The sequence below is a fragment of the Apostichopus japonicus genome, chromosome 3 (genome assembly GCF_037975245.1).
Source record: "Apostichopus japonicus isolate 1M-3 chromosome 3, ASM3797524v1, whole genome shotgun sequence".
NCBI lineage: Eukaryota > Metazoa > Echinodermata > Holothuroidea > Aspidochirotida > Stichopodidae > Apostichopus > Apostichopus japonicus.
Genome location: NC_092563.1, coordinates 4,977,793 through 5,045,000, shown reverse-complemented (window position 1 = coordinate 5,045,000; position 67,208 = coordinate 4,977,793). Strand labels below are relative to the sequence as shown.

Here is a 67,208-nt window from a genome sequence, read left to right as displayed (position 1 = left end):
TGATGTCACTCTTGCGTTGAAAATAGTCTAGTTCATACGTAAAAATCAAAACAAAATGAATAAAAAAAAAACTTACAAAGATGCAGTCAGGTTGCATAATACAATAGCCCGAGGGAAGTAAATTCCCAGCAATGACGTCACAGCGAACACCTGTGAGAAAAGAGGACGATTGTTTATCCCGTCTTTCTCTGTTCAACTGATTGGATTAATAGACATGGAAAGCCGTTTGAGCACAAATCCAAATTCTAGTTTAAATAGTAGTTTTGATGGATTTTTTTATCTTTTTTCATGCTTTGTTTTGTTTTCCTGGTTGTGTTTTCCACGCGAGCTTTACATTGTTGATTTCTTTCTGATGTTTACACAAGTAAATATGTTCTTCTAGTTGGTTTGCTAGAATTTACCGAAATATCTAGTTTAGAAATTCTTTCAATATGGTTTATAGAACAAAATAAAAATATTTTCACCATGACAACTGTTTATGTTGTGTGCAAGTATTCCTAAATTATAGGCAGAACTTCAAAAGACCCTCTCAGGGTCCAATAATTTGTGGAGTAAATAACTAAATAATGAGACAATGAAGTAATGAAAAATGTGACCTACTTTCTCGACCCCGTTCCCCCTCCTCGACTCATCGCCTTACCCTTTACTATGCCCGTTTGTACTCAGTACGTTTGCTATATATAAATATATATTTAAAAAAATACATCGCGAGGATTTTACAGTTGGTTTTGAGGGCAGTATTCACTTTTCTCACTTAGAGACCCTCCTACTATAGGGTCTCTATTCTCACTTACCGGATATATGCCGATGATCCACACTAAACTGGTAGCTTCCTCTCCGTGTGGAATTTTTCTCGCTATGAAGACACAAGCTTCCAGAAAACTCACAAACAAGATGATTGTTCCCGCAGTAAGTATGGCAAAACCAACTTTCAAAGCAACATTTTCTTGGACATCTAAAGAATTTAAATAAACTTATATCATATATTGTAATTATTCATTTTTGTGTTCTAAAAACAAAACAAAATAATAATAAGGAAGCTCAAACGTTTGTTGATCAGATCAATGGACGAAATATCAGAAGTGAATGTGTCTATTTCTTGTCACAAAACAAATTGATGTGCTTGTTCTGGGTGTGTATGTATATAAATAAATATATATATATATATATATTTCGTGTTATACTTGTCGTGTAGTTTTGTTTTGATCCACAACTGTAAGAAATCTTGAATACGTCACCTTGCCACACTTCCGCTGACGAGGGGTCCGTCGTGGGGCAATCGGGATCACTGACATTAAACACCCAGTTGATGGTTGCTAACGGCAGCGGCGTTTCAGTACCCTCCAACAGCATGGACGTCATTATCACACATGGGTATGAGATTCACATCAAGAATAAACTTTCTCTTGCAAAGGAAATGTGTCAATTCGGCGGCCTGGAGACTGTTTGACAGAAACAATAGAATGGATTATAAGTAGTGTGTCTGACCATAACAAACACATGCCCGAACTCATGGGTTATGACCACCCTCCCCTTGTCCGCCCCCCCCCCCACCTCCAAATTTCACGCATTTTCTGGGTAGATAATTGTCTTTCTCGCTGCGAGGTTTCTTTATCACCAACTGCGTCAAATGTCACAAAACAAATTGATATGGCTGCAAAATATAACACCATTTTTGCATTTAGGTACCCTTAATTATACAGAAATAGACGACCACCCCGCCCCCCCCCCCGTCCCCTTCAGCTAGGATAATGATCAATAATCAGGTCCCCATCGTTCAGTAAACGCACCCCCTCCTCTCCCCATAGAAAATCCTGCGCACTGACAATTCAGCGTAAGTCGTTGGGTTGTACCAGAGCACCCGATTTTGACAGTTTACCTCTTACCCTTCTCCCCACCCCAACCTACCCCCGCCCCTCTACCAGTTTCCATCTATCCATCTTTTCTACATTCTACATAATTTTAGACTGGGCTGAGCTGGATGGGAAGTAAACATCAAAATATCAAATTTACAAAGAAAGACTGGACCATATAACATACGACAGATTTGTCCAAATTATATAAAATCAGTTCATAGCGAACAAAATGTAAAATTTAGCCCTGAAGATAAGCAAAATATTTCACCCCGCGGTGGGAAGTGCACTATTTCGGTTACATGTAACTCAAAGTGCACCTTATACCAGTCGTCTTATGTAGACATCTTTGAAGCTGCAGTTTTATTTTACCTTGGCTAAGCCTCTTCAAAGACCGTACTTTCAGAAAGTGACTTGATAATTTTTTTGTTTGCTATTTCCCGCCTAAATAGAAATAGATCCTTGTTTACTTTCAACTTCTATTGTATTGTGCAAACACACAGAAAATTAAACAGAATTGAAAACAATACAGATTTAATTTATACGCCCTCCACCTTAGCCCCCCCCCCCCCCCTAGCAGACGTCTCATAGTGAGTTTGGTCTTTACCGATTCGATAGAGTTGTTATATACACACAAAAAAGGCCTGCATTATTTCCTTTAGTTATTCCACCCTTTACGAGTTTTTCAAATATTTATATTAAATAAGATCATGTCAATATTGAAAGGGGTCCCTCTTTAATTTGTAGTGGTACTGCATGGTCTATATCATACTACACACATAATCGACAAATACATTTGAAGATGTACATCCCAGAGCGGACTAACGGTGATATGGGCATTGACACCCCTCCCCACCCTTTCCCTCCCCCTCTCCACATTCTCATTGAAGAATGAACCGGACATCTTCTAACATAATTGGGTGTTAAGCAAGGGTGTGGATTATAACGTTTTCAGTGGGGAAGGGGGAGGTGTAGCTCGATTTCGAAACAAACTAGCTTTCTAAGACCGAATGAAGAGATTGAATGTGTAGGGGCAACATTAACGACGGGAAAGGGAAATCGACTTTTATGTTTGATGATTGAGATAGTCAAACTATATATATATTAAAGAGAAACAGTTTCCACATTGTTTATAAAAATATCCATCGCAACAAATAAATAAATAAATAAACAAAACACAAATCATCGCAATATCGTGTCCCTTTACTCGATATATTGTTGATGATTACAACCTATTTGGCGGGCGACTAACACCTCTCTTACTTACAGGAAGTGGCTGATCTGTGATGTCATTATGGTTTATGATGTTTAAGAGCTTTACTTTCATTCCTATTACATAATCTTCTTGTTGCTTTATCCATAAAGTGAGTGATGCATTTGGAACTATTGATTACCTATCAATGTTCTTTTTTCTTGTATTTAGAAGTTTCATAAAAAATACATTTTTGGGGGGGAAAAATAAGATTCACTATGTGGATAAATAATTTAAGTTTTTAAATCGAAAACTATATAATTAAAAAATATATACAGCGCTCAATTGACTCCGTTGTTGAGATCCTGTACTCTTCAGCTGTTACATATATATACTTGTTAACCTCCTAGATGTAACCGAAACAAAAACGTTAAAGGAGAACTTACCTCTCACATGCTCTCCATAGCTTTAAATATTCTCGAACAATAAATATGCAGCGTTAAAAATATGTAACTTAATTTTAGTACTGTTTGAATCATCAACTTTTAGTCGGTCGTCTCCCAGGAAGTTATATGTTTCAGGAATCCCGTATATAGGTTTTAAACGCAGTGTGTACGAAGTCAGTGACTAAAACACACCTCAACGTAAACAATTAAAGGCTGTACGGTATATATACTGTGGCCATTGTGTTGTAATTAAAGTTCAGTTCAAAGACTTTGAACGTTAGAGTTAAAAGTTTCTTATTTACATAAACACCGAGGTATTTGTTTGCCTAATTTAACAGTAAACACGTACTGCGACAGTAAGTATATTGGTTGATAAACAGTGTAGCTTAGAACGGCCAAGTAATTCCTGCAGTTCTATATGGGACATAATAGTTCAGTTTCTCCATGATATTGTCTTTTTTTTTTTTTTTCCCTTTTTTTTTTGTGTCTCATAAAATAAATGGTTAATTAGCGCGAGTAAAATGACAAGTTGTAATCAATTCTTAAAATTTCGTCGTCGTCCGGAGATATTTGCATATCACATGTAAAAAAAAAACTTTCCATAGATCTTTAAAGTTTGGGATTTTTCTACAGACAGCTTTTGGAATGAAATTTGACCAGTCAAACCGATACAATATTACCCCGATAACTTGAGCGAGTAGGAGTACTCACTAGTATGCAATGCAAGTAGGCCTATATAATGATGAGCTTGAGTACGACGAGTATACTAGGCTCTATGTGACGAGTATGGGTCCTTAAACTTGCTCTTGTATCCGCTCTAAATTTCCAAAAGACACAGAGTACGAGAAAATAACCATTTCGTGGGCAAGTATAGGAGTACTCGCTAGTACAAGTATAGGCCTATATAATCATGAGTTTGAGTGCGACGAGTTTACTAGGCGCGGATGGGTACTTAAACTTGCAATAGTATCTTTCCTAATTTTTCAAAATGCTCTCAAGTTTTAAGTACGAGCCCGACGTCTCACTCGATTTAATGATTTAATGAGACACAAACCATTGTACTATCCGAGTAATCATGATCCCATATTTACCTTAACTACAATTCTAGGTTCCAAATTGATGTTTCTTCATTCGTCCAAGACTTTGGCAAAACCTCAAAGTCACCGCGCCATCACTTTACAAGCCATTCCTGACTTCCGTTTGAACGGTTGCAACGTCTAAGTTAATATACTGTAGGTTTTAGGGTTGGATCTCGTGTTTCATGCTATAAAACATGTCGTGTAATTGGGTCTAATTTCGTCTCTCGTAGCAAGGTTGGCAGATCCCGTAGCACAAGTTTTGCAAGTCGTGGGGGAAATGACGGCCAACAGGTAGTATGGCGTAATATGGAGTAATAATCAATTAATATTTAATGGAGTGTTAGCTCAGTGGTTAACGCCGATGCCTTTCAATCATAAGGTCCCCGGTTCGAGTCACTCCCAGATTAATGTATGTCGTCCAGTTACAGAGTTATTGACAATTAACAATTCATAATCATGGACGTTAAATATGAATGTGAGAGACTGACTTCGGTCAGCTTGCGGCTTTGATAAGCCAATTAGGCTTCTTCGCGAGTTCCTGCTTGCAGGAGGATCTAATATACATACATAGCCTACATACATACATACAATATTTGATATGTACTTTTGTCACACACGGCGCCTCATACACCGTTATGCGTCTTTTTATCGGTATCGCCAACGAGGTAAATGCAACGAGGTAAATGAATCTGGAGAAACTATCACACAGTAAATACGCGCGTACGCGCGTACCATGTATGGAGGGTCATGTGATGTGTTCCAGGGTGGTACTAATATACTACTCTCCCTATTACGCATGATGATTTCACCCAACTAGTACGTAAATGTGTTTGCGTGCTTAGAGCAGCAGACGACACCCGTTACCTAGCAATAACCGTGCCTGTAGCCTAACGTGATAGCTATATTCCCGTCGAGCAGCATTAGGCTCTGTTCCATGGAGAATACCGTGGTTGCACTGAACTAAACATTTCCCCACATTTCCCATTTCTACATTCACTTATAGCGTGTAGTAATAACGTTTGGCCATATGAGACAAAGCTTGCCCCTAGAGCTGTATTAATAAGTAAGATTATGTAGAAAGCCTGCCTTCATTCAAGAGAATAAGGTTGAACGTTAGCATATTAGCACTATTTCGTAGGCCTGAAGTACCAGTACCTTCTTATGCCGCTAGTTTCCATGTCCGAACCGACCAATCTTTCACGAAGTCACTAAGACTGTTCTCGAACTGCTACAGAGAAATATCAGTATAGTACCACCCTGGAACACATCACATGACCCTCCATACATGGTACGCGCGCACCCAATTGACATGAATCCTCCAGATTCATTTACCTCGTTGGGTAAATGAATCTGGAGGATTCATGTCAATTGGGTGCGCGCGTACCATGTATGGAGGGTCATGTGATGTGTTCCAGGGTGGTACTATACTGATATTTCTCTGTAGCAGTTCGAGAACAGTGTTAGTGATTTCGTGAAAGATTGGTCGGTTCGGACATGGGAACTAACGGCATAAGAAGGTACTGGTACTTCAGGCCTACGAAATAGTGTTAATATGCTAACGTTCAACCTTATTCTCTTGAATGAAGGCAGGCTTTCTACATAATCTTACTTATTAATACAGCTCTAGGGGCAAGTTTTGTCTCATATGGCCTAACGTTATTACTATACGCTATAAGTGGATGTAGAAATGGGAAATGTGGGGAAATGTTTAGTTCAGTGCAACTCACTGATCTACACTAACTCAGTGGTGCAACTACGGAATTCTCCATGGAACAGAGCCTAATGCTGCTCAACGGGAATATAGCTATCACGTTAGGCTACAGGCACGGTTATTGCTAGGTAACGGGTGTCGTCTGCTGCCCTAAGCACGCAAACACATTTACGTACTAGTTGGGTGAAATCATCATGCGTAATAGGGAGAGTAGTATATTAGTACCACCCTGGAACACATCACATGACCCTCCATACATGGTACGCGCGTACGCGCGTATTTACTGTGTGATAGTTTCTCCAGATTCATTTACCTCGTTGGGTATCGCGCGTTCACTAAAATAGATGGCGCTACTAAAGTAAGTCCTTCCAAGCAAAAATGATTCTCTCTTGGAAATGTGCAAAGCCGTATATATACGGCTATGGAAATGTGCTTTGTAGGCTTCCGTATAAGTTGGTACTACTACTATCTGTATACGTTGTTCGACCAGGAGGGTCACTTTGAAATTTGAATTTCTCAGTCCGAAATTTCAAATTGACATATATTTCGGTAATTTGTAAATGTTTACCGGCTAGATCTTTGGTAGGGTTTTTCATTTTGTTAGTAGAACGATGATTCAGGTTTGAACTATTCTGTTTCTACAAGAGTGAAGATCTTTGCAAGTCCCGACAGGGAGGCAGGCCAGTTGACACAAAGGTGTAAAGTATAGGTCAGATGCGGTGGTGTGATTCACTGGTGGGTCAAATGAGCTGACCATGGCATCGAAATCACCCCCACGACTAAACGTATGAAGTTATCTATCGGACTTGAAATTACATCAATAACCAAATTTATGAAAACAACTCATAAATGTATACAAACTGTTTATGTTGAGAAAAATTATTCAAATTAGAAACAAAATGAAATAAAGTAGTTCACTTGAAACAAAAACTTCCTCGTTGGAGAAACTGTAATTGTTCATTTTTTTTTCCTGAAAATGAATATGGACTTGATAAATTAATATGGCTCATAAATTAAAACACCCAAAAAACAACGCCAGAAGTTACATAAATATGTTTTGGACATGTAACTGAAATATTTGTTGTTGCTTTTAAACCGTATTATTTACGTTCTATATCGGGAACTAAGCAAGTGTTCAAAGGGAACATATCTCTAAAAGCAACGGCGGTATATATTACAAATTAATGGCACTTAGCAACTTCCGTATTTTTGTTCTAACTTTTCCCGCCAGTTTTGTCTTGTGACGCTGTGTACAGTGCGTGTATTACAACTCTGTGTGTATTGCGAATGGAAAAAGTTGTTTACCAACCTGCCTGAACATGTTCGCTCACAGTAGCATATAGCTGATTACATAGGTTTACGTACATGTACATGGAATAGCCTGCTTGCGCAAAGTACCAGAGACTATGTCAACTTGTCGTACGACTGCATTGTTTTGGCTGTTAATCTGTCCATTACAGTATCGGAATAACGTAGACTTAACGACAAGGAATTGGTCAATTTTTTCGTGAATTTTCTCTGTGGAATCAGATCCTTCATCGATTTTTCAAAATAAAAATGTTTATTTACCGGTAACGTTAATGTGGCTTGCCTAACGTTACTTCTGCTATGGCTCACAGTTACCCTAAATAAGCCTAGCCCTAGCATAATCTAGCATTGCATCACTTACTTATTTTACTAGCCTAAGTCTAGCTAGGTAGTGCTATAGTAATACTAATACTAATGGCTCGTATTTCGTAACACAGCTTTGAGTATGAAAGATATAATAGAAGTCGATGTTGTAATAACAAACATACGACTGTAGCAGTACCGCTAAATTACAAGCCAACTAGGCTAGCCAGACAGCACTGAACTAGCCTAACATCAATCCCCTTTCTTTGACTGGTGTGGAAACCAGCAGTCTGTGCAGTTTAGCTTTACCTAAGCCTAGCATTTGTTAGGCTAGGCCTATGACTCAAGTTTTTGAGAGTTCAAAGATATGTGAAATGGAGATCCAAGCGACAGACAAGCAGCAATTTGACGATCTTTGTCGAGAACTGAATTTAGATGATGCTACAGCCAAGAAAGCGTGGGATTCATATGAGACCATCTCAGTCAACTATACCTTAGAGGTAAGATATAATTCACAGTATAAGCCTTAGGAAGTTAGGGTAGTGTAAAACAAGTTGTAACTATCCCCAATATCGGTTTGGCCGATATCCAATATTTCAGTCCTAATATTGGCCCGGTACATAAAGTATCAAAATTGTAATCGGCTGTGATTATTATCATTTGCACAACTGCACTTAAGTATAACTCTCATTTACCGAATCACTTTAGTAAATTTTTAAAAAGAAAATTTGTATGTATTCTATAGCACTAATGTTAGCCCTAACCTCCTTTTAAATGAACAATCATATTCCCTACCAAGTTGATATGCATTATTGGGGGGAGGGGGGGGGGGGACACAAGCCTATCCTTCCTGTTGTATGATTTGTTTTTCTATTTGACCAACTACATTCCACACTTAGGCTGTTGTCATATGGAGCCATGAATTTCTTGAAAAAATTATTAAAATATGACATCGTGCAATGAATAAAACTGTAGAAAAGACATGAGCTTATCCTATCTAAGAAATTTTGCTACCCCTTGTGGTTACCCTGCATTACCAAAATGAAAACATTTTCTTCAATTTGTTTAAATTTATTTAAAAAAAAAATTGTATGTGTTTCGTGTTTGAAATGTTCGTTAAGCAACCGGCGAAAAATTGTGATATGCAAACTTGATTTTGAAAATCAATTGTCGCCAATGAGGCTAAATTTTGTTGATACCGATACGCTGCCACTATTACAAATATAGGCCCATATCGATATCGCAAACGATTATCGGCCCAACACTAGTTTAGGCTTTGTAATATTCTAAGCCAATACTGACCACGCTGTACTTTTCTTTAGCCCAGCTCAGTTTCATTAGCCTAATTCCACTTCCAAACATGCTTGCATAGGCCTAACTCAGAATTTGTTAGCCAAGGCCTACATAGGCCTAGGGATAGCATGGCCTAACTACATAGTTGGCAATCTCACTTAAATAAAAGTTAATGCCATGATTATGCCATGCCAAGTTAATGCCATGATTAATGCCATCATATTACGGTTACTGTATACACAAATCATAACAGTAGGGCATTAACTTACGTTCGTCCTCATAATCTGTATAATATACACAAATCATAACAGTAGGGCATTAACTTACATCCCCCCTCATAATATGGTAACTGTATACACAAATCAAAAAAGTAGGACCTTTTTGTCACATTTTTCGCCACGAACCAAGCACATACTGATACTAACATAGGTCTGTATATAAATATGACAGTGACCATAATAAAAAAAAAGTATGATTTAGTCAACTAATTTTGCATACGGAACACTGAAAAATCGCATTCCTTCAAACACCAGAGCTGTATAAGTTTGCACAGTGCTTTTGTGACTGGTTTGGGATTCAACTATTATACCAGATCTAGTGTGTTTCATTTGTTAATATTCTCCCCCTCCCCCCCCCCCCCTGCACGCTGTTGTGCTACTCTGGTTTTGTCTGTGGAAGTTCCCCAGCAGTGTACAACATGTGTATCAGATACTAATATTGCTTGCGGAGCCAGTTTACAGCAGAGTACTGTCAGCCTTTCTTGTTTTCCTGATGACATCACATTTCTTTTATCACTGGTGTAGGGTGATTGCCTAACATGGCTTACCTGTGCAGTTTACGCTGCCTCAAGGCAGACCATCACCCCCACCGTTTGCAACGGGACAATGGAAGGCAACTGTACGTCATTGACCAGGCTCCTGAAGTATTCAAATTTAAGGTAGGTAAATTAACTTATAAAAGGGTGGAAAATTGGCTTTCAAATCAAATTAATGCAGTATTTTAAGGTGCTTAGGCTGAAAGGCCCAAATAGTTACAGAGAATATGCAATTAAGTGAGGTTTTGTTGTTTTTAGCGATATTCCAATTAGTTATTTCAATTTTTTAGGGTTGTGACTACAAAGTTTTCATGCATCTTAGGCAATATGGCTTCTTCTTTATTTTTTTTTAAGCCCTGCATCCAAATTGGAATCGACCTACGTAGCTGTTGGGAAATCACATTCCCCATGAGTTTAAATGATGCATGTTTCAATCAATCAGGTCTCCAAACTTCAGGCTGTTTTGAATAATTGGCAAAATGCCAGTATATTTTGCCATTTGCCAGTACTTGTGCACACTTTTCCGTCAGCAGACATAAATATCAAGACAAGATTAAGTCCGGCAATAATCGTCAGTAAAAGAAAGTAAAAAAACAAACATGCTATTTCCGTACCTAGGGTAATCCCTATATCACTGCTCATTATCAGCAGCTATTTTTGGGCTGTATTACACAGTCACTGATGTGTGTCATTCAGGATAATGTCAGTGTGAACTTGATTTTAGATTAACCAGTAGTTTTTTTAAGCACTTACTGCAAATTTTTAGCAAGTGGTCAAAATTTATTAGATTCTAGGACAATCTAATGTTTGTTGTTACTGCACATAATTAGATGTTTTGATATCAAAAACTTATCAAGGAAGTTTAGGGTACACTGAAAGGGCTAATTGATCCAGTATTTGGATTTATTTTTGTGTAGCAGTTTTGAAGTCTCTTATAAAGAAAAACAAAGTATTGTTCCTGTTTGAAAAACTGCAATTGGTCATTGTTCTTTTACAGCCATATTGACCATTTTGCATTGTGTTACTGGATATGTTACTCCATGCTGAATTGCTGATTGGTCAGGGCATAGTATGAGGTACAGTATTGCATAGCACTGCACTGCTACACAACTGTATTGATGAGTAATGTGTGTTTGTACTCAAAGCCAACCATAGTAGTTGATGTACAGTGTGTTAGGGAGAAAAAAACAGCAAAAACTGAAAGCTGTTAATACAACACAAATTGTAAACACAGAAATCCCTGGTAGTGTTTTTGTCAGTTTTCTTTAATTAACATAGGAACCCATATTTTTAAAGGAAATTTTGTAGCCCTACAAATGATTCAACGATGGGGTAACGGGTTCCTGTCTCTCGTCTTTTCAGTCTTGTCCAGTTTTTCTCCAAGATGAAGAATTGGTCAGACATGGCGAATTTACCGCGGAACGTCTGCGATAAAGTGGACAGGCTCGAGCGGAACTTTGCCGTCTCGACGGTCATCTTCAGGAAATTTGAACCGATCTTCAAGAGCATCTTTAATTTCAAGTCAGAGGACCCGAGACCGCCCAGAAGCCGCAAGCAGAGGTAAACAGTTTAATTCCGTATGTACAGAGAATCCAGGGCTAGGCTAAACCGAGGGCACTGACTACTGTACAAATTGATGCCCCTATGCCCCATACCGGTTGCCTTAATTTCTCAGAAAAAAGTCTGCACTGGCAGAGAAGCATCAATTGTCATGCTCCTTCAGTTAAATTGCCTTCTAAGGTGCCCTCATAATTCATCCGATCGTAAAGCATTAAAAAAATATCAGACTAAATCACAATTCAGAGTTGGTCAGAAAAGTGCAACAGTTTTTTTTTCCTCGGCAGGAAAACGAAACAACAGCTGCAGGAAACATAAAGATTTAAATCAAACAGTTTAGACACAATCTCGTGAATGTTCCCGCTTTTCTGTCATTTCTATTCTCACGCTGTGAAAGAAAAATAAATTCCGAATTCGAATATTTGAAAGTTGCCTCGGTGCGGCCCTGCGGTTCCATCGAAAGTCCAAGACAAATTTTGAACTTGCCTTAAAGGCATTGCTCTGCCCTTCTTGATCATGAACAAAAGCCGTCATAATTTTGCACGATTTTCTAACATTTAGTTCTTTTAGTTCATTTATTTAATCTGGTTCACTGTTCTTCTCGATGATTGTACCATCAATCTAGTGTTCATTCACTTTTTTTTTTTTCTTGTTTCTAACTTCAAGCCAAATAACCCAATTCAAGAAGAAAAAAAAAAACAGGGAGATTAAAGTCAAATGTCGACATATGAGGCAAGAATGCGAGAAAACCCAAGAGTTATCCCGACTTTACAGACTTAACTGAAATCACTTTCTACAAATTTATCGAGTTGTCACATATTATTGTAAGTGCTTTTTGTGCCTGATACATACTGTACGTCAGTCAGAATGCCTTAAAAACCTTGTGCTTTTCGAAAAAGTCAAATTGTGGGCTTGTGAACGGCTTTGTGTGTCAGAACCGTACAATTTTTAATATTCAATATTTTTATTCTCATTCTCTTTTCTTCAGACGGCCACCGTGTTCTTACTCTGAAGTATTTGCGTTCTGCTGGGATTTATTTGTGCTGGCTAAAGGTAAGATTAATTTTCTAAAAGTTGATGCATTCTTGGTTGTAATACATCTGGGTGAATATGGAGGTTGGGGGAGGGGGGGGGGGGGAGGGTACTATAATTGTACAAACCCATCCATCATTGTTCTTCTTTGTGATTGAGATAATAGTCATGAACAACTTCCTCAAACAGCTTTGAAAAACTTCAAATGTGCAGGATTTGCATAGCAAAGTTGCTAGTGTTTATCTTGTGTACAGTTTTATGAAACATTAATATTAATAAGGTTCTTTGTGTAACACTTAAAAAAAAAAAACATTTTGAGAGCTGAATAAAGCCTGCGGTACTTGAAGTTAAAGAATTTATATAGTAAAACCCTTCAAAAGTACAGTTTTGACAGATCCAATGTTGTATATCTATGTAACATGTAGTTTGTTCTCCATGAGTGTTGTTAATATGTAATATGTAATATCTTCACGAAAGGAATGTAAACAAAAACAAAACCACTTGAGGCAAACAGAACGATAATTTGCATTTTTTTCGATGACTCAGTGCCAATGTTTGCCAAGATACATTTCTATGCAAGTTAAGGAAATGCTTAGTACTTTACATGTTGTGATAATGTCGTCAATTGTACACACCAGGTTACGATATCTCTCTGTGGAAATAACCTTTGTAACAAAATAAAATAGCCTTAAAATTTCTTAGTGAACTATTAATGTGACTTCACTGTGTTTATTTTCAGGATGTTTTTTTGTTGAAAGCCCAGAACATTCTCCTTCAAAGAGATGCAGCAATATATAATAAAACATTGTTACAAGACCATCCAAAAAATTGTCACCTTTTCTTTAAAAACAATTTTCACAGTACAAGTTTGATCATTTTCTTGTCAAGTTGTGTAAATTCAGCACAAACCAAAAACATCTGTATAAAAGTTAATCCTATCAGATGAAAAATGAAATAATAAAGCTGAATTTTTTACTTGATTCTTCGCAGGTAACTTTCCAGCAATTAGTGATGACTTGGTGAACTCATATCACCTTCTTCTTTGCTGTGTGGACCTCCTCTTTGCCAACGCGGTGATTGCGCGCAGGAAAAACTTGCTTCGTGCAGAGTTTGAAGGTAATTAAATGTATAAGGTTTTAGGTCTGTAAACTGAGGAACAAAATGTTGGAAAATGGAAGTCACTAAAGAATAATAATCTTTAAACTAGAGCTTGTTTTTTGTTGTTTCACTTAGTTCAATGTATTACCTCTTATAGCAGGTGAATGAGAGAGTGGGGCGGGGGGGGGGGGGGGAGTTGTTTGAGCCACTTGACTGTTGAAATTTAGTGACCTGTTGACAGAACTGGAGCTTGATTTGAGAGATATAAAAGTGTAACTTGCAATGTTTTCTACAAAACGTTTTTGCTGCATGTATGTTTAATGTAAGTACAACACAAAAGTGTATGTTTAATGTAATACGACACTTAAATGTTACCACACAAAACATTGCACGTTTAATCTAACTTGACAAATCTCCGTTTTGAAGTGACCATGCCTTTGAATGTCCTTAAAGATTATCTAACACAAGAAACCTTTTCTCCCATATGGAAACATTTTATGCATGAACACTAAAAATGTTAAGCTTTTTTTTTTTAATTTTTTTTCAGTTTTTGTTTTTGTTTTTAAAATTAGTTTTAAGTTGCATGGCATAAATTTTCTTAAATCTGTTTGTCTCCCGTCTACCCGCAGGCCTCCCTCCCGGGTTCCTCACAGACAGTATGGACCTTCAGAATGATAGTCCACCGTGTATCATCGACCACCTCTGTAGCGTCTTCGAGGGTCTAGTCTTAGAAGCCAAACAGATCAAGGAACACTTCTGGAAACCTTACCTTGACAAGAAATTTGACACTCGAGTACGTCTGTCTCCTGTCTGTCTGTCTATCTGTCTGTCTGTTAGTTTTATAGTCGATGGTAGATTTGATTAAGCTTTCAATGTTTGGGAGTCTAGTTCCTATTCATGATGCCAGGAGTAACCCAGTGGGGTCACTTTGACAAACTTGAAAAAAAAAAAAAATTCGAGGCAAATTTGAACAAGTTTTCGGCGTGTTTAGTTGCTTTGTTTCTTTTGTAATACGTAAGAGAAGAATTACTGTACACTTAGCTTCAAAAGACTCATTCCTTACCTTATCGAAAATATTCAAGATGAAATCTATTTATGGAGAACGATATTCCCTCGTTTCAATTTTTTTAAATTTTTTTTATTGTTCCTAATAGGATTTACACGGTAACAGAGAAAACCTCTCTGGACTTTTGGATCCTAATAATTTCGAAAACAATTGGTAAGCAGCTATTCATATCTTCTTTCGGTCTTACAGTTTGATACAAGTTAGGCTAATGTAGGCCTTAGTGATGAATCATAAATAACATTTGCTGTCATTTTCATTTGAGAGGTAGGATTCCTCAAAGATTACTGTTATGATACTAACACATCATTGGAAGCAGTCGATATGCACGCTTAGAGCAAGGTTACAATGCAACCAAGATATATTTACTACTAATATCTCTAAAATTTTAATATTGTTTTTGTTGATACTGGAGTCTGAAAGAATCTGTGGAAGTGCTGATCAATATAACTCTGCCATCTCTCACTCTCTCTCTCCTCTTTTTTTTACGTCAGCAAAAATATAAGGCGTGAGTACGACGAGTACGTACTCAAGAAAGGGGACTTTGACGAGCGTGTCTTCCTGGAGGAAGATGCCCACAAACAAATCGGTACGCCGTCCAAAAGAGACGGAGCGGATCGCAACATGTCCGACGAAGTTAGTGCCAGAAGAGCTCTGAAATTAGAAAAGGTAAGTCCATTCAAAAACTGTCATTTATGGAAATGCAATATATATATATATTAGTGCCGTGCCGTTTACACGTTTAAACGTGTAAAAACAAACGAAACATCATTTAATAAAACCTGATGAATGTTTAAACGAAACTATGATATCAACTGAAAATTAAATTATTGGCAAATATAGCGTATCAATTCCCGTGTTTATTTTGTCTACTACGCGAAATAACAACACAGCTTAAGATCAGTCGAATCATAAACCCAGAACGTAATGCCACTATTATTACCTGATGTATCCGGCGATATGAATGGCTTGTATGCACTACATTTCTGATGTACAAATGACAGGTTACTCGGCGCTAATAGACTTTCTACCGGCTTAAATGGCGTGCACACTGCTTGTGCTAAGCTTTTTGTAACAGATTTTTTAATATGGGCATGAATAGCTTGCGCTCTGCAACGCTGTAATCCTTTTGTGAAAACTTTCTGATTCGCTGCACAAGTGTACTTTCTATAGGGCCGACAGTGGCGGCGCAGATAATCCAGTCAATGCATGTTTGATCGAAATGATTACAATCCCTGTCCATCGCGTTGAACTCTCCCACCACACAATACCGGGTCGAATACTCGACTTGGTAATAGTTGTTCAAATACATGATCAAAGGAAATGTACCAAAATGCGATCGGTTATCTTTGATGTAATTGAAATAACTCCTATAAAATCCCAGGTTTTTTCATAGCAGATATCATTTTGTTGATAACTTCTTACCGTGCAACAAGCTTTTGACCATCTTCACTATACGTTATTTTCTAGCATTTGAGTGATAGCTTATACTAGTTAAACTTTTTAACTTAAATATTCTTCAAACTGAAAATCAGTATACATTATGTCCAAGTATTTATTGAGTGTTTTGCCTGTGGACTTTTTTAACTTTGAAATTCTTGAAGCAGAGATCACTTTTTAAGTTCTTTCATTTGAAGTTATATTTGACCTACTATATTAGACTATTTAAGAAAAGTTATAAAAAAAACTTTCAATCATTCGTCATGCCACAAAAGCAAAGTTTGGTTTGGAAGAGCTTTGAACTAGTTAGCAAAGATTTAGTAAAGTGCACTTACAAGGGTGGATCTACAGGGACTATGTTAAACCACTGGAAATGGGTGCATAGCATAAGTGAGAATAGTGGAAATGAAAAAGGACAAACTAAACTTTTATTTCGACCTATTCCAAAGGACTATGACCCTGCCAAAACAAATGAAATAACACATCAATTGGCCTTGATGGTTGCAAAGGATGGCCTGCCTCTAAGTTTTGTTGATGGCAAGGGCTTTTCAAATTTTATGGCCTCAGTTCTTCCTGGATACAAAGTTCCTTACAGGAAAACCATCACAGCAACTTTAAATGGAAATTTTATTAAAAAGCGGAACATTGTGCAAAAGGAACTCAACGCATGCCCGGTTGTTGCTCTTACAACAGACTGTTGGACATCCCGAGTATGCGAGGGTTACATGACTGTAACTAGTGTTTGCACGGGTTATCCGGGTACCCGCCCGACGCAATACTACCCGGTTCCCAATTTATTACCCGAATCCTACGCAAAGTGTGATTTAAAAAAAAAAAAAATTGCAAACCTACGGTTAGGCAGATTTCCCATTGACTTAGTGTGGTGTTAGGCTAATATATGTGGTCGAAGATAACAGCAATAACGAAGGTACCCGCCCGACGCGATATTACCCGGTTCCTAATTTATAACTCGAAATCCTACGCAAAGTGTGATTTAAAAAAAAAATGCAAACCGATGGCTAGGCAGATTTCCCAGTGACTTGAGTGTGGTGTTAGGCTACCATGTGGTTTAAGATAACAGCCATAACGAAAGTATTCCATGGATATCTTATAACTGCGTCACAATTTCAGCTAATAAAAAATGGTAGATGCTAGATTACCCCATTGACTTAGTGTGGTGTTAGGCAACCATGTGGTCGAACGTAACAGCAATAATGAATGTTTTCCATGGATATCTTATAACTGCGTCACAATTTCAGCGAATAAGCAGATGGTTAGGCTTAGCTAGATTTCTCATGCATTGACTTAGTGTGGTGTTAGGCTAACATGTGGAAGAAATTATTATTTATTCATTCGTTTATTTCATAGAAGGAAAGGCTGACAAGGAATTTTACGACTTGTTTATGGATTATTGACGGGATAACTAAAAAATAATAATCGAAAGTGGCTTTTTACTAATCGTGTATGCCAAATGCGATCAAATTGCGCGAATCGCGTAATATCGCGGCTAATGCGAACCCTGGGCCTGCATAATACTGTAGATAGTAGTAGTAACAACTGAGCTAAAGGGATATTTTATGGTCTGATCCAATAGACGTGGAGAGCAAGCATAAGCAGCGGCGGCAGTGCGATGTTAACAACATTACTACTAATTAGTAGCATGGAGGTAAAACAGAGTAATGTTAATTATATTAAGTATATAATTAACAAGTTTTTGACAGAAAAAAAGCAAATAGAAATTATTGAGGAAGGTTTTATACCTTACCTTACACATACGTTTTTGAACATGAAAACATTGTCAGTAGAGAATATAATTCATGTATTATAGCATCCAATATGTAATTTCTTGAAAATCGTGATACACGAGGGAAAACAATTTTTTCCGGGTACCCGGATACCCGATGGGTAACGGCTCTCGGGTACCCGGTTCCCGATTTTTGGACCCGTGTAAACACTAACTGTAACCACGCATGGCTTTACTAAAAAGTGGGATTTAGTAGATCGTGTTTCAGATACTAGTATTTTGGAGGATAACATGGATACCGAGGTTGTGCGACACACAGCAGTCAATCTTGGGGCCAAGTTGGAGAGCGTTGTTCAAAGTTGGAACATTGAACATGTGATAGCTGTGGTGCATGACAATGCATCAAATGTGAAGGACATTGGCGAGCAAGTTAATGCTCAGGATATTGGATGCTCCGCCCATACTTTACAGTTATGTATAACTAGTGGACTTAAATCACATCCAGCCATTTCAAAATTATTGCATGGTTTTGAGATTTGATTGTTCGCGAACTCGCGAGCAAGCGCTAATCAATAATTCTAGAATGTTCTAGGAGAGGGCGTTATCACGAAATCAAAATCGCGGCCGTGATAGACATGTACATGTTATTTTGCAATAAATGAAAATGATTGTATAGAAGTTTATGGCGCCAAAAGAACTTGCGGTATCGGGGTAGGAGGGGGAGCTGGGAAAGATACATAATTTAATGAACAATCGGGATGTATATAAAAAGAAGGTATTGTTTTTTATTATTGCACTTATAACTTGGGTAAAACAGACTGATGATAATTATGCTTTAAAAATATAGTTATAGCACTTCGGTTGATGGATCTTTGTGTTTCGCCATTTTGCCGATTTTCGCGAACGTTTAAACGAACGAAAATTCGGCCGTTTAAACGTTTAGGTCTTTGAACGAAAACTCACAGCCCTAATATATATATATATGTATATATATATATATATATATATATATATATATGTATATATATATATATATAGGTATGTCAATGCCAAACAGTTTGTCGACAAAATATTCCACACTGATAGTTGAAACAAGAAATAATGGTGTCATCGCATATTAGCAATAACCCCCCCCCTGCCTTGGCTAGGGTGACCCAAGGGAAGGGTGGGCAAAGCCCTTAGAGCAAATGACAGTTTAGCTCTTGTTCAAACTTTTAGCTGTAACAATGTGAAATGTAACAATTTTTATTGCAGGAAAAGCTTGCAGGATCACAAATTATGTAGTTTTGGATTTTCAACAAGAATGTTTTTTTTTTGATCATGTTTTATGGGGGTTTCCTTCATCTGTTTTGCTTCCAGCATCCTCAAAACTTCATCCCTCAAACTCCTCTGACCAACCGTCGTTATCTGAAGGAGAAGGAGATCCGCATCACCCCGGTGTCCACAGCGACGCAGATAGTGAGCAGACTGCAGGCGTTGCTCTCTGGTCAGAAAAGCTCTCCGAGTGAGGAACTTTCCAGCATGTTCCAGAAATGCAAGGAGAACCCTTCAGAGACAATCCTCGCAAGGGTCAAAGAAATGGGACAGACATTTTGTGAGAAATATACACAAGTGAGTGAAATTATCAGTCCACAAGGTGTGTACCCTAGAAGACACGATGTGTGTCTTGAATTTATCCAGCGACTGGTGTAACTTGCTGTGCTGACTTTGAGACGATACTTCTACCTCCATGTGTCATAGTCCAAGAAAGGCTGGAGTGCTTGTGTCATTTCTATAGCCAATCTGTGGGGCTTTTACAAGATTCAAGAATTGTAAATACGCTTAATCTCTGGTATGCTTCTTCAAGGCTGATCTTTTGATGATGACGTCATCCCCTCAGTGCAGGCTGAAATGTTAATCATTTAATCCGTCATTTTATAAATTCTGATAAAATCAACCGAGACATGTTCTGTTCGCTTCATATTTAACAGGATGTGTAAAAGTAAGTTGGCCTAACGTTTCGATCCTAGCAAGATCTTCTTCAAAGGCTAAATGACAAGTAACAGTAACAGAAGGGACAAAAACACGCACAGAATACAGACAGGTTAATGAGCATGGTGAACACAAAGAGATAGATGTAAGGGGATTAGTAGACAAGGGATGGAGAGAAGAAAGAAAGAAACCAGCAGGGGAAGAGTAGAGGTAGGAGATAAACAGTGGAGGGACAATGAGAGGATTAAGGGAAGGGGGTAAGGAATAAACAAAGAGGTAAACGACAAGACAGTACTGGCGAGTTAGAGATGTTCCATAGATACCCGATTCCTCACCATAGGACACTGTGGATGCCCATAGCGTCTTGACGTACGTGTTTGGTAAACTTGCATGTTCGGACGGTTCTAACACAGTTGCAAAAGTTTGCTGTAATACTTGAAAGACAGAGCAAGCTTAATATAGCTGTCTCGTAATGGGATTACGACTTCAACATTTTTCATATATGTTTTTGATATACATGTTTTGTTTTTTTTTGGCTTTTTACTCAGCCTTCAGACCATGGCACAGGATCACCGATGGACTTCGCTAAGCGACGCCTTTCCCTTGCTGAGAGCCTCTACTACAGTGTCTTGGAAAAGATTACGAAAAATGAAATACAAAGACTGTCCGAAAGTCAAGACTTATCGGTGAGTGACGGCCTAAGGGTGGGAGGGGGGGTCAGCTATTTTCATCCTGAATTGAAAATCCCATACAAAGCTGAAAATTATCTCCTGACCACCTGCCCCTCCCCCCCCCAAACCTGTCATTGGGAAATGTCAATTTTCCACACATTTTCATTGCCAATGTTGAAAATTACAGTAAAGCATTGATTTATGGTGTGAGTTGTGGAAAGTACTTGGATACCAAAATGAGTCTGGCTGCCGTGAAATATATATTTAAGCCTGATATTATTACCTCTGTTTAACCTCATCCACTGCCACCACCCAACCCCCCCCCCTCCCCTCATTGGACGATTATTGTCTGAATATGTAATCATGTTTTTGTTGCCAAGTACAAAATGTTGAGTCACTTTGCCATTAAATTGATCCATGCCTTTGCTTTCCCTCTCACAGGGCTTACTCGGTCACGAAACATTTCACAGCTGTTTGTTTGCCTGCTGTCTGGAGATTATCATCTTTGCTTACAATTCACAGAGGTAAGGACAAACTCAACAAATAAACCAACTGGAAACCTTGAGTTGATGGCGATATTTTAAGACATCTCAGTGATTTTAGCATAATTTATGAAAACACGGAACAGCTTGTGGTATTACACTTCACACGGTATACTAATTCAGATTTTCCTTTACAACTGTAGTGTGGATTTGTTTCTAACACGAACAGCACCATTTAAGTTTATTCTGTTGAAGCAAATGACTCCTCCACCGTTAACCCTCACCCACCACAAGCCTTTATTTCATCAATTTTGTGCTAAACATTTTAAAGAATGTTGTTGATGCTTCTTGCCTGGTTAACTGAGACACCTGAGACTGCTGTTTGAATTAAATTTTCCCAACTTGACATTATTTTCTGTTTTTTTTTTTTTATACAGAGTATTTCCGTGGATACTGGAAGTGTTCAACCTGCATGGCTACTACTTTTATAGAGTGATAGAGCTCTTGTTGAGGGCCGAAGATGGACTGCCAAGGGACATTGTGAAACACCTCAATAGGGTGAGCCAACCATTGTGTTACAAAAAAGACTTCTTAAGCCACTAAATTGGTTTGCTGGCCGTGTACCTCATTTTAGTTTGGATATTTCTTAAATTAAAGGGCAGTTTTAGATAGCATGCATGCACGCACATGGGAGTGGGGCTAATGGATTGTTGCTGGCCAGTGCTGACCCCGGTAAATGCTGAAGCATCTAGCTTTACACCAACAGCAAAGCTCTCAGGTTCAAAAAATCTGATTTGTTTCCCTTTCAGGTTACAGACTTCCTGTTTGTTCCCTTTTGGTCAATATTTATCATTACACCAAAAATTTAGAGGCCTATTTTTTTGGGGGGGGGGGGGGGGCATTGCCAACATTATATTTTCAGCTGTTTGAATATTCTTGTACTTTCACAAGAAATACACAAAAAAAAGTAAAATTTTCCTCTATTCCTTCGTATTATTCTCAATCGGCAGACCGAAGAAATGATCCTACAGGAGAAAGCTTGGGCGGGCGACTCGCCCCTCTGGCAAGCCCTAGAGGATTGTGACAGGGAGGTACCGATGTGCGCCGACTGCACCCCTCCAAACCAAGTCGAAGCTGCCTCGCCCACTCAGGGATCGGTCATGCCCCAGACGATGATGTCCCCGATGCGACACCCGAGAATACAGGAACTGTCTGGCCCCCTGCACAACAAAGGTATGCATGCCCATAGAGGGCCCTTTTCTACGAAATTATCAAACTTGGGGTTCTACTTTTGGTGGATATTCCGATGCGAGACTCAGGAAAAGACGGAGTGGAATCCGTCATTCCATATCTGCTTGATATTTTAATAAATGTGTTTTTTTTCTTTCTGATAGTTTTGATGTGTATGATATTGTAAATCCAGGATATTACAATGTGATTTAAAAACCCTCTTTTTTCTTCTTCTCTTTTTGGGATTCCTCGTGTAATTTCAGTCTCCCCTTACATCTGAAAACAATCCAGCATGTGTCAACTTTCCAGAAAGAACTCAAGACCTTCTTATTCATGAATGCGTATCCATTTGTTTAATAACTGTTATGTCCATTTTGGGTACTTTGCTCCTGCAGCGCTTCTGAGCAGTTTTTTTTAACTGAATAAAAGTGCTTTACAAATTCTTATATTATTATGATTAATTTCTCAGATCCTTTATCGTCGCCTGCATCTGCCCGTGACAGGTTCAGTTCCCCAGCTCCAGGCTCGGCCAAGAGGAGGCTTTTCTCGGACGAAACCTCCCCAGCATCAACATCGTCCTCATTGACACTGCCTTCCACTGAGCCAGTGACCATTGTCTCAAATACCAGTAAGCACTAATTGTTTTTAACACGCTTAACGTTCTTAATTTTTCTTGTTTTTTCCGCGTACGGTTTTGAAAGTCATCGTGGCAGTCAGTGTAATGTAATGCTAACCCCTGAAATACCTTGAAACGTTTTATCCAGTACATTAACTCATTTTTTATGCTCTTAATTTCATTTCATTGATTGTTACATTTTATGCCGTTGTCAATTTTGAATGTCCTTTTATCCTTTTCTTATATTGCCACCTTATTGTTCACGTTTGTATTCTTATTATGATTATTTTATTTTTATTCTACTTTTAGCTTGTGTAATTTCAGGGCCTTGGGGAGATTAACTCTAACCGAATTTACCCTTTAATGTTAATTAAATAAATAATGAACAATGTTTTGTAATCTATTATCATTTAAAAAAAAAATTATGAACCTCACACTTTTCTTATTTTGTTGACAGAAGTTCATAGCAAACCCGTTAGTACAGCCAGCTTGCCATGCAGTCCCGCTAGTAATAATAACAACGTCACAACAACGGCATCGGCACCAACAACGCCAGTTAAAACACAGACCGTCATCTTGACAATAAAAGGTAGGCTATATTTAATGCAACTCATTCAAGAAAGGAAGGAGTTAAGCCACCTGAACAAAAAAATATCATGTTTTCTTCTTAAGTCTGCCAAAATTGAACAATTAATGATAAAATATGGCAAAAACTCCTTTGAGAGTTGCAAAGGAAGGAGGAGAAAGAAACAATAACAAACTACCAAACAAAATTGTGTTTTGAATCATGATAGTTAAGTTAATATTCGATAAGTTTTGATGCAAGAACTTAACAAATGATCTTTGTATGATTTTTGTTGCTGGAATAGTCAATGTTGTTGCCATAAAAAGGAAAATATCGTCACATTAGTCTTCAAGTTTTCACATCATTTTTTTGGGGGGTAACTGTTTGTTAATGCTTTGTTTTACGTTTCTTTGTATGGCTGTGACATTTTCAGATAAAGATGGGAACATAAGAACTATTCATAGTCCTATTCGAATAGCTGAACCCGGTCAGAAGCTCCTGTTGGTCACAACGGGGGGACAACAGGGCGGTTCAACCACCGTGATACCTCAGTCAAAAGGAGGCGACACCCTACCCACAGAGACGGTAACCCAGCAACAAACCTTATCATCGTCATACATTAAACCAAAGAGGACCGGATCATTGGGAATGTTTTTTAGAAAGGTAAAAAGTGTTCCTCAAAGGCATATTAAAAGGGGAAATCATAGAAAAGACAAAAATATTCCATATTCGTAGGTCCAAGGATGGACTAGTTGTTCCTCGGATAATCGTGTTTCTGTTACTTGACGCAAAATTTTAATCTTTATACCTTGTATGCTGAAAGAAATGTGCAGCACTTTATGTGGTCCTTGTCCCTTGCCCAATATGCATATGTATTTATACATATATGTATGTATATATGTATATATTTATATACATATATCTATATACCATTCATTGCAAATCATATTAGCTAATTGCCAATTCTCCACTGGTCACCCCAAGAAAAGAAACCTGGTCACCTCAACAAGAAACACTATATCCTGGCGAACTGGTGGACGTGTCCCAGGGTTTGATCAGTTTAATTAAAATGAAACAGAGGAAACACCCTTTACGCTGCATTATGTGATGTTGGTGCTTGCATGCTACACAGTTGAGGGCACATATTAGGGACCAGACCATACATCAGGTCATCGGACAACAAAACCCTCAGAAGGTGACATCCTTTGAAGCTGCATTATTCGTTGAATTTGTCAACATCTGCTCGATCGTTAAAATCACATACAAGAGACTTGAAGGAGAAACCTGTTCAGTACACAAAAGTCATTACAGGAACAGATAACTTGTTGACGAAGTTGGGCGTGACATTCACAAGTTTGGAAAATATTACATTAGAACCATTACATTCAACTATGTGATGCCAAATCTATTCTGTCATGGAGTAAAACCTTATTTTCATAAATCACTAATTTGAGGTATTGCCAAATGTTTGCAACCACCTAGTTTTTTCTGAGGTTAATTAAGATTGGAGGGGTACTAAGGTCGGACGTGGATGTTACACCTCTTGGTCACAAATAACACGAGGTTTACGACGGAGATTTACGACGGAGGTTTACGATTCCAGCTTTTTCTCACTTCTAGAGTTTTTTTTTTTATATATCTTCTCCCTCAGGTATATCACGTTCTGAATATCCGTCTCCGGGACATGTGCGCCAAGCTGAGCATCAGCGAGGAGCTTAGGAGGAAGATCTGGACCTGTCTGGAGCATTGTCTGGTGAACCACATCAACATGATGAAGGACCGAAACATCGATCAGTTACTCCTCTGTTCCATCTACATCATCTGCAGAGTAAGTCAAAAGACCCAAGGGAATGACTCTCTAATTTGCCAAAAAAAATAATCCCATCAGTTTAATCCTCTCTTCCTCTCTACACCATCTGCAAGATTTCATCGATAAAATTTCCAATTTTTGTGTCGATCTTAAGTCTCAAAAAATATCTCAGTCTCAAGTTGTGTCTTTTCATCCTACAACCGACTGTAAACCATTCTGTCGGTAGGTCTAGTCTTTGTATAAGTCACTGGTAGAAGAGAAAACTGACTGCGAATTAGTTTAGGACAATTTCCTAACAACCCTTCGATTTCATCCGCATCCCATATTTTGTGACTCACAGGTGACGGATCAACCCAACTCTTTTCAAAACATTATGAAGTGTTACCGTCGTCAGCCTCAGGCAGTCAGCCACGTCTACCGCAGCGTGCTCCTCAGCAAGAACGAGTCGCCTCAGAAAGGGGGCGCTACCACCAGAAAAGAAAAGACGCTACCACAAACTCCGGAGAAACAGAAAGGTAAATAGGCAGAGATCTGTTAAGGCTTCGATGATTCCTCTCAGATGCCGCACACTCACAATAACCCCGCAAGATCTAAACAAAGTAGACAACGTGATTTTTCCTGATTGGTGTTAAGGCTTTAATGATGTATAAGGCAGTATGCTATTGTAAGGTATCTAATTCCCCCCCCCCGCCTTCTCCCCCCCCCATGAAAAAAAATATCCATATATTCCTTAGCTAAATAAGTCTTGTTCAGTTTTAAGGTCAAACTGTGCTCCGGCAGCAGCTGGTAGGGTCCAAATTTGACTTTGTTTTTCTCTGTCCACAGCCAATTTTCTTTACGAATGTCTGTGCTTGTCTCCAATGATAGTGCTGTCTGTGGTTTGTTTTTTGGATGGTCCAAACTACCTTAGAGATCATCATACCAGATGAGCATTCAATCAAACTCACTCTGAGCCACCTACTACCTCTGTATTCTATGTCAGAAGAAAATAGCTGTCATCATCTGCTATAAATTCCATTTTTTTTTTTCCTGTTTTTAACGATCATTTTTGTCATCTCTTGCACATCAATCAGGAAGAAGTCGAAGTGCAAACTTGAAAGCTGCCAGCAGTGGGCCGCCCACACCGACCAGGATGTCCGGTACGAGCTCGTCGTTTGAAAACGAGGAGAGGGGCGATCTAGTGGCATTCTACAACTCTGTAAGTTATAGAGAGGGAACTTCAAAAAACTGAAGTGTTTTACTCGCGACAAGAGTGATAAATATATACTTGCACTTTGCTACATGGTTTGGGAAATAAATCTTGTCAAAAAGCGGAATGTGGAAGTTTGCAGTATGATTTAAACCCTCCATCCAATATTAGGGAAAGATTTATTCATCCAGTATCTTATCGCAAAATGCTATGCAAAATGGTCAGATTGCTATACAGAATGCAAAGATGAATGGCAGGTTGTGTACATAGGAAACACATAGTATTGCATAGGACCCAAAGTGCAAAGAGTCTTCAAGACTACTACACAAACTTTGAACGCTAAAGTATTCCCTGAATATCTTTGAATATTCAGTTCCATTGTTAGTCTACTGCATCAAAGCTGTCGACAAAGTCGCTCGCTTTTTGTGAAGTTTTCAAGAAGGGACAATAACATTTTTTGCGTGGACCTATCACACTTCCCTAGCAGGTGGTACCCACAGCTGTTTGTAAGGTCTAAAACACTGCATTAAATTCTTCTTTCTTTTTGGGGGGATATATTTGTATGGTAAAAAATTGAAAAGCAAGTGTTACATGAATGTGAGCCAATGTTGGGTTTTGTTGATTGGGAAGATCGGGTGCTCAGTGGTCTCATGTTTAGACTTATACAAGTCTTAAAATAAAACCTTGCAGTTTATTGTCCTCAGGAGTCGTCTGATTATTATGTGACTTATTATGTGACACAGACTTATTATGTGACTTATTATGTGACACTTATTATGATTATTATGTGACACAGATAAAAATTACCTTTTGTGCAAATTTCACGCCTTCAATTAAAAGTTAGCATGCGACCCAATCTATCACTGAGTATGTTCAAAAATTAAACAGAGCGAAACAGTTTGTTTTGAATAATGTCGTCCAACGAGTATGTTGAAAACTTCAGCAAAGCGAAAGATTTTGCTTGAATAACGATCTGCTCTATCGTCCAACCAGTATGTTGAAAAATTCAGCAAAGTGAAAGATTTGCTTGAATAACGATCTGTTAAGAGTTGAACACGTATCTCACCATAGGTGACAGTCCTCTTAAGTCTATTATCAGCTAAGAGTCAAAAGTTTACCTCTGGACTATTAGTTTCAGATTTACAAACGTAGTTCTTGCTCTTATATTTTGTCTTCACAGGTGTACGTCAAACACATGAACGACTATGCCAAGAAGTTTCAGTCGGGACGGGACCCCCTGACCAGCAACCAAAACGAGCCTCCTCTGTCCCCGCTTCCTAAAATGCGGGCTCACCACACCTCTCCACGCAAAGTCTCCCGGAAGCATGAACTGTACGTGTCTCCACACAAGAAGGCTCCCAGCCACCCGGGAGTGGACAGCCCTACCACAGTCATGAGGTACATGATACAGAAAAGTCCGTCCAAGGTTGGTACTTTACAAAAACAACGTTTCATTATCTATAAGGAGTGAAACTCCTTTCTTGAAAGTTCACTGTGTATTCTGATCGTTAGCTTTGGTTAGATAAAGAAGAGTCTGTCCAAGGTTGGTACTTCACAAAAACAACGTTTGAGTTTCTTTAAGGAGTGAAATTTATTTATTATTTCTTGAAAGTTCACTGTCTTTTCTTATCCATACCTTTTGGTTCGTTCCTCCTGTGGGAAAAAAGCTCATAAATGTTTTCCACGTTGAGTGATTATGATTGATTATCAATCCCACACTTTTCAAATTCCTGTAGGTTACCGTAAGACCTCCAAAAGTAATGGGGGCACTTAGCAGTGCTAGAATACATTATTATATGGGACCCTCGTAAAGGTCCTCCATATCTCTCAAAATAGTTTTGAGATTGCTGAAAGTGACCAAAAGATCCTCAGAACTCAATCTCGAGGTCATGGATGTAGGGCTGTGCCGTTTACACGTTTAAACGTGTAAACGAACGAAACATCGTTTAAACGTTTAATAAAACCTGATGAACGTTTAAACGAAACTATGATATCAACTGAAAATTAAATTATTGGCAAAAATCGCGTATCCATTCCCGTGTTTATTTTGTCTACTACGTGAAATAAAACAACTTACGATCAGTCGAATCATAAACCGCGAAAGTAATCCTACTTTTGTCCCCCCCCCCCGATGTATCCGGCAATATGAATGGCTTAAACTTGAACGCTGTAATCCTTTGTGAAAACTTCCTGATTCGCGGCACAAGTGTACTTTATATCGAGCCGACAGCGGTGGCGCAGATAATCCAGTCAATGCATGTTCGATGGAAATGATTACAATCCCTGTCCATCACGTTGAACTCTCCGACCAGACAATACCGGGTGGAATACTCGACTTGGTAATAGTTGTTCAAATACATGATCAAAGGAAATTTATCGACTGGAGATCATAAAAAAAAAAAACTCTGAAAATCAGTAGAGAAATTACCAATTGTGTACGAAAAGTAAGTTGGTACACCTTTCAAATTTTACGAAAGATCCAGCAAAACACTTTCGAAAAATTCACGCGAAACTGGCAAATCGTGCTAAATGCAACTAATGTCATGTAAACAAGGCTCTAGTACACCCATTTATGAATAAACCGTAAGACCACATCTGGTGTTAAGCGGGGGAAAAGAAAGTATTTTCTAGAATTTCCAAAAATACGGAAAAAATGTCCTACCACAGTTAAGTGTATAGCAAATAGCCTAACCACCTCGTCTGTTACGGATCTCACGTAACTACAAAAACACAACCAATTGTATTTTGCGAACTTGACGTTTTCTACAAGAACATGGAAATAATGTTTAGCATTAGTTAATCATGCCGTGTGGCCTAAAACATATTTTATTACAAGGTTTACTTTCATAAAGATGACCATAGCTTGATATCTTAAGTGTGCTGCATGTATGAACTGTGCCTCGTGTATCATGGGGAATACCCTATGAAACGTTTCTTGGAAACGTGCCAAAAACGTTAACAAACAGGTGTTAGACAGGGGATGAGCGCGCAGTTGTTTGGCAATGTACCTGGGTAAATTCTGAGCACATATACAGTATCCTACCGTAGTATTTAAGTTAGGTTAAACCGTACTGCAGTTGTAAATTGATGTACGTTTAGTGTGCGCTATTCATTGTTCGGCTTTGCCGAACGTTTTTTGTTTCATAATATCGGAGGTTCTGTAAGTTAAACTTTTTAAAGATTGTAAAACAGATTAAATCTCTTTTCATTTTATAACATAATACAGCTACTCTAACTTGTCATTTAAAATTTTTCATCAGCTTTGTGACAATTTAAATTCAAAAAGTTGTCAGTATTTTGCATCCTCAACTGCAAATTTTTTTATCGCCAGACACGCAAAAAATTCCCTTTCCTTTTCCGGGGTCTTCGCCCCACCAGGGCCCTAGGGCGGTCCCCTGGACCCCACGCCTTTATACTCGGCGTTTTCTCGCGATATTCGTTTAAAGGAACGAAAAATCGGCCGTTTAAACGTTTAGGTCTTTAAACGAAAACTCACAGCCCTACATGGATGACTAAACTAGATAATTAAACTGTCCTTCCAGGGCTCATGATACTGATAATGGCCGTAAAAGAATTTGTAAAGGTTTCAGGAACAGATGGGGCAGGAGAGTGACGGGAGGGAGAGGGTTATACTAGAAACATTTGATGAGGCGATACATTAGCTTTTCTTCCATCTGGTGGAGAAAAGTGTCAGTGTGCAAGAGTCGATGTATGTTGTTGTGCTCTGCGGATACGGAAACAAATTCTGAGTAGAATTTTTTCTTCGGTGGTAATGACTTCATTTTGTGTAAAAGAGGTTGGATTTTTGGATGTGACTCTTGTAGGAAAAGGGTGGTTAGTTGCGTTTTACAAAGTAACGAATGCGATGCAAATTGCGTTTTTTTCTTCGAGATAAACTCCAAACTGAACGAATGTTGCAGTGTTCAAATTTTTTCAAGAATCACTGAATCCATCATCCATGTGTGCAGTCTGATAAACATCGTCTGGGACACTAAGGGCCATCTGTTTACCCCACCCAATGCCCACCTGAGGGTTAAAAAAACCGGGTGGGGTTTAGTAACCATCGTAGAGTTAACCGGTGTTGAGGTTGTACCCTTTGTATTTTGATGCTTGCAGAACCTCAACGATATCAACAGAATGCTGAGGACCAAGGAGGCAGTCCACAAGAAACGGGCCCTGCTGCAGGAAGATGGGTCCGAAAGTCCGTCCAAGAAGTCCAAACTGCTGAATAGTTCTGGTGGCAGCATCGTGGTGAAGCGGCTGCAGAATCTACAGCAGGGTACTCCAGAGGGTGTTTAATATAAATCTCTAAGAGTAAGAAGCCCAGTAAAGGTTAACTAGTTTTAGCTAGTAAAATAGAGATGGGGAAAATAGCCATTTTACCCGTTTTTTTTTATGTTTTTTTAATTTTATTTTTAATAGTACCCATTTAAGGTAATGGTGAGGAATTTAGTAGTACTTTTGCGCTACAATACCTCACGATACCTCCATAACCAGAAAATGTGAGTATAGACATCGTAAGAGGTTTCTTGTCGTTGGCTTGTACAGTTGCTATGGCTATGATAAGTATGGGAGGTTAACGGGGGGGGGGGGGGAGGGGGGAAGGTCGATGGTATTTGGGTTTAACATGTTGGTGCAGCTAGGACTACCTCATTGTACCTTGAAGTGCTTATGAATGACTTGCTTTCTTTCTAGTCTAGTGCATCCACCGTTCTTCAAATCTATTCTTTACCTTGGATCGTTGCCATATTTTTCAAACTACTACTTAAGCTAAAGAGGACATGGCAAAGAGAGCAGCGTGCTTGAGCAGTGGTGTTAAAGTCTGGTTGCAAATGGGGATGAATCGCTGTACAAATTATTCACAACTTAAAACAGTCACAAATTTGTATAATCAAAGATTGAAGAAAAAAGTTTCAAAGCAATGCAACAAAACAGGTGTTGTTGTTAGACTCATCCTGCCCCCCCCCCTCCACAGATAGAGGGAGAGAGAAGGAAGGGGTGGAGGGGTATGGTGCAGTGGAGGTACAATGACATTTCAAGTTGTCATGGTAACTGTCAGCACAATGAGAGCCCTGCATATGCTTCTCTCTGCATAATTGTGTATGTACTTGAACATCGTACCATCTAACCACTACTTAGACAGAGTTGACTAAATATATATATATTTATTCTCTTACAGTTAATTATGGAAAAAATTAAATTTTGACAGCTTTTATTTAAAAAAAAAACAAATCTTTACGTTTGTGGAGAAGAATGTTTTATGGTCCTGATGGTGTTGTAAGGTTTTCTGAAAGCTGAGAAAAACAAAACAACAAATGTATACAAGAAAAGAATACAACCACAAATGTTTGGTATTTAACCAGTAAACAACAAAAGTGTATTTAACCAGTAAACATTCTGTTCCACATCTATTTTTTTTTTTATTTATTTTTTTTTATCTTATCCAGAAATCGTGAAAAATTCTACTCGACCGAAATAAACTTGTCTATCATGTAGTTAACAGCACCATGCTAAAAGCGTCATTATTTTAAAGATGTTGTGGGTAACATGAATATTTTTTATCTGCTTTCCAGAAGTATCTCACAATGCAGAGGATATCGTTAAAAGACTGGTCCTGCGTTTACAAAATCAAGATGTAAAAATTATGAAAAAATTATGACTGACGGGAAGTATCCAAGTAGATCACAGTGAAAGGGGCTTTTGAAGTATTTTATAAGAAACTTAAAATTGTAACCATTCACTCCATTGTGTGTTCATTTACTACATATATTGTAATCCTTGCATCAATTCACTGAGTCATCTCTGTGTGGGGAAGAGACTCCTTTAATTTTCATTTTTAGTCAAGCTGTTTGCTTAAAATGGATGACTTGGGAATCATGACCGAGGTATTATAAGTTATGACACTCTGAAGAAGTTTGAAGGAATTAGCAGCTGTTTCGTGTCTGATGAGAGAAAACGACAGAATAGTATCAAATTGTATCAAATTGAACGGAGATAAAACTGGTTTTAATCGATAGAAAGAGGAGCACATTCGTCAGCGTCCTGGTGGAAAGTTACGTGAATTCAATTCCTACGTATTCCTATGTATTGTCTTTCGAGATAACAACATTTGAAGCTGACACATTTTGTACCAAAGGTGAACTTTGAAGCAAACAGGAGTGATGTCTTAGATGCACACAGAAAAATTCACTTTATACATCTCTTCATTAAAACTTACGGCTAATTTCTGACTGCAAAATTGGGAGGCATAAACAGGTGAATACACAATGGATATTTGGTTATCAATGACTGTACATCTCAAAAAGCAAATATTGAAACCCTCTCCAATCAAAGGATTAAAGCAGTTAAGTTAAAAATATATATATATTTATATATATTTTCATTCAGTGTGCAACTATGACTTCATAGTTCACTTGTGTTATAATCTCTTTGATATTTCAATTATCAGTATGTCAAAAAAACTGCAATGTATGAATTGTTCGCATCATTTCAGCAGGATGATTAGATATATTCTTCTTTTCATTTAGTCAAAACTGTTTTTGTTCCGGGTGGGGGGCGGGCTGGCCTGTCCTTCTAAATGCTATATATTGACTATAGCATATTCATGTCAATTTGTGACTAGAAAAAAAGGAACTTTGCTGTTTTTGTAAAATGTGATGATAAATTGTGAAATAAAAGTCAATCATTTTGTGGCTTAGTATGGCTAAGAGGAGGATTTTCTTTAGGGGGGGGGGTGGGGAGGATTAATGTGAAAGCAAAGTTTGGGCTGGCTAATTTTAACGTACAAAATACACATCTGTGGCATTATCCTGATGGGTGAGAGCAGTTAGCTTTATTCCTTTTTTTTTTTTTATAGTTAAGATGGAAGTTAAGTGATAAAATGAGAGTGCAAATGTAAATTTCAGACATTTGGTGGTTCCCATAATGCAGTGAAATGTGTGCTAGTTTTGGATAAAAATTTACATCACGTGCACGCTTTACCTGCCTTCTCACAACATTTGCACCCTCACTGTATCCATAACTAGAGTGACTTCTTAACCTCTTAACACTGACCACACCGATAAATTTTGTGATTGGTTTAAAAAAAAATTATGATAATAATTAAGTTAACGCAAACTTACTCTTTCTTACTTCTTTTAGTTTCTTGTAAATTTTCCTTTGACAAAAATTATGGAAAACAATATAATTTTTTATCAGAAATAACCAATCATAGAATTAAAGAAGAAGGATGGGATTTTTCAAAGAGTTCTGTCTGCTGTTATGTTTGATTATTATTAGTAGCAGCAAGAGAAGTCGCAGTCAGTTTTTGTTTTTTGTATGATAAGCCTTTTTATGTGCAATAAAGTCTATTTGATGGAAGTAATAGAAGGAATCCCCATCCCCGCATGTATAGAGTTTTTTCATCCAGTATTTGTGAACAATGTTTTTTTTTTCACTCTTCCCTTTTCTGTTTCCAAAAGTTGTTGGGGTGGTGTTTAACAATCATTGTTTTTCTTTCCCTAATTGTTCAATAATTTTGTATTTAAGATTAAAACCTGTTAATAAGATAAACAAGTATCAGTATTAATTACACATTCATTTTAATTCAGAAAGGCAGGGTTGGTATGACAAAAATGATTGGGAAGAATTGGTCATTTTGGTTGCAATTTGTCACTTTTATCTGTTAGTCTCCTCTTGTCTTTGCGAACGTTAATGTCGAAAGATTCTGGTAATTGGACAGGGACAGTCTTGCTCCATGTATGTGTGTGTGTGTGTTTACTGGCTTTCCTGCCCTTTTATAAATTGAAAATAAAAAATTGTAGTTTGAAATACTGTCCTTTCAAAGATTTTAGTTTGTGAAAGGGGTGGGCCTTTTGTCCTCATAAAGCCCAAATAATCTCTCTCCACTTTCTAGGCTATATCCCAAACAAAATGTGAACTTGTACTGCTAGCAAGCTGTGAGTAGTATATACTGCCACTTCAAAATATGACCGCAACACTGGCTTGTTTTCTGTTGCGTCCTTGTTTAGAAAATTGTTTACTCGCTATGAATGAACAGCTATTGGCACTTTGAAAACCATTTTCCGACAAATGTTGATATGTGTGCAGATTTCTTGTAAATTATGACCTCCAAAAGATTCGATGGCATTAATGGAATGAGGTTATGAGGACGGGGGGTCATTTTTTATCATTTAATCATAGGTTTAACAAACTACTGGTTTTCTGTAAATTCTGTTCCCACTTTTTTTGTTTATAGTGAGAAAACAAGGATTTCAATCTGTTTTAATAGTATTGGGACTTGTAGTTGTTGTTACAGAGTGAGTTCATTTTTTACAGAGGTTACAATTCTGCTGTTCCATTTAGGTAGATTGATTCTGGCATCATTCCAGTGGCCTGGTACTCAATACAGTCATAGTCTGAAATCATAGCTATTATAGAACATTCTATGATGTTACTATTATCATATATATTTATATATATATGCTGTTGTAGTGTATTTAGTTTGAAACAATTGCAGATATCACATACAAACTTGGTTAGAGGTATTTTTATAAGATTCATGCTATATATTCATGCTATGCGATACATCAGTTGTTGTATGCTATGGTTTTGAGGTGTATGCTATTGAATGTAGTATGCTTGTATTGCACACTCTGGATATCATCAGACTACTTTATGCTATGCTGATGTATTTTCTTCTATCATGTATAAAGTACATTAATGTAAAAGCAGGATTACATAGTACGTTAATAGTACGCCATGATTAAATCAAGTATAAGTTGGTGTCATTTAGCAGATACAATATATAATCTATTAGGTGTTTGATGCTATCGTGTGTAGTTTCTGTCATAGTCATCAGATGTGTATGTCCTATCTGGAGTGGTCAATTGGTTTTCTGCTAAGAATTTACTCTTTTCTGCTGTTTTTCTGCTCATACACTATATGATCTCTTGGGTGTATGCTGTACAGTACATTGTTTCTGTCAATGCAAGGCTGTATGCTATATCAGGCAGGAGTGTTCTAAATTGATTTTCTGCTACGAATTGATTTCTGCTACGAATTGATTTCTGCTATTTTCCCATGTATACACTATATGATCTCCAATATGTATGCTATGATATATATAGTTTCTGTCATAACAAGCCTGTACGCTATATCAATAATGTACTAAATTGATTTTCTGCTATGAATTAACTTTCTGCTGTTTAATATGTATACACTATATGATATCTAATATGTATGCTATGATATATATAGTTTATGTCATAACAAGCCTGTACGCTTTATCAATAATGTACTAAATTGATTTTCTGCTAGCTTTTCTGCTATTTCCTACATATACACTATATGATCATATGTGCATGCAATGATATATATAGTTTCTGTCATAACAAGCCTGTATGCTATACCAGGAGTGTAATGCCTTGATTTTCTGCTATGAATTGCTTTTATGCTATCTTCCTACATTTGTGCTATGTGGTCTCTGATATGTACTGTATGCCATGATGTAGGTAATTTCTGTCATGATGTTCGGCTATGAATTGCTTTTATGCTATCTTCCTACATATGGTCTCATCTGTGTATGCTATGTGAGTATCCTCAGCGATCATACTGGATATATGTTGTACACTGTATCAAGTCTCTGCTACGTGATATTGAGTACATACTCATGTGTAATACAGAATAAATGCTGTATGGTGTATCAAGTTTTTATGGCATATTTGGAGTATGTATCATTGGTACGTATCACGTTTGTGGTGTAATGTATTAATTGTTTACTCAGCTACACACTCAACTAGATACTATATGCATTACATTAGTTGTATGTTATAGGATATATGCATACATTTAGCCATCATGGGACAGTTACATAATCATATATATCTGCTAATATACGCTGAAATCATGCTACATTATCATTTGCCTGGGTCAATGCTACGCTGTCTATCATTGAATCTGTCCATTGGGTGCATACTACTGCTATATACATACCAGTGTTGTAACGAATCACATCTCAAATCAAAGTATTGTGGCTTGGACTAGATTGTGAAGATTTTTCCCGATAGAGATAAAACAGTGACACCAAGTCAACTTTTGATGATTCTAGACAGGAAAACAAGTGAGTGTGATTCAACCTCAAATATGAAATGAGTTGTTACAACTCTGTTATATTTTATGCTATGATATATGCCATGCTGTATGCTATATAGTGTATGCTATACGTATGCTATATAGCATATGAAAGAAACACACAAAAGCATGTAACATAGGTATTGTAGATGTATTGTAAGAGTCTCAATTTATGTAGATTTATTATTTTTCAAGAAATGTTTGCCGGCAGAAATGTACTTTGCTTTTTTTTTCTCTTTTTTTTTCCTTGGGGGTTCTCATATCCTCTCAAATTTTTTGTTTGTTTTTATTTACATTTTGAGTTTTTATTGCTTTAAGATGTTTTATCTTCAATCAAATGTTCACAATGCTTTTCTCATTTTCTTTTTTTTTCGTTGACAGTTCTCAAAATTGTCAATATAATTCATCTAAGACAGAAATTATTTGTCGTTTTTCTCTCTTCTTGTCTCTGTTGAAGTTTTTAAAAGATCATTCAAACTTGCCCAGGTACTTTTCTGGAAGTTCAAAACCTGGAGGTTATTCCAGACAATGAGAAAGGGAAGGGGTTGAGGTTAGACAAGTAAATGTCTCAGTGAGTGAAAATGCTGTCAGAGTTACAGTAAAATGCTTCTTTAAGTTTCAACATGGGTGGACAATATTATATTGTTCATTTCTAGAATATTTGAGGAAGATGCCAATGACATTTAAAGTTAGTTGTGTACCCTGAAGTAAAGGCGAACCAGGATTAAGTAAATAATTTTGTTAAATGTCTGAGCCTATACATTCTGTCTAGAATTTTCGGGTGAAAATAGCTGTATCAGAGGTTTCCATCTGGAAGGGTTAAATGATGTGGGTGGTGATAGAGCAAATTAGAGTACGTGACTAGTTTAGGAATGTCCTCTTCCTGTCTTAAGCTGATAATCATGCACAACCCAACTTGTGGTATTTTAATCAAAACTTAACATTAACTTTAATTTAGGGTCTGTGTTACTTCCCCTGACCCCCTCCCTCAACACCTCCCCCTCCCCTCCACTCTAGCGCTGACCCTCCCTTAACCCAACCTCTCCCCCTTACTCCACCACAACCTGCCCGCATTGTGTACTGCGACAAGCATTGATTCCATCACCTGGGTAACAACTATTCCATGTCAGTGAATGCGTTGGGTTGTCTTTCTTTCTGTTTTAGCATAGCGCCACCGATATAACTTTGCATTTTTCAGACCCGTGGGTCTCGTTGATCTCAATGTAACATATCAATAAAAATGTGTTTACGTTACTTGATACCAAATAAGCTGTATCGGGTGTAATATTTCTTGACGTAAAACATGAATGTTCTGCCCAGCCCTTTGTGTCAAAATGTGATCTGTTTTATCTAAATTTCAGAAGTATTATATTTACCCTACCAGGGATTAGGCGCTCGGTGTACATTAAATTGATGTACGCACGTCGTTTAGGAACACGAGATACTGGAGGCGATTCATACTGCTTTCACTATATCATCATTTTGGGTGTGGCCTTGTCAGCCATGTGTAGATAACTTTAACCATTCGCAAGCGATGATTGCTGTCTGATACTATTGACGACGCTTCAAACGGCTGTTCACGGAGACTAGGGGTTGGGGGAAGTCTTGGACTGAGGGAAACCAATGCGAGCTATGCACCTGGCATGCACGGGATCCAAGCATTAGGAGCGCGTGCAACAAACAATCCACGTGGGAAATCCACTCCCTTCCGCATGTACCTCTCTCTGCGTGGAGTTACACGCACTGCCCGGCCCCGCTCACCCCAACCACCCAGTTACCCCTCACTCCGCCCCCCCCCCCCACCCCGAACACCCACACACACACATCTCATGTGCGTCGCCTAGCAGGGCCATGTGTTATGTGTATGAGTGATAACTGCATAAACAGTCATTAGAGGTCAAACTTGCCCAGTTTTCGTGATTCACACTATGATTCAGTAATGCAGTTAGGTCTGAGTAATTATGGTATGTTTTGGAGCACGTCAGTATCTTCATTTATAGAGTAACTCTTTATAAAAATGACTCATTATTTCCACAATACGTTGATAAAAACCATGTTGGTTCTATGTGTTACAGGAAAAAATCTGTAACAAAATTGGATTCCTTATTAATGAAATAACTACGCACATATTAAACTTATATGTATGACATCTTAGCTTTTTTGGTTGTTGAGCTATTTGCCCTTTCACACTAAATTGTGGGTATACACATGTATGTGAAGCCCTACTAGAATCAGGAAGCTGCTACTCTAATAATAGTCTTGTGAAGACTATAGTATGAACTACGAACAGCCTACTGTACCTTTCTTTTGCAAAAAGGTTTTTTCCCGTATCTATTTGCTGTACTGCCCAGAGTGCACCTGTGGCAACGGTTTCGATTGATACTATAATCGGAGAGATCCGCGGGCATGTAAAATACAGTGGGCAAGCAATGTTTATACAATTTGATAGTTTAGAACCTTTATTATAGTTTCAGTAATGACTGTTTCATCATTTTATGTTTAAACCATTTAACAATCTTATTTCTTTCACTTACCATTTACCATATCATTTGTTTAATCTTAACAAGACCTGTGTTTTGATGTACGCCTATTTATAAATATTTTATATTTATACTGGTTTAAAATAAATCGAAATAAATCGTGATAGGCAGAAACGAACTCTGAGCCTGCATGTAGTTTGTACGAACTTATAGTTCGAACGACTTGGCCAAGACTACTCTAATAGCAGCAGACAGGCTGCATAACAGAATACCGAACGGCCAAATTAGGAGAACCACATTATGACCTAACCTACAAGACACCCCCCTTCCACCCCCCTTCCACCCCCCCCCAAGCAAGCCGTTAAATATTGGCTTATAACCGCCGCATCCGCGAGATTCGGATCTTGGTAAGAGCGCTGTCAGACTGTGGTCTTAAAACAAGGATAGTGTAAACAACTTGTGGCTCTATGAAAATAAAATATGACAATAAAACAAGACCAGTAAACCACTCAACCATTTAGAAAACCACAGAATTCTTATATCAAAATGTAGTGACTTTGTTTATACTTAAAACGACATTCATCTGAATGGCCATACCTTCAGATCTTAGAAACACAAAGAATGCTGCAAATTCTTTCTCTATTTGTAAATGTCAACGGCAGATGCAATTGTCCCACGTGTGGGGGTAACCTCTTGTTTGTTCGTTTGTTCTTCGTAATGCAACAGTGTATATTGCTTCTGGATATTAAGGGAATATGAAAGATTGCTTTAAAAGATGAACTTAACTTAAAAACTGCGAAAACTTAAATGGTGTGTACGGCTTTTTGAAATCTTTGGTGGTGTAAAAAAGATACTTAGGTAATTATGAAACTTATTTTGCATCCCTTTTGGGAACCCCAGTCTTCATTATTTGAGTATGCTAAACTGTATACAAAACCGCACGACTCATAACTTGAACGCGAAACGGTCTTCAATAAAAGAATTGCCAGATGACAAATTGATCTAGGTCTATATTTTACATCTCTCACCGATAGTCAGGTGGGTTTAGGTATATAGGTTACCTCGACTTCAATTTACTGAGTTCGAGAACAGACAAAGTTTGACACTGTCAATTACCAGTTACCATGGATACGGTAAAAGATTTAAAAGAAATTCTGTCATTTGGAAGGCCATTTGATGCAGGTCCCTCAGAATGTCAGAAATGAGAACTTTGAACATGCCGTTATCCTTAAAATAAATATGGATTACTCGGTAATATTATAAACGATACCGGAATAACTACAATAAACTACGTTAATTTTATTGCAGCTACTTAAAATAAGGCGTAATCAAAATTAAATTTAATGACGTAAACAATATCTAATATGGTCCAAGTCGATGAGGGAGTGACGTTGAAGTCGTTGCGTTATATATGTAATATTTAAATCGTCCAATCGAATTATTGTATAAACATAATAAAACAGATATTAAATAGATCCCGGGTTACCATTCACAGATGTTTCAGCTATTTACAGTTTCACGTATTCCAAGAGTAGAAACGTATGCGTAATTGATCCAGTGAAATGTTTAGTTGAAACTATGACGTCATAATTCATTCAGTACTTTGTTGTTCGGAGTTATACATACGACCCCCCCCCTCCCCCTCCCGCCCCTCACCCAGCAACGATTACTACAACAGAGCATCATCTTGGAAATTGACTTCATTTTCGTTGTTAACTTTGTTAATTTGTTGTAGTATATAGTGTAAACAACCATATGGAAAGTTACTGCACTTTATACTGAAAGATTGAATCCTTCCAAGCAAGTTTCAACATTTTCATGGCGAACGAACCTAATTTGCATACAAAATTCGGGATGAAAATTTGTAAAAGATATTGCAAGCAAACTAGTATAACGAGAGACTTATTACATGCACATTGCACCTTTATTTTCTGGTTTGTGTGAAGAAGTTGCGTTGAGCGTATGATACTCCGTGTAATCTTTGAATGTCAAAGATACTCGGCCGGAAAGTACGCTTGGCTTGTTTAGGTTAACAGCATAAACACAGTAACGTAACTAACGTTAGTAAATGTCATTGACATTTACTCGGGAAGGTTTACGGACCACGGATGAAAGTTTATAGGTCTCCAGAGGAGAGTGATGGCTTTGTTGGTTTAGGGTTGGCGTTTCTGATAAATGAGACCGGTTCTGGAATATCCGATAGTTCCATCTTCACTATAGCTTTAAAGACTTTCTTGAAGTGAGGATGTTTCACTGCATAAATCGCCGGGTTCAATGCACTATTTAGGAGAAACATGACTCCAGCATAGGGCACGTAACGGTCTGTTCCAGGTATCAACAACATCGCGGAATATGGTGTCAAACAGATGACGAAAGCGCACACAACGTAAAACAGATTCTTTGTTATCTCATGTTGTCTCCGATTAAAGCGTTTGCGCAGTTGCTTTGCGTGTTGATTATTCAGCGCGTTGCTTTCCGTACGGTTGCCAAGGGTGACGACGACGTCATTTGTTTTGTTCACTGCCACGGATGAAGTTGAATGTTCGGAAGTTGCCGGCGCCATGTTTTGACAATGGCGTTTAACGAAAACGAATATTTTAATGTAACATATGATGATCGTGCCAAACGGCAATGGGTACAGTACGAGGGCCATGATAGAGTCGTATGTATGTGATTCCGTATGTTTTGGTCCGCAACGAGAATACTTGGGGTCAAAGCCCAGGTCACCAACTCCAAACAAGAGGGGCAATGTCACCGCTAGTATTGGAATCAACCACGTGACCATAGTAGAAATGACCAGGTTGCGCCTACAGTATAGGCTGGTATAAACGTCCCTTGCTTTGGTGACCAGAACGTAACGGTTAAGTGCTATTCCTGCTAGAGTAAATTGGCTACATCCGACACATATCATCGACAGAGCTGCAACCAGTGTGCATGGCAACTCGGACCCGGGCCACGTTTCCCAGGACATAAGGGCCATCACATAGATAGGTACGGACAGACAGGTCACGATATCTGCTAAACTCAAATTGACCACATAAACGTTGGTCGCTGTCCGCAATCTACGCGAAAACCACACCGCTAAAATGACCAAACCGTTGCCGAGGATACCACATACGGCGACTACTGCGCACAGTACCGCCAAGATTATGCGCTCGATGTTCGTTAATGGTGAAACCTCCAACGGTATCAGATCTGTTGCGTTGATAAACATTGTTAAAAATCTTTTCGTCCTCCAGGGAACAAAACAAAAGAGTTTATTATTTATAATTTGAAAAATGGTGATTTTGCAAAAACAAAATAGGTTCCACAAATCTGTTTCTTCCTTGTCCAAAAGAAAACCGTCCGCGAGAAAATAGTGTCAAATTGTCAATTCACTGGAAATATTGACATTGTCCATTGCCGAATTTGATTACAGTGGTAGTTGTTATGAGGCACACATTATTGTACAAGTTAGTTCCGATGGTTTCTCTAAATGATGCAAAGTCGATGGGCAAAATGTTCTCCTTTCGAACGTAAAATATGTGACAGAAGCAAGAATTAAGTGTGGATCGTCCTCTGTTGATCAAAAATTGATGCGCCGAGATATTAAATTGCAATTAGGGAATAAATCTTCTGGTCTCTTGCTGGGTTCAACAGTCGTTATCCTCACGATTCTGTTAGCCTCCCCGAACTATGTAATTGTAACCCAATCACCACTTTCACCAATTCCAAATGACTGGGAAATGCCGCTTGGAAAACCAATCCTTCACGATGCGAGACGAAAAACTTCCCGCTCTAACTGTGAACTGAGGCTGATGTCAAACTGCTGTTTCTTCCTTCGACTCTGACAAACCATTCGTCACGGGTTTGGAGACTTCTGATTGGTCAATCATTTGCACGCTGATGAGGCGGCCTGCTTTTGTGTGTGTGTGTTTGATAGAAATTGAACTAGCCTACTTCAATTTCTATGTATGGTGTGTAACGGTCTTTGATTCACTGTCTAGCAATGAACAAAGACCGTTGTACATGCATAGCTTTGAGGTCATTTTTAAAGTTACGGCACATAGACAGAGATTGACGGCCAGAACACGAATATAGAAGATATCATTAAAAAAATATATAAGAAAAAAAAGTAAAAAATAGGGTTCAAAAAGTTACTTTGCTTTTGGCGCAGAACCGACGCAAATTTTCAGGAATTTCTGCGGCTTCTATATATGGACCACCAAGACTGAGGTTTTTGAAACATGCAACGGAATCAAACCCACACAGTGATTCGTGGTTGAATCAGGGAGCTGCTAGCAGCTCCCTGGTTGAATAATGTTTTCATGTCGCATGTGAACCGAAGATAATCGCTTCAAATTGTAGTGAAAGTACGATAGTTTGAGAAAGATGAGTCAGATGGAAAAAAAAAACTGTTAGTGTCACGAACGATTTTGTTTTTCCTGTCTTTTTTGATAAATGACATATTTTTTTTTTCATTTTATAAATGGGTGTATCATGACTTTTGGTGAATAATATCGTAGTTTGGAATGACTCGCGGTGGAATTTCCAACAATCTCGCATACTTTGAAGCAAAAATCTCGAGGCGCTTGTGGAATGCAGAACTCAACTGGGTCTCAGAACAGTCATTACCGAGAAAACCAGATGCTTTTTATTATGAATATTAAATATTGAAAAAGCCGCCGAGAGTGATATAATCTAGCATTTTAGGAGCAAAAGTAAAAGAGTAGTTGTGGCAAATAATCGAGGAAAATGATCGATGAAAAAAACCTGTCATTAATTGTAACAAGCTAATGTAACCGTCATGTGGGGTTGAGGTGTGAGTGGGAGGAGGGGAATGTGGATGACAATAATGGCTGTAGATAGATTCTCTTGCAATACTGTCGAATCCCGCGCTATTTTCTTATTGTTATTTTGTTTGGTAATTGATGTGTTGCTCATCATTGATTAGTTAACCTAGAAACGAACAACGTTATAATGGGAATCCATTGTCTTAAGTTCCCTTTGTCCGTGTTCTAGGCTTCGCTCCTTTTCTGAGGGGAGGGGAAGGGGTGGAAAATTCCAGTTATAATTAGCCGGTATTTCAGAATAATCCTCGAATTGAAAAACATTCAACATCTCGTCCAAAGTTCTTCATGAATAATTTTTATATCGCTAAGCTCTGGCGCAAATATTAACTATGAGATATGAACAGCTAGAGTGTTGCACTGAGTCGATTCTTTAATGTAAACAATGTAATAAGCTCAGATAGGAAAGTGAATTTAGTTAAAGATTATCAGTATAACTCAAAATGAAGCTTAGCCTATATACGCGTTCAGAGGATGGCCAACATTGGATTTAGGACCTCACCCTACCACCTTACCCTAAGAGATACCCCTTACTCCTACTCCTGCACATAACAGGTAGGAATGCCTCACGGGCGGAAAAATATTTAAAAAACAACTTTGCCCGCAATGTTACTGTGCACACTTCAAAACAAATAACTGGTCTTTACAGGGGCCGTCCAAGATTTTCAAAGCAAACGCCCTACGGACGTATAGCATGCACAGCCATTCAACCGAACGACTAGCAAATTTATATGTTACAATTTTTCTCTCTAATTATCTGCAGCCAACTAACGTCGTTGTCCAAAGCTAGAAGATTTGAAACAAATCAATTTTGATTTGCCTTGATATAAATTTCGACATTTTCCAGATAAATGGAAATATAGGTTTAGTTGGAGGACCGCTACTAAACTTCAATATTACACCGGCCATTTTTCTTTCTTGCCTAATTTCGGTAAGGTCATGCGCAGTATTTAAAACGAAGGAAGACGTGTCATTCAAGTTTATTGTTGCCACTAGTAAGGTCACATGCATCAACTATTTCTTTTACTCAAGTGTTTTTTTTTTATTGTTTGTCAATGATTGAACCCACTCTTAAAATATATACTGTTATTTTTCTTTCTAAACCATAAAGCGTACCATACGTATTCGATTTCATTTGTTTATTTTTCTAATCCTCTTAAAGTATTTTTTTTTTCTATTTTTGTGGTTCAAGATGGATGCACAGTGTTTTCAGCATTAATCTTTGGCGTTCATTCCTTGACACGCTCGTTATTTATTCATGCGAAAGCCACATGATTTTGGATTCTTTTCTAATGTAATATGAAACTGTTATTTTCAATGCAGAGCCGATGGCGATTTACACCTGGTATCCATTAACGCAGATAATCCCTGCTCCATTCAATCAATCTTTTCTTCAGACACTCTTTTGCTTCTTCTATACATAGTTATACCTTTCAATGCATTTTCCTTCTTTATTTTTAGAACGGAGAATGTCACTCGCACGTTGCGAACCCCTCGGCCATGAAATGAAAAAGATAATCCTTAGCAAAATCCCCCCCCCCCTCTATTAGTTCGTTTACCTTTTTTTTTTAAAGACGTCGACAGCATACTTTGACTCATATTTAAAGGGGAACTGTTGTATTTTTTTATTTATTGTTTTTATATTATTTTGGCCTCAGTCGAAGATTAACACAAGTTCAATGGACCTATAGTGTGTACCATGTACAGGATATACCACAAGTCGTCTTTGATTTATTTTTCGAGAGAAAAAAATATGACAGTATTGATTTTATGACATTAGAAGGTTTGTTTCTCTTTAATAAATGACCCAGTGCCACGGGGTGGGAGTGGAGGGGTGCGTTGGGCACCGGAACGGTATGTAAATTATAGGTCAACAGTATTGGCCCAATGCTAGATAAATTAATGTCGGTCGCAGTCCCGCATTTTGCTTTAAAATAGTACAATCAATTTTAAACCATCTGTAGTATAACTGAAATATTGAACAATCTGTAAGTTACTGGGAATAATATAGACGATATACGAAACCCTTGCACCGAGGAATTGAAGTACTTGGAAAACTTTTAGCTAACTCAACATTATGCCATCAATGGTATTTACGACCAGAGAGCGCTCAATCATATTACTCGCTATTTGATGTTTCTTTATACAACCTAAATAACTCTCCTACCCCCCCCCCCCAACCCCAACACAATAACACAGGCACCCACCTCACGTAATCCACCCCATCACCACGTCCGACCCTAATTATATCATTCCCCGTCGCTAAAAGACAGAATGATAAGAGAATGGAATAACAGATTAAAAGATTGTTGTCATAATGTATGCATCATACTGATAAACATATTTCAGTATTAGCGCCATGCATTACGCTCTCTGCTAACTGATGCACTGTAACGCACTGCTTCCGGTATATATATTTACACTTTGGTCAAATTTAACGCTGCTTGTAAAAGAAGGTACTGTATTATAGGGCCACTCTTTGACCATTTCGGTGACTATGACTGACCTATTCTGGGTCAATATTGATTTACTTTAAAGATCCCTTTTGCCTTTTCCCTTTCATTGTTCTTTCATCGTCACCATCAGGGGCACCGGAAGTGGTCATCGAGGGTACTTAAGGGTTCGCGAAGAAAGGTAGAAAGACAAACATGTCCCCTCCTAAGAAAAGGAATCGCGGAAAGTTTAGTTTGGGTATAAGGTAAATTGATCTTCTGGGTTAATCTTCCAGGAATCTCAGATCGAAAAGAATAATTGTTCTGAGCTATTTAGGTCAACAAAGAGTATGTAGCCCGCTATATATGTTACGTAAAAAACGTCTTCTGCCGTTTACCAGGAAAGTGAGTTCCATCCCTTCTTGGATGCGATCGCGGAATAAGAATTGGGCACTTAAATAGCCTTGTCATAGGTCTATGCTTTTAATACATTGAAAACTGTATCCATATTTTTCAAAACATTATCTTATTCTAGCGACGAATATATCAATAAAAATTAATATGCAGAATTTGAAGATCGCGGTAATTCTCGATCCAAAGTGGTTTCATTTCTCTCCCGACAAACAGAGATATTAACTTAAGCAAGGGCGCAACCACGTATACTTTGGAGGATTTATCCCCCTCACCCCCCCCCCACGTCCTAGTTTACATTATATCAATATTTAACACGTAACAACCTAAGCGGTCGAAAATTCTTCAACATTGTTTGAAAAGTTGCTAAATATACAGGCGCGTATCTAGGATTTTCAAACCCGGGGGGCGCGAATTACTATCTAAGCGGAGCGCCACCATCGGTTGGCGCGCAGCGTACAAGAAAATTTCTTATTTTGATACCCCCCAGATCACCGGAAACGGCTATTCTCGGGCTTGAAATGACCAACCAGATGTACACTTTTTGCCTGAGAACCAAGTATTTCCTAATAGTTTTTTTTTTTCCATCCATAACCTTTTTGAAGATTGTCAACCCGGCACACATCATGTTCGACCTGATCGCATCTCCTGTGGGTCTTTGCTTTTGTAGGTGATTCTACGTCACGGCCAACAATACCCGTCAGCCCCACTTTTCAAGGTTTTAAGCCCCATATTTGTTCCGAATTTGAAAATTCACATTTCTCGTGAATAAACTCACTTGAAAACATACCCATAATGTTGTACAAAATTTCATCTATGGACAACCAATATAGAAAAACTTCCTTGAACACCTAACAGACTGGTCAAAATTGCACGAGTAGAGGGAAGTGTGATGCAGAATGTTGGTCAGAAATTTTCGAAAATTCAGACACAGTTAATTTATTGGTGTAGAAATATTAAAACCTGTTATAACGGCTATTATAAAACTTGGTTGAAGGAAATGAAAAAATAGCAGATATTTCCTTCAACCGAACACTATACACATAGGCGTAGGAGGCGCGGCGGAAGTGGCGGAGCTAGGGGTATTGGTCAGGAGGAGCGAGAATGGTCTGTAGGGGCGCTTTCAACACTATCTAAGCGGAGCGCCACCACTGGTTGGCGCGTAGCGTACAGAAAATTTTTGAGTAAAGATACTCCCTAGATCGCCGGAAATGACCCTTTCCGGGCCTGGCTAATTTGCAGATAAACGAAGAATAAGGTGTCATCTCCAAATTACACGAACAAAATGTGACAAATGTCAATAAGTAGATGAGAGTAATAATCTAGAATAAGTAAAAAGTGGTAAAGAGCTGAAAAACGCGCCAGCAGTCCATTTGAGTCCGTCAGGGGGGGGGGCATGCGCCCCCCTGACCGTATGGACGCTCCGCCACTGCGCGGCGGGGGTGCAGCCCCTAATTCGCCATTACTAATGTAAAAGAGAGTTTTGACATAATTGGACCTCCATGCTTTTTATACATCTACATGAGACATGTCGTTGTTTACATTAGCATCCCGCGGTATACTGCGCAATTTTCACGGACCGTACGGTACATGATGGCATGCGATGTATTAACCGATGCTTGCTTATATGATATTGACATTAACACGTTGAACGCGCGCTTCGCGCGCGAAAATTTTGGGTTATTTTTTTAGGCAAGTCGGACAGTTTTGAGGCTTTTCATCCTGGAACGCCATTTTCATGCTCACTGATATGATGTGATATCTGCTGTTTGCGTCACAAATTCGAACAGGCGCGTAGCGAGGAATTTGCCAAGGGAGGGCGAAGCCTGTAGGCAAATTATCTCAGGTTGGCGCGAAGCGTACAAGAAAATTTTGGCCGAAAATGCCTCCCAGATCGCTGGAAATGGCACTACACAGGACCATTTGTTAGCGCGAAGCGTACAAGCAAATTTTGGCCGAAAATGTCTCCCAGATCGCTGGAAATGACACTTCCCAGGCCTTGTAAGTTGCATCTAAGCACTTTCTATTTTGAAATTACTTAGCGATATCATTTAAAACAATGCTGAATGGGGGGGGGCGGGCGGTCGCCCCCATCCCAAAATCGTCATGTTCCCCAACGACACGATCGAGTTCGAGACCAGCCACAGTTGGTTTGATAGCACAATTCTACACACGCGTTATGATAGACCATATATAGTATATATATAGATCATTAGTGAGAGAGGAAAATGGAAACGTCAAAAAATGGAGTTGTCGGTGAAAGGGGTAGGGTGAGTCAAACTTTTACGAAATCATTGATCCGTCACTGGCTACCCTTCAGCGCTGTAATGATGTCACTGTTCCTCTTTCTCTTCCCGGTGTCTTCGCGTTTTTCTTTTACTCCCTCTTTTTCTCCTTTTTCTCTCTTTCTTCTTTTTCTTTTCTCTTCCTTCCTCTCCTCCTCTTCTTTTTTCCCCTCTTTTTTCCTTTTTTCTTCTTTTTTTTTTCTCTCCTCTTTTTCTTACCCGGGGGGCGCGCGCCCCCAACGCCCCCCCCCCTGGATACGCACCTGATATAGCACCATTTTTGCATCAATATAAGCACCCTCGGTTTTTACCCAATTTCTTAAAGGGGTAGCCCCCTCCCCTACGACACCCTCCCCTCGACGACATAACATCTGAAAATTGTTTGAATTGAAATTATAGTTCCAGCATATAGGGTGCTTATATATTTAGTTCTGAAAAATATTTAGTTTTTCTTTTCTTTCTGTTTTTGAGGGTTTTTTGTTTTGTTTTGTTACATAGCCACAATGAGCAAGTTTCGTAGGATATAGTAAAGAAGCTCCTGGCCCTTGCCAGCTGGAATCTTGTATTTAGCGTTGAATGATCAGGAAGTATATAAAGACATACAGAACAGCTGTATAACAAACTGAGTGCGAAGGAATCCCGTACTATGGAAAAGGTTTGAAGGTTATTACATCCTTCTAAAAACTAAAAAAGGATATTTGTTGGAGAAAATAACATGTATTATTTCCTTTCAAATGTCACAGAAAAGTAGTAGCTGATTATTCTTCTTAAAGGAAAGAAGGGCCTTGAAATAGCATGACTTGTTAGATTATCATGTTAACCCTATGTATAGGCTACCTATATGATATCCTGGGCGATTGATCATGATGTACGCTATGTAGTTCATGCATGTGTATATAAATTAATGGTTCGTGATTAACTGTGAGACTGGGTTAACATCATATATACGGCCAAAAGTCACACAACAAAACTTTATAGGTCTGGAGTATTCGTCAGTGAAGAGGGGAGGGGCAGAGGGGGGCAGTAGCGTAACTCCTATGGGCTCGGACCGTGCTGAACCGGGGCCCCGACCACAGGGGCCCCCTGCCACTGGAGGGGGGGGGGGTACTGCATGGTGATCTTATTAGTAATGAAAAATCGTAAAATTCGATCCTTTATGTGAACGAACATTTGATCAAGCTGATTGCATGGCACTCTTTTTAATACCGTAACTAAAACTGATCCAGTTGCATGAAGTTAGCACTGCCGTGAAGTGGATCTACATGCAGGTTGTTCCTACGCCTGTTAAACTGTAGTCCATCATTGCAGGTACATGGTATAGGTTTTATGTACGTGAAGTGTTGGTATCAGTGACTGGGGACCTAAGATGTTATGTCGTCAAAGGGGAGGGGTCTAAGGGGAAAGGTGGGAAGTTAAAGTTTGGTAAAATGGATAGGACGTGCTTAAATGCAGAATGGTGTTATAGTATTCAATTTTTGAAACAATGTTAAAGAATTTTCGCCTGTTTTAGCACAAACCTAATATATGTATGTAGTGTACACAAGGATGATTTGCAATAGTCTCTCTGCCAGGAGGTAGGGGTTGGGCGGATCCCCCTGATTTTATTCTGGGGAAAGAGCTTGAGCCCACAGAAGTTGACGTGGTTGCACCGGCCATGTTGGTTGGTATCACATGAATACCGATATTCTATAACATTAATTTATTCACTTCTTTATAAATACAATGATTGAAACTATTAGAAAAGTTACAAGCTTTTACGAAACCTTTGAGGCCTTGAAATGTCAGGGAAGCCGAGGACTCAATTCACTGAACGTACACGTCACTGAGAAGTGTTACCCTGTAGGCATTTTGTTTATTGAAAGAGTCGATTTTGAGTTGACCCTGAATTTGAAAAGGTTCAACATAGATTTGTCTTTGAGAATTTAATTAATCTATATGTCCGTAGGGTTTACCTCTGTCAACTTAATTAACAATATCCATATTAATGATAGATTTTGTCTTTATATATGAGCTTCAAGATTTCTCTAGAATATATATGTTTTGATAAGCGTGTTTTTAACCGGTGAAAGCGGTCATGGGGGGTTTACTTCTTAACTGACAGCTAGTGTATTAGATGAAGGGTAACTTCGTCTGTATACCGTTGTATGGAACGCCAAAAGGACCATGCACATTATGATCCTAAACTACGACCCCATTTGGCAAGAATGACTTATTCTCAAATGAAATAACTCAAATAAAATAATAGATAGCGTCCAAAAATGTCGAGCTGAATGGAGGGGGAGGGGGGGGGGGGCGGGTCACGATGACAGCAAGACTAAGATTTAAGGATCCATCCACACACAAAATCAAATATCTTTTGGCAGTTCCTCAGTAGCCGAAACGTGTGTATAGTACGGTAATTTCATGTGAAGGCTACTTCCAATAGGTTGCCTATATTCTCCAAGATACCTTGTGCCGTAAGAGTTGATCATTTGATTGCCATGCACTATTTGTTTTTCTATTAATCAACGCCGTACGTGATGTGTAGGCTACATTTTATATCCCTAACTTACAAAATGGCGGAGAGAGGGACACAGGAAGTGTAGGATGAGCAGAACATAAAAAAGTAGGACGGGTCATATGAAAGGTGTTACAGCTGCAGAAGAAACATAACCCTGTCCCTCCCCAGTTTCAAAGGAGGAGGGGGTCACCATTCTATCCTAGCTATACCACACGCCATGAATAGCCTGATAAATTGTTAATTTCCAATGGTCTCCGTGGTGAATCATATGTTCTCTAATCATTTCATTTTGTGGCTGAAGTCATCGAACTATAGCATGATTGATATGGATTCATCTCAACATATATGCCTCCATGTCTTCAATTAAAATCTTCCCGTAGTACCGTAGTACCGTCATAATAGTCCTATGAACCTTAACATCCACAATATACGATATAAAACACCCTTCAATCACAGATTCAAAAAGATGGCATCGAATTCCAGTGCAAATCCCTGCGGGTAAAATTCCTCACCACCGATGCATCTTTTAAAAAAAAGAACGGTATATAAAAGAAAAATAATATTAATCTGAAAACAGATTCCAGCGATGATCGATCTTTGTTACTGGTAGACAGGAGTGGATCGAGAAATTTGAGTCAGTCTAAGCCTCTTATAGGCCTACAGCAGTAGGCCTATATAGTTATATCTTTGATCTGCTGCTCTATAGGGTCCAATTCCGCGACACATTTGTCGTAAACAGACGTAAATAACCCGAGCTTTGCGTCGGCTACGACCATATCCAACTTTGCATTTAATATGCGTGTACACCTGTCATGAATAAGCTACAACATATATTTCCAAGAGGTATTAAAACATCATCAGTTTATTTACCGTCAAACATTTGTCATGCTAAACATGGCTGCAAGTTTCCCAAAACAATTTTGGTGCATATTTTCTCGACCAATCTAGTTCTTCTACGTGTATACCAGACGTTGATGGGAAATAATTAGATGATGGGTTTCAAAGAATATAAACGATATCCCGAGGATAGCAGTAAATATTAGTTTAAGCTTCATCATGGCTGAACAGTTTTCGTCTTTGTATCATTTTCTTTCTTATTATTATTATTTTTATCTTTAATTGCTATCACTGATAACTTTAGAAGAGATATCATTAATTGGAATTAGACATACCTCCATATTTACATGAGGATGTATATGTTTGTTTCTATGAAAAAACTAAAACATATCTTAAATTCATATATAAGAGAGGTCTTTTCGCTTCGACTTAAAGATATTTCTTTGATTTCTGTGAGATATCTTTCATTCGAATTTGTGATATCTATAATTTCATGCTACCAGAGATATCTTTAACTTCAGGCTACTAGAAATATCTTCAGAACGAATCAGCGTTATCTCTTATAGTGTAGTTTGAAGAGAAATTTGCTGAGGCTATAGTTTTAAGAAATGAATAAAGTTGGTTATAAAAGAGCGGTAATTAGGGATGTTCTTTGTGGTCGTCCGTTTGGAATTTTTGCTGACGTTCCCTGCAGTACGTGTAATAAATACTATATCAAGATGTATTGTATGCCTATTTTTTTTTGTAACCGGATAAATAACTCCATAAATGTCTTTCCTTTTCCAAATGTACGATTTAAATTTGGCTACAAAATGACATCAACAGGATGTGTGCAGGACAAAACAGTTTAATCCATGAATAGCTGCTTTACACATGCATGATGAGCAAAATAGACGTCTTTGTCTTTCGCGCGAAAAAAAACATCGTTTCGTAAATATTTTGTTGGATTCATATTGCTCGCTGACATTTTCGAGACCACTAAATCAATTGGATAAGATTTAACATCGATCTGTTATTTTCATATTTGTTCTGATTTATGACTGTTTTTGATGTGGGGAAAGGCCGGAAGTAATGGGTGTGGGTTGGAAACGTGCCATCTTTTTCTTCGGGAAGTGAAATATCAAACTACTTTAATCGTTAACGCACTGCTGTTATTCACGTCCAGCTCATCTGATAGGTTTCGGAAAGGGTGGGGAAAGGGAGGAGGGGTGGGGAGGGGATTGGGGAGGGACACTGGGCAAACCTGACGCGCCTTAAGTTAGCCAATCGGCAAGCTCTTTTTATTGACAAGGAATGGTAGTTTGTTTTTATCAGCGGCAACTCGAGAGTTACATATAAACCTAGTATACACTGCTGACATGTATTATTGTTTATTACTCAGTCTAGCTTTGTACATACAGGCCAATATAACTGGTTTTTAGTGCTGCCGACAAGATGTGCATCCCTGGCGTTCGTTCAACATTATGATACTATATAGGCCTATATACTTTAATTGTTTACAATACGCCAATCTATCGCCTGTAACAAGAAAACAACGTCCTTTAAATAGACAATTTTATAAGTGAGGTTGATTTGAATTATTTCCATATCAAACCTTAAAATACTTCCGACGGATGGACTTGAATGAAGCAAATATTTACATTGTTTTATTGTTTGTCCATTTTGGTCAGTATCATCAAATTGGCATATATGATCAGTCCTGATGTGTTGTACGGTTACGATAAAATAAAATTTAACGAATTCTACAGAACACGTGGAACGGAAATGAAACTGAAGGGTAACCGTGGCAATCTAGGTTTTCAAGGGGAGGGAGAGAAAATATTATCGCATCAACTCATCATCTCACGAAATGGAGATTGGTTCTATCACCGAACCGACCGAATCGAACCCTCCATTGGAGTCGGTTTAAACCACCCGGCCACACCCACACCCACACCCGCCCCTAGCTGCCATTGATGGCAGAACAGGTCAAAGGTTATCAGTACTATCCGATATCCTCCCCCCCCCCTCACCCGCCCTCCTCTATCAATCTGTCTGTCAATTTTGGCAAACTTAAAAGTGAAACGAGAAGGGGGGGGGTGTATAAACGTTTGTAACCATTATTAATTTTTCTAGCCTATTATGGGACAAAGCTTATGAATATGAGTCCGAGATTCGGGCCATGCGCGAGCCGTATAAACATAGCGGCCTGGATTTCGTAGAACTGTACAAACACAACCTTCGATAAGTTCATAAAGCAAGGGCCGATTGAATAGGGTTAAATGACAGTCATTACGGCCACAGGGGAAGCTTGGAACCCTGGCGGAGGATACAGACAATACAACAAAGCCCTTTTGTCATGATTCAGACTACATAAAGAACATTGCGCTTATGTTTCTAGATCAAGCCATCCGTGAAAGCAATGTTTTTCCTGAAATTGTCATTTTTCCCCCTCAGAATACACACCAGGATCCTTTGTTCTATGTATAATCTCATCCCCCGTGACTCGTATCCGACCGAGTTAGAACATTCCCACGTGACAACTACTACTATGGTTAATCGTTTCATTCAATCGTGAAGTGATATGCCGTTGACCCTAATATATATATATTTATCCCTAATCCCATCCCTCGTCGATCTTAGCAGATGTTTGATTAAGCAATCATAAAGGGAAATTGTGGTTTCCGCCTTCAGTTATATCCTCTTGTATATGCGTATACACCCTCCACGAATACTCACCATTGCCTATGTTTGCGATGATGATAGGAGGCGATAGTTAGCGGTCAAAGGTCAACCCCATCGGAGGTAGTTCAGACAAAAAGATATTCTATCATTTATAGTTTACCGCAGAGAGTAAACCACATAGAATGATGTTAGAATGAATCATGACAGATGTTTACATATCTTCTTAGTTTTCTTTTATCAAAACTTTAATATAAACATCGTGTTATGTTACAAATAGCTTCTGCTCAAGTATTTGCTATAGTATGGACATCCTCTCTACCCCTATATACCCTCCATCCACTGTGCACACACACACACAACGCCCCTTCACATACACAATACAAAATACACTATCGCGCACGCGCACACAACATGACTAATTATTTCTCATGATTTTATTTCTAAACACTTAAGTTTTATTCTCCAAATAGTTATCATTTCATGCAGCCATATAGCATCATTTCAAGTAATGGAAATAAGTCTAAAATGATTATTATATCTTTACATGACGTTCAAATTTACAAATAAAAGTGTCCGAATGACGTAATATTCGGAGTCGAAATTAAATAATTTTCATTACATTTTGGTGGAAAAAGATCTAGTGGGAGATGGGGAACGAGGCATATTTTGAGTTCGGATAGGTTTCGTCAAATTTCCAGAATATTGGCGTCCAACGCAAGTATGGCTGTCACTTATTTCATTTTTCGACATGATCGAATTCTGATCCATCATTCATTTTTAGAGCTGCATGTTGAGTTGGTTTGTAGCTTTTTACCATTTGCACCAAAATCATGTAATATCCACATATAATTGGATATACTTTTCTTAAATTATTAATACGAATAGAGAACCCTTTTTCTGCCAACAATTTGTAATGTATATTTCTTAATAAGCAGTGCCTGGGTTTGAAGTAAGAATCAATAGTAATTAAGGAGAAGATATGTATACAGTCCAAAGAATATTTTAAATAATTTCCTCTCTTATTTTCATCAACTTTTATGAGAATGCAAGAGATACCCGTATCTGAAAATATTCAAGGTAGGTCGTTTTGAATTTTTTTGAATATAAAGGAGAGCTATTTGCTGATATAAATTCAGTCGCTGAATATTTATCTCGCCCTTTAAACAATTTTTTGAAGTTTCTCTGCAAACTAAAGCGAGACAGTATACTGTTGACAGAAGGATACAACCTTCCCCCTTCCTTGCACCCCTCCATGCCCCCCTCCGTGCCCCCATTTTCCTTTTATATCGTCATTCTTTACTTTCCTCGTCGTGCGAACTTGCGTGCAAACTGATCATCCTGGCGATTTTTCGATGAGATAAAAAAAAGGTGATAAATCAAGTTATTATGATCAATTTTGTCCTGTCATTCGTCACCTTGTCCTTGAACAAATACAGGAAGTAAGATGAGGTCCAGTGATCGTAATTTCCGGTCTTGTTTCTTGACCGAACTGTTGGTTTTAAGAATGGATAATCTACTGCATACAATCGGCTGTAATATCACAACAATAAAGTATAATCATATAAAGGACTTGAAGCATATATAGTTTAACAATAAACCACAAGTTAGTCAGTATACATCGGTTACACTTTATTCATTCGCGGATGATCTATTTTGATAACACATATCTACAGTAACAATATATATATTCTGGACGAAGTCTTAAAAAAAATATAAAGCATTTCCAGTTTCCGGAACTTCTTTTAATGAAACTAGTTATGAAAATTTTCTTGTTCGATGAAGCGTAACATTTTATGATGCTTCCAATTAAGAGATGAAATAAAGAGAACATATGATGCATTACGGGCAAAGAGGTCACTTGAGCCTTCTGGGAATGGGTCGACTGTTTACATTGAAGATGGAGAAGTAAGAAAAAAAACCTATGTACATCGTCTATATCGGACAAAGCCTCAAACTACCCTCACACCACTGCCCCCCCCCTTAGCCCCGCCCAGTCCCATATTTGTACAGCTGTATAGCTAAACATTATGGTGTTTATAAGACGCCCAATTGAACTATTTCTTTCGAGAGTTGAACGGACCGGGAATTTTCATTTTAGCATTTTCTAAGCCATGAAGCTACATGGGAAGAATATGTCCAGTTCTCAGGGATCATGTAAGGGACATTGTTGCCACTGGCACTCACTCCTCGTTAGTGGCTGCATATGTGAAATAAAGATAGGCATATAGGCATATGTGAAATCCAAACAAAATCAGGAAACGGTGCAATGAAGTCATCGAATTCAATGTTGTTCCTCTCATCAAACATTTTCATTTTGTTTATAAAGGTTTCCCACTTAATATATGAAGAGAGGTCGGAATGAACTGACGGTAGTGGGTGTTCGAACATGTTTGGCATTTAAAACGTTTTCGATGTGTGATTATCCATGTAAAGTGAATGTTAGTAGTGAAGCAAAACTAGCTGCATCACTTTGGAATGTTGTTGACAGTGGCGGATCCCGGGCCCGGGAAACTTGCCCCCACCCGCCAGTCTTGAATTTATCATGCACCAAAAAGTAGTTACAAACAATAGTAAAGATTCTCTCGTTGAACTTCCTTACCCTTCTCTGGAATTTAAAAAAATAAAAAAAAATATCTAAGCGGAGCGCCACCACAGGTTAGCATACATATATTTTTTTTTTGAGCAAAGATACTCCCTTAGATCGCCGGAAATGACCCTTTCCGGGCCTTGCTAATTTGCCGATGATGTATCAAATGTCAATAGGTAGATGAGAGCGCAATAAAAAAGTCAATAATTGCGAATAAGTAAAAAGTGGTAATAAGCTGAAAAGGGCGCCAGCTGTCCATTTCAGTCCGTCAGGGGGGCATCCGCCCCCCTGACTGTATGGACGCTCCGCCGCTGTTTCTAATTTACCACTTTTGCGGTGGTATAACTTCGTTATCAACCCAAACTTGTCGGGGCCCGGGCCCACGCTCCTGAGAACATCCGTATCCTCCACTGGGTCGTATGCGGCTTTGGGCCATACAGCCAACCTGTTTCTCCCCCCCCCCCCTTTTGATCGCATTATGCACCCACCTGCTGTTGTACCATATGATGTATCAACCTTCCACGACATGTTACAGGAAACAGCCACTTCCCGTTCCATTCTTATCAACTTCCAATATATTTATCTCTATTTTATTTTTACGATAATAACATATTCGATTTGCGTATGTACGCTGATATCGGTCTCTCATCAAATACTGAGATTTACAAATATTAATCTTCATTAGTCCACTCGTTCTTGTTGAGGCATTTAATACCCCCGAAGGACCCGTGAGGCAAACCTTACAATTATTGTCGTTGTTGAACGGCAGCCGTTTTTATCGAGGGAAAAAGAATGGTGGGTGCAGAACGCTAATAAATTTCATTGATGGGAATATGAACTATATGAACTATCAAAACCAATTTCTGAAAGAGAGTTAAGAAATGAAAAGTATTTGTACCTTATAGCAAGATTATGACGGGTGAATAATGGTATTTGTTACGGATAAGAACGTAAATAAAATACCTAAACGTTCTCTGGTTGAACTTTCCTCACCCTCAGTCTCGGGAATTGCTTCTTTTTTTTTATCGCTTTCCGCGGTTTCTGCATATGTTTATGTCTACTTCAAATGCGTATTACAGTAATGAAACATTCCCTAGCAACGGTGTTTTTAAAGGGCTAATAACGAAGGGTTAGACCAGGGGAAAGCGGGTATGGGGGAGGAAGAAAGTGGGGGAGGCTCTCGAATGCTTTCATCTGCAAATTTCTATTTATTTCGGTATAAGTGGACATTGTATTTCTCCTCTCGTTCGTAGTGTCACCGCTGCTCTCATGGTATATAGACCGGTTGGGCTGAGGTATAAGTATGTAGCCAAACTGCTGAGAACGAAGGAAATTTTGTGTTTTCACGTTCAACAGTATACTTTGTCAGAAAATATCTAAGGCATATATAGGCCTAAGAGTATATGTTATTTTTGCAAGTCGAGGGAGAATAATTTTGTGGTCATCTCCTTGCCACCGCCCCTGATTCAGTTACATATAATACACATCAAAGAAGGAAGCGTGGGAGATCTGATGGCATTTCAAAACCCCCATACGGCCCAACCCAACCCATCCCTTCCCCTTAGATTTGATTCATCACCATTTAACTGCTTTATATTCCTTTCTTGTAATTTTACTTGGCAATGCCCAAAACTTGTCATTGAACGTCTGACACATCCAAACATATTTTCGGAACACATTCACATCCTGGCAGTATGTCTCGGCCTACATCATACGTAGAAGATTGAACTCATTGTGTAAGCAATGTGAGGAACCATGTACCCTACCACATCTTAATTCCTTGTTTTTTTCGAAGTGAGAGTTTGCATCATCTTTAAGCTAGACACTATACTGTGTTGTAGAGACAAACTACGCAAATAGGATCACTACCCATCGTGCAAGAAAAGTCACAACAGCCGGTCTGTTGACTTCTCACCGCCAGAGTAACATCAGTCATCGGATGAGTCAAATTCTATTACCTTTGCTAAGTCTCGAGTACACTGAGTTTCGTGGAAAACTCATAAACATGGCGGGTGCGATAAGTGAAGTTGGATAAATTACGACATCGGCGATGTAATCAGGTAAATATGTGTAGTACTAGAGAGGTAAAATAGAGCTCGTAGTCGTTTCACAGTCGTTTTCCATGTTGAGGGCATCATCTCAATAGTCGCTCTCGATTTACAGCTGTTGTGTGTTACGGCTTGAAACTTCAGTGCATCAGTCCGACTGTTCGTAATTGGACACCCCTCACTCAAAGTAAATCATCTATGTGGTTAACAACCATTTTGGCTGTGTTTTAGGGAGTTATTAATTGTTTAAGCAGGTCCACCCCCACCCACCCACCCTGAATTCTGAATCGGAGCCTGGGCACCGACAATTCAGGTGGGGTACAATACTCGTGTCCTGTAACTTAGTGTTTGTACAGATAAAGGTGTCTTAGACGGGGGACAGGGGGGCTGAATATAACTGATCTTGTGAGGGCAACTCACCTCCCCTTCTCCCCCCCCTCCCCCCACTTCTGCCCTCTTCTCCCTAAGACCCTTTCTCATTCCCTCTCCATCTATCTAAATGTAATCTCTGTCACAACATTTTTATAGTCACACAACTAGATGATATTGAATGGGACAAACATACAAAACATACCTCAAACCATTGAAACTGCGAATAGTGAAAAGAGGGCGCTATACAACATCTGCTGAAACTTTGATGAACCAAAACTGATTACTACAGCGACCACAAAAGCGTAGGACAGATATTACTGTAGGAGTTATTGGCTGGCTTTGGAAAGGTTTAGGACAAGAATGGGAGTAGAAATTATTTTGAGTTGTTACAATATATAGAACCAAAAAACAGCAGAAAAATAAAGGCAACAGAAAATAATCATAATATCAGTCATCTATGATATATTTTTTACTTCTGTAATTTTTAAACTCTTTATAAATGAGGAACTGCCCTGTATGGTCTCTTTACCGAAAGGTCTGACGATGTTAAAATTTAAGTGTCCCCTTCACCCCCCCCCCCCACACACACACATTACCTGTAGCCCATACCATCTACACTGAGCTGCCAGAATCTCATCCCACTTTTCAACACTTAACTTGAATCATCATGATAAACTATTATTTTATCTTCTCAAAGTCTCAGCACTGATATTTCCCGTTTTTCTTTCTAGGTAATCCTGCATTTTGTCTTTTTCAGCGATAAAACCATGGTTTTGGTGTGTCCCTGTTACCTCCTAACACTATGATGCTGTTGGTAAGTTGGATAGGTAGTATAGCCTCTGTGAGAATGGATTCAGCCACTCTGTTTTATTTTATTTCACATATGTACCTGTCATCACTTTCATACATCAGATATCATCTTGGAAAGGTATGCACATCAAGAATACTCTGTTACATCCTATCACTTTCATCCAAAAGTAATCCAGCATGGTAAGACCATGATCTGTATCTCCTCTCAGTGGTCTCTCTGCAAGCAGTGAGTCAGTAAGAACGTTCCCTTTAGTGTGTCATTTATGTTACCTCTCATTGCTATCATGATGTAGGTAATCCAGCAAGGTAAGACCATGATCTGTATCTCCTCTCAGTGGTATCTCTGCAAGCAGTGAGTTAGTACCAAAGTTCCCTTTTATTTCTGTCATCCTTCTTCGCTTCCATCCAGGAGAAAATCCTCAATTTCTAAACGCATCTCATCCCTTCTCTTCTGTCTCTGTACATCGGCGAGGACCGAGCTTGGAAGCCTGTCAAGAGATTTCTGCAAAGCAGCAAAAACACCAAAAGGGGGAAAAGTCAAGAAAAGAAAAGCAAAAAACAATGACAATTAAATTGACATTGAATTCCACCACATTCCCACTATTTGTATAGTGTGCCATGGCATCCAAAAAATATGATAAAGACAACCTTGTACTCAAGAGTGGGATATTCAAGAGCAAACACTGAATATGATGGGGCTATACCGAAATCAGAACCCTAACCTAAACCCTTCAGTAGTCGCTTACGATTACAAAGAACATGTAGCATGTATTATCCGTTACGAGTCAAGGGATTTCAGACCACCTATTAAAAAACATTGTCCTCTTTTGAATGATAAAAAGAAAGCACCATCCAGTCTTTCAGGCATGTATGGGATCAAAAAAACAGTGATTGTCCCAAAAGTGACTTCATAGAGTGTCATATGAACAACAAGTTCATAAAATGTAGCTTCCTAGAATTGAATCAACTCGAGCATGACAAACACCAGACTTAACAAACACTCTGGCAACATTTCTCAACGACATTTTACTCGGCAAAAAGACACACACTGATAATGAAGGCTCAAGAAGAAAGAAAAAGAAACAAAAGGAGAGGAATTGTCAACTTACAACATCGCGCATCATAACTTGACATCCATAACACATGACGACAGAAAGGTCGGCAGAGGTCAATCTGGATTTGGAAAAATACAAAAAAAACAATAGGGGAAACTCATGAAGAAGCTCAATTACTTAATGGTACCAATAACTTCTCTTATGTTGTGTGTGAAAATTTTACATTAACAGGATCTGACAGGTGAGAATGCAAATCTAGCGAGAACTTTCATTAATCTTTCACGTTTGTTTGTAAACTAATTACCCCATCAGTTTTTTCTATTGTTGGTAAGTTTACCCTTTGTATTTTTTTGAAATGGACAGAGAGAGGAAACGATGTACAAAGGCAACGAGCGAGTAAGAAAAACTCACTCTTCGTTCTTCTTTGCAGACTGACAACTCTCGTCTCCCTCGCCGCAACAACTAGCATTGTCTCTCGCGACTTCGCAAGCAGCTTCGGGTTCAGACGAAGAAGACGAATAAACGGTACTGGATTTCCGAAGACTCATGGAATACTGAGTAGCCGCTGATGCAGAACTGGCCGAAGATGATGAATCGACAGGTGACTGTAAAAGATAAAACATGATGAAAGAATTATTAATATTTTGTATGATATTCGTTTTTTGGAACAAACTCAAACTTGCAATATTATTTATAAGTTGTAACTGATGACTATTGGAGTGAAAAAAATAGTTTTAGTTAGTGTAATGTCATAAAAAAAAAAACTTATCAATGAGGTTGCATTTTAATACAATTTTTCATATCTTTCCAGAAAGTAAACAATGAGACAATGAGAACCTGTATGCCGTAGTGGCCTTGAAAAGAAGGTTTTAAGGATACAGTCGGTTATTCAGACCCTCGGAAGCACTGTACAGAGGTGAGAAGCATATGACTTAAATCTGACTCTATCTCGCAAAAAACATACCTGACAGAGGACGCAGGTATGTCTTTTGCCAATAGTCTCTTCATCCGAAGTCAACTTTGCACCCGTCCTACGGAAAACCAACAAAGAGTTAAAGTATCACTTTTACTAACAGATGTTATACTGGTTTCAAACGACAAGCAGTTTTGAAGAATTGACAAAGCTATTCTGCTCTGCATGTATAGAAATATATTATGCATACATAATACACCAAAAAAAATAAAAAGATTTTCTTAAAGTTTCTTGAACAGAATATTTTCATGCAAGTGAGACTATCCCTGAACACCAAACACTATACAAGTGAAGGGTATGTATACACCAAGGGCAGTAGGTGGTACATATACCTGGTGTGAATAGATCATGCATTCAATAGGGGGGGGTGGGGGGAATAATGTCCATCTTGATTGAAATGTGAAACAATTAAAAACTCAAGGCTTTCCTGAAAGATAATATTAGCTTAACTTCACACTGTCCTAGATATGACATTCATGTTCTATGGAGGAACTCACAAGTGTTTTAATCCAAAACTGAGTAAAAAAATTTAAAAAACGCACAAACAAACCAAAAACCAAAAAAAAGCAGTAGAGTAAACAAAAAGAGCACTCACTTCAGGACTGTAGTAACGGTAGCAGGGAAGTTACTTTGCAGACCGTTTACAAAGTCTTCTGTTAAAGTATCGATACTGGCCAGTCTGCTAGCCTTGGTTGATATCCTCGGTATGAAGACAGGCTGCAGACAGCACTGATGACTAAACAGTGCAATCTCTTTACTAGTAAATTCTCTGTGGACAAAAGGACGGAAGAGACATCTTACGAATATTTCATGGCCTTCGGAGTATCTCGTTATGGACCTTAAACCTTTGAATACTTCTTTCAATAGGGGCTTTTAGGAATTAAAGTGATTGTGGAAATGACAACCATAAGTAATATGCTTATAGATCCAGGATTCGTTGGAAGAGGAGGCCTGGGGATGATTATTAATAGATATCCAAACTACTACAAAAATAGCAGTTCAACATGTGTAAGAGTGTTAGAACAGTGGTGAATGCCGGTGCCTTCCAATCATAAGGTCCCCTGTTCGAGTCACTCCAAGATGAATGTATGTGGTCCAGTTGTTGACAATTGACAATTCCTAATCATGGACGTTAAATGTGAATCTAAGAGACTGACTTCAGTCAGCTTGCGGCTTTGATAAGCCAATGAGGCTTCTTAGCGAGTTCCTGCTTGCAGGAGGATCTTAAATACATACATACATCAGTATAAAGTGCAAAATGAGTTCAGAAGAGGGGGATCCTCGGGACCCACCCACTTAATCCCTACATTCTGCCTCTGGAATACTTTCATCTAAATGAAATCGAACTAGCTTCCCTAACATCTCATGATGCTGATCTAGCATACCTCATTGGTCTAATAATGGCCACTTCCTCTCCTCGGGTATCCAGAAAGCTCATATCTTGATGCACTGTTTCACCATGTCCTTTTGCCAAGTTACCGAGGAGAACTGTGGCCAGTCTGGTACCGCTGTCCCCAAACATTATCTTTGTGTAACCTAACTGCTTGGCAATCTGTTTTAGTAACTTCAGCCTGTATATACCAAGAAAATCCAACGAATAGGAAAGCAATAAGGTCAGAGGTATATATGTCACCACGGCGATAATGTACACCAGATTTTATTGGCATAAACTATCTACTGGTGCCATCCTATCAGACAAGTACAAAACGATTTTCCATTCCAATGACTACTTTTGAAATTTTTCATGGCATTTGAAGTCATTGAGAATTTCTATTATTTTTTATAACAACCGTGTGGATTTTCCAGTGTTGTCACGACTACAGCAACACTGCTATCTTTAAAACATATTTTAGATGTACAAAGAATTTTAACTTTTTCATTAATGAACAAGGGAAGAATGAGGGTGAGTGTTAATAACCAGAAAATTGGAGACAATTTTTTGAAATCCATCTTACCTCAGTTTCTGAATCAAATCCTCTTTTGTGGTCAGAGATGACGTATTTTCCAACAGCTGCTTGAATTCCTCTTTCATTGAGTTTTCCGTAGGAGGATTGTCATGTCCATCTTCAGAATCATGTGACTGATCACCTGATATTAACCTGTAACCAGGGCTACATTTGCTCATAACCTGTAATGACATTTAATGACAAAGTTTTGGTATCGTTGGGCTAGTAAGTGTTTAAGTGATTGGTTTACCTTAATTTTTTCCAATATTTCAGAGTAAATCCTTTCAAAGTAAAGCTTCTATGTTTAAAGGAGAGAGTTTCTCCAGGGACTATATCATCAGAATTTGTTTCAAAGAAATATATTTTGCTTGACAAATCTGTATCTTGACAGAAAGTTAAGGGTAAGTCTGATTTGCATAGCAATAATCAGCATACAAAGTGCTTTTTTACATCTTTGACAAAAATTATTCTTTATGTGAGAAAAATGTTTGTGCATATATATATATAATTACGTTTTCTTTTATAAATATATATATATATATATATATATATATATATATCTTTATCTATATATATATATATATATATATATAAATAATAATCATCGTTGAATTCATCAAAAGCGCAATACTCCAACATTTACCTCTTCTATACAGGTTACGTAAGATGGAAATGTAGATTCCTTCAGCCAAGTTTCAATCTTCCTCATTTGTGCACTTCTCTCCTCTTTGTCTTGCTCCAAACAAACGTTCTCTTCAATCGCAAAAAAATAAGTAAATAACGCCAGTAAGAAGCTAGAACCTTTGAAACTAGCTCCCTTGACCAAATCTTGACATTACAGATAATGGATTTTTCATTAATCTATGAATTTACAATTTACCAAGAAACAAGGAATTTGAAGAGTACCTTCTCTAAATAAATTTGTTACGTATGTATCATGGCAGTATCGATGTGGAACCTGATTGTGCTTGTATCATTTGACCTGACCTGGAATTGGTGGGTCAGTTTACAGTATTTTCTTCTATGCTCATGAGTTCAAAAGTGGGCCAAGTAGTTCTTGGAAAAGGCGCCTGGGACCACAAAGTCAATGTTTCCTTATTTCACTGTATCAACTGTGGTCGTTTTGGTTGTGGTTTAAATGTGGATTAAAAATTACGTTCCAAAGAATGGTGGCAACAAGACTTTCCAACACAGCTGTCTATAAAAGTGCATCTAGATATAAAATATAAACAGTATCTGAAGTGAGGTGAAACACAGAGTTACCTGATACTGTCATAACTATTTAGTACATGCACTGTCGGGAATTATGAAAAGGCTTAATATCTTAATCATGTTTTGTGACAGGAAACTGAGGAATATATCTCAATCAATTCAACAAACTGTTTTTGATGAAAATTTAAAGTTATTTTCAAGAAATAAAAAAGATTCCTCTTACCATCTACATATACAACCCCTGGCTGATATCGCAATTTTTTATGGACACCCTCTGCTAGACCCTGGTGGATAAATGAAATGAAGTAGCAGGAAGGTTAGGGAATTAATATTTTAAATTTGAATTTGATGTCTCATCTCAACATGTTTGCTATGAATCAGTAAGGCTCTTCATCCTGGGGGGGGGGGGGGTGGGGGTGGGAGGGGGGGTTCAGTGAGTGATTGCAGGAAAGTGTTTCTAATGATGAAAGAAATCATATTTTCTTCTTCTTCAAGTATTAATTGCTCACACAGCACATCATAAAACTTACTGAAAGCAGGTTTAGTTCTAATAAAAAGGGGGGGGGGGGGGGAGGGGATATGACTTAAGTTAGACAATTTGTTTTTTATCAGGTTGCTACAGGTCAAAACCAAATGTGAAAGGTTACAGAATTTTGAGGAGTTGATAAAGTAGAACATTATTTATGGATTGAATTACCTCCTTCACGAGATGAAGCATTGTACACGAGCTGTGTCCACCAGAGAAAGCTATCAGAACCTGATGGAAATAAGAATTAAACGTAACACGAAAAGCAGTTTACCTAGGTGGATCCAGTATCACTTAATATTAGTTTTTCCATCTCACTTATTGAAGATATCTCAAATTAATACTGTAGAACATGGGTGAGACAATATTTCACGTTTCATTATTAACTCTCACACGACAATATTTGTTCATGTTTGTAACAGTTGACGGTGGAACAGTACATCGACTCTGTACCGCAACAATATCAACATTATTATTCAGTTAACGAGGAAAACCACAAGTTTGTTTAAACAAAGTACTTTGCATGTCTGTGGTCAAGATGCTGGCTGCTGCAATGAAGGCATCAAACAGCTTTACATTACATCATGTTACCATTCCTCTAAAATAAAAATAAAATGTTCTGATCAAATTTCCAACAGTTGATTTTAACATAAACCCAAGATGA

General features: G+C 38.3%; 4 protein-coding genes across 7 annotated transcripts in view; 1 reads left to right on the top strand and 3 right to left on the bottom strand.

The window, feature by feature from the left end:
- LOC139961133 (organic solute transporter subunit alpha-like) overlaps window positions 1-3,693 on the bottom strand; it is a 15,482-nt gene extending 11,789 nt beyond the window's left edge. The window contains exons 1-4 of the mRNA XM_071960053.1: window positions 3,492-3,693; window positions 1,239-1,442; window positions 795-955; window positions 77-150 (exon numbers count right to left, since the gene is read on the bottom strand). Coding sequence (XP_071816154.1) covers window positions 77-150; window positions 795-955; window positions 1,239-1,362 — 359 coding nt within the window. The 5' untranslated portion in view covers window positions 1,363-1,442; window positions 3,492-3,693. The remainder of the gene's footprint in view (window positions 1-76; window positions 151-794; window positions 956-1,238; window positions 1,443-3,491) is intronic.
- A 3,887-nt stretch (window positions 3,694-7,580) lies between these two features.
- Window positions 7,581-31,862, top strand: LOC139961119 (retinoblastoma-like protein 1). The gene is made up of 21 exons (XM_071960026.1): window positions 7,581-8,392; window positions 9,989-10,122; window positions 11,362-11,559; window positions 12,545-12,609; window positions 13,579-13,704; window positions 14,316-14,479; window positions 14,841-14,905; window positions 15,244-15,418; window positions 19,293-19,544; window positions 20,453-20,590; window positions 21,017-21,099; window positions 21,495-21,615; window positions 22,068-22,290; window positions 22,757-22,915; window positions 23,361-23,492; window positions 23,902-24,131; window positions 25,120-25,296; window positions 25,619-25,793; window positions 26,352-26,476; window positions 27,648-27,893; window positions 30,584-31,862. Exons 1-21 carry the CDS (start codon window positions 8,231-8,233, stop codon window positions 30,764-30,766), a joined length of 3,333 nt encoding a protein of 1,110 aa, XP_071816127.1. The 5' UTR covers window positions 7,581-8,230; the 3' UTR covers window positions 30,767-31,862.
- Window positions 31,863-40,054: 8,192 nt separating this feature from the next.
- LOC139961130 (melatonin receptor type 1B-B-like) lies at window positions 40,055-42,879 on the bottom strand. Its single transcript, XM_071960039.1, has one exon. The coding sequence runs from the start codon at window positions 42,269-42,271 to the stop codon at window positions 41,174-41,176; it is 1,098 nt and encodes a 365-aa protein (XP_071816140.1). The 5' UTR covers window positions 42,272-42,879; the 3' UTR covers window positions 40,055-41,173.
- A 17,722-nt stretch (window positions 42,880-60,601) lies between these two features.
- Window positions 60,602-67,208, bottom strand: part of LOC139961098 (cytoplasmic tRNA 2-thiolation protein 2-A-like) — an 8,743-nt gene continuing 2,136 nt past the window's right edge. For 2 of the 4 annotated variants that reach the window (XM_071960007.1, XM_071960015.1), the window contains exons 4-13: window positions 66,716-66,775; window positions 66,242-66,302; window positions 65,450-65,559; window positions 64,816-64,988; window positions 64,246-64,431; window positions 63,456-63,629; window positions 62,852-62,918; window positions 62,299-62,492; window positions 61,942-62,005; window positions 60,603-61,334 (exon numbers count right to left, since the gene is read on the bottom strand). In XM_071960007.1, coding sequence (XP_071816108.1) covers window positions 61,218-61,334; window positions 61,942-62,005; window positions 62,299-62,492; window positions 62,852-62,918; window positions 63,456-63,629; window positions 64,246-64,431; window positions 64,816-64,988; window positions 65,450-65,559; window positions 66,242-66,302; window positions 66,716-66,775 — 1,206 coding nt within the window. In that variant the 3' untranslated portion in view covers window positions 60,603-61,217. Of the gene's footprint in view, window positions 61,335-61,941; window positions 62,006-62,298; window positions 62,493-62,851; window positions 62,919-63,455; window positions 63,630-64,245; window positions 64,432-64,815; window positions 64,989-65,449; window positions 65,560-66,241; window positions 66,303-66,715; window positions 66,776-67,208 lie in introns of all 4 variants that reach the window. The other 2 variants (XM_071959990.1, XM_071959999.1) reach the window with 2 other exon arrangements.

Coding starts and splice junctions, on each gene's coding strand:
- LOC139961119 (XM_071960026.1), top strand. CDS start 8,231: ATGACTCAAGTTTTTGAGAGTTCAAAGATATGTGAAATGGAGATCCAA. Junction 11,560..12,544: donor CCCAGAAGCCGCAAGCAGAG/GTAAACAGTTTA, acceptor TCTTTTCTTCAG/ACGGCCACCGTGTTCTTACT. Junction 22,291..22,756: donor TGGCCCCCTGCACAACAAAG/GTATGCATGCCC, acceptor TTAATTTCTCAG/ATCCTTTATCGTCGCCTGCA.
- LOC139961130 (XM_071960039.1), bottom strand. CDS start 42,271: ATGTTTATCAACGCAACAGATCTGATACCGTTGGAGGTTTCACCATTA.